General features: G+C 43.3%; 1 pseudogene across 1 annotated transcript; it reads left to right on the top strand.

Annotated features, from left to right (window-relative positions):
* The first annotated feature begins 19,161 nt into the window (after window positions 1–19,161).
* Window positions 19,162–55,714, top strand: LOC309548026 (E3 SUMO-protein ligase ZBED1-like; annotated as a pseudogene). Its single transcript has 3 exons — window positions 19,162–19,211; window positions 53,333–54,361; window positions 55,049–55,714. The product of its transcript is annotated as an E3 SUMO-protein ligase ZBED1-like (transcript).
* The last annotated feature ends 16,375 nt before the right edge of the window (window positions 55,715–72,089 follow it).

Here is a 72,089-nt window from a genome sequence, read left to right as displayed (position 1 = left end):
GGCTCACTGCATCTGGAAGGGGAAGTTGGGCAGGCATGCCTCCTGGGTACAGGTAGGCAAGGATGACCGCTTCCTGGAATTCCCGGAAGGGTCCAGTTCGTCCTGACGCCCTGTATAGGACAAAGGCGTTCAGCATAGCCAATTGGAAAAGGTAAACAGACACTTTTTTGTACCAGCGTCTGGCTTTACGGGCAACTAAATACGGCGCCAAAAGCTGGTCGTTAAGGTCCACCCCTCCCATGTTAAGGTTATATTCGTGGACACAGAGGGGTTTCTCCATAACGCCAGTTGCCGTAGGGATTTGGACTGTCGTGTCTGCATGAAGGGAGGACAGAACATAAACATCCCGTGTATCCTTCCACTTCACCGCAAGCAATTTGTCCGTTTTCAAGCAGGCTCTCGCCCCCCGACTAAGACGGGAATTTACAAGCCGTTGGGGGAAGCCCCGGCGATTAGGTCGCACGGTGCCACATGCGCCAATTTGTAAATCAAGCAGGTGACTAAATAGTGGCACGCTTGTGTAAAAATTGTCCACGTACAAATGGTACCCCTTTCCGGATAAGGGTGACACCAAGTCCCAAACAATCTTACCGCTGCTCCCTATGTAGTCTGGGCAGTTCGGGGGCTCCACAGTGCTATCTTTTCCCTCATAGACACGGAAATTAACTGTATAGCCTGTGGCCCTGTCACAGAGCTTATACAACTTGACCCCGTATCTGGCACGCTTGCTGGGGAGGTACTGTTTGATAGCAAGACGGCCAGTAAATTTAATCAGGGACTCGTCAATGCAGACAACTTGTTCGGGGGTAAACAAGGCTGCAAACCGCTGATTGAAGTGGTCTATGAGGGGCCGAATTTTGTGGAGCCGATCGTATGCAGGGTCTCCCCGAGGACGACAGATTTCATTGTCGCTGAAATGCATAAATCGCAGAATTTGCTCGTATCTCCCCCTGGACATGGAGGCAGAGTACATGCGCATATGGTGAGCTGGGCTAGTGGACCAATATTGCCGCAATTCACTTTGTTTAGTTATGCCCATGTGGAGGGAAAGGCCCAGAAAGATCTTAAATTCGGAAACCGTTATAGGATTCCAGCCGAATCGTCTGGCAAGGTGCGAATTTGGGTTGGCGGCGATAAATTGTTGAGCATATAAATTTGATTGATCCACAATAGATCTGAAAAGATCTTCCGTGAAGAACAGCTCAAAAAAGTTCAGGGGCGTAAAACCAGCTGTCTCCACGTGGATTCCAGGTTGGGCGGTGAATGGGGGAAGTACTGGCGCTGTAGAATCAGTGGGTTGCCAATTGGGATATGCCAGCGCATCAGGGAGGGCACTATGGGCTCTACGGGCCTGTCTTCGAATACGCGGTGGCTGCGGGCCACTACTTGTGCTAGCCACCGCACCAGCTTCAACTGCACTTAGGGGACTCGCCACGTCACCAGGTCTTACTGCAGTGCTGGTTGTACTAGGTCCAGGTTGTACTAGGCCGCTGGCGCTTGCCAGGTCGCCAGAAAAATGAGCGGCACTAGTACCCACACTCTGCTCCATACGAGCACCCTGCGATTCCTGCATTTCAACAACACCAGAATGGGGTCGGGTACGCCTGGGTCTAACAGGGACCCATCTGTCGTCGGAGCTGTCTGTCAGGGAGCCGCTGCTGTCATCTGGTTCGTATACTGACCCTGATTCTGCCGGTGAGGCTTCCCCATCGCTCTCACCTGACATGGTCATTATACTGTAAATAGCTTCATCACTGTACGAACGTTTAGACATTTTGGTAACTAAATTTACCCGTACAGTGATGCGACTCACAGGTAATAAAAGCACCTGGTTGTCGAAGACTATTTCAAGCGCTACCAAAAAAACTGCTAATGCTAGCAGGGATCAGGCCTGACTCTGCTAACACAGCGGTTTTGTGTCTTGTGTTTTTTGTAAGTGACAGTAATCTATTGATTACTACACTTACCTGGGTGAAAGGGTTAAACGCAGGTGCTGGCCGGAATCAGTGCTGATCGTGCAAACACCGCGTTTTGGGAACCCTAAACTATGGGGGCGCTAGTATAGCTCTGATCAGATCAGATATTGATCTGTTCAAACACTATACTAGAAATGGAAGTGTAGGTGCGTGCGTGCGTGTGTGGTAATCAAGGGGTTACTTCTAAACTATGCGCCGGGGATCTGGGGGGGGGTGGCGGGGACCCTAAACCTCCTTTGGGAAAGAAACTAGCTAGCTAGAGCAACCTCAAGTCACAATGACACTAATACAAAATACAGTAAAAACAGTATATTATGTGTGTATTAGTGCTAATGTGACAGAGGGTGTAGGGGTTAACGGGATGTGATCAGGGGGGGATCAGGGGTTTAAATCTTTATTGGAAGGGACTGGCGGGTATCCTAAGGATAAAAGGAACGGTGGCAAGCGCAAAACCTGGTCACAAGTCACACTTATACGGGTATATAGAAAATGCTATATACTGTATACAGTGTGCGTTGTGGCAGGGGGTGTAGGGGTGATCAGGGGGGGATCAGGGGATTAAATCTTTATTGGGCGGGTGGCGGGGACCCTAAACCTCCTTGGGACACAAACTTAGTCGCCTGCGCTAATTCTGATCACAATCACACTAATACAAAAATACAAAAACACAGTATATTACGTTTGTATTAGTGCTGATGTGACAGAGGGTGTAGGGGTTAACTAGCGGTGATCAGGGGGGGGTCAGGGGAGATCAGGGGCTCAAATCTTTATTAGGGGGGGGTGGCGGGTAATTCAAGTGGAAAAAAGGGGGTCGCAAGCGCTAGACCTGACCACAAATCACACTTATACGGGTATATAGCAAAATGCTATATACTGTATACGGTGTGTGTTATGGCAGGGGGTGTAGGGGTGATCAGGGGGGGGTCAGGGGCTTAAATCTTTATTGGGCGGGTGGCGGGGACCCTAAACCTTCTTGGGACAGAAACTTAGTCGCCTGCGCTAATTCTGATCACAATGACACTAATACAAAAATACAATAACACCGTATATTGCGTTTGTATTAGTGCTGATGTGACAGAGGGTGTAGGGGTTAACGGCGGTGATCAGGGGGGGGGTCAGGGGAGATCAGTGGGTTAAATCTTTATTAGGGGGGGGTGGGGGGTAATTTGAGTGGAAAAGGGGGGGTCGCAAGGGCTACACCTGTTCACAAATCACACTTATACAGGTATATAGGTATATGCTATATGCTGTATATAGTGTGTGTTGTGTCAGGTGCTGTAGGGGTTAATTGGGGGGGCGATCGGGGGTGAAATGTGCCTATCTAAGTGTGTATGTACGTGCTTGGTGCTGTACTTACAATTAGATGTGCTCTCCTCTCACGCTGGATCCAAAAAGACCGTTGGGAGGGGAGGGCACATCTCCTCTAAGCCTGTGTTTACATTTCACAGGCTTAGAGGGAGATCTGATTGGGCAGGACCGATCAACAGGTCCAGACCAAAAATGATTGGCCTGGACCTGATGACTGATCGGTTCTGAACCCAATCGAGTCATCAGCGGGACCGCGGGTGCGCGCGCGCGCGCACCAGAGCGGCGAAGGCTAGTGACGTACCGCTACGTCACTCTGCCTGGCCGGGGCTGACCGCCGCAGTATATAGTCGTGCGGCGGTCGGCAACCGGTTAATGTGCATTAGAAGCTGCAGCAAGTCAAATATAGCTCAACCAGCTGCTTATACAAGCATTTGAGCTTTTATTTCTTCACCTAAAAGCTTGAAGAAGCTTGTACTTTTTGTCCTCTTTTGCACATTTTTTTGAGCTTATTTGAGCTTTTTTGAGCATAAGCATTTTTTTAACAATCCTCCCCTCAGCTCATTTTTCCTTTTTTTGTGCGTTTTAACATTTTTTTTTTTTCTGCTTTTTGCATATTTTCGGCACTTAGGTGTCTTTTCTGCTTGAAAGCTCCTCTCAAAAACACAATATTGGTGGGATTTGCTTTCTGCATGTAAGAGCATACTGTATGCCTGTAAATTCCTGAAAAAGCCATAGAGTGCATGGACACATTGGCTAACATGGAGGGGAGTTTCAAGGCAGAAAAAAATGAGAGCAAAAAAAGCTCAAAAGCCTGTAGGAGTTTCTTTGAGATGCAGAGTGCATGAGCCCTAACTGTTCCTGGCCTGCCCTTTTCATTTACTAGATCTTTCACGTTCCACACATTTGTATTAAAATATTACAGATTGTTAGGCAGACTAAAAAAAAAAAAACAATACATTATTAGTCACAAAACCTATAGCCACCATTAACATAAATAAATTTGTATATAGGCATAAAGGAAATCTGTAAATATTCAGATTAATAGGCCAGTAATATAAAGGTGATCAGTAAGAAACTGATAAAAGATTTGTCTGCTAACCAGATGCTGGCCAGAATTTAATGTTAATGAAATAATATAAATATGTGCTGCGCAAACTTGTGTAGCTTAGATTGCTCGCAGTCCCATTTAAATTTATTAGAATTTAATGTTAAGTTCAGGTGGACAGTGGAGTCTACTTTGAGGTAAAAACCAGAAAAGAAATAAAGGAATCTCCAAAACAGGGAGATGTGAGGAACTGTTGGAGGAGAGTACAGAAGAATGGAGAGGGGGAGGGGACAGTGAGACCCGGTACCAATAAGGAAATGTAATTTGCTATGGGCATTGAAGGATAAGCATGTTGAGTTCACACCTGAAGAAAATTCCTGTGTGTGTCCAGAAGAAAGCTACTGAGTGTGGACTCATCTGCAAACCTCTGCAAAACACACAAACTGCTTTTTCAAGCCTTTCCAATAGCCTGTTTAGCCACAAACCCAGCCATAGACGGTTGGGATCTCGGCCAGTTCAGCAGGAACTGGCCGAGATTCGAACCATGTATGGGCAGGCTTAATTTACTCAAGTTGATTGATTGATTGGGTGCAACCAGCCTGCCGGATATTACATGCAATTATTGCTAGTGGCTGTTATAGCTGCTAGCAATAATCACTGTGTTCTCCCCAGCTTCCCCCGCTGGGAGAACACAATCGCTCTGCGGTAGGGATTCCCCTGGCAACAATGTCTGTGTTGATGGGGAAATCAAGCAATTTTCTTTCACTTTGTCTATGGCTAGCCTAACAGAACATGGGTCACTAATTTGAATTGAGACTTGGTAAGATCTTGGGGTTTAAGATGTATTAAGGCATGCCAAGGGTCTTTAGGGAAAGAGCATTAGGCCCTTTCCACCAACCAATAAGGATAAATGGCCAGGTGGATGCTCTCTATTTCATATTGTTCATACGGGTCAGACACAGAAGTCCACCAGTCACAGTACAAGGCCACCTTGAGTGGCTCTAGTACCATGTGATTGCTGTGGCCAATCACAGTTATCACAGTTACAGTAAACAAGGCTGTCATTCATAATGCCTTGCTTACTACTGTATGATTTCTATGATTGGCCACAGTGATCACAGAAGGCCTATACCATGTGATAGCTGTGACCAAACACAACATCACAGTAGTAATCAAAGGTTTCATGAATGAAACTTTTGAACAGTGTTACTGTTTTCCTATACAGCAATCATAACTGTAATAGGCAATCAGAGTGTAAAAAAAAAATCCCTGATCATCCCTCAGCCATAGTGTAGTACAATGTCACTATGGTGATACTGCAATATTTCAATGCTCTAGTGACAATACTGTATGTAAAAAAATAAATAAATAAATAAATAAAATGTTCAGTGTCCCCATGGTACTCCTGTTGAGGTGATCAAGCTGGATGTTCTATTACTACTGTATGTTAATGCCGCCAGCTATTATCTCTGAACACCACCACCACAGTACCATCTCACCAGACCAGTGCTGCAAGTTAGTATCTCTAATAACCGCAGTACCATTCTGTGTCCCTAATCACTACCACTTACTCGCAGTGTCCCTAATCTCCACAGTCCACTCACAGTGTCTCTAATAACTGCCACCCACTCCCAGTGTCCCCAATCACTATTGCACCAGTCATATTGTCTCTGATCACAGCCACAGCAGTTACAGTGTCACTGATCACTGCCACAACAGTTACCCTGATCACCATCACTTTTGTTGCCTCTGCCTTCTACCAGTACTAGCCCTGGCCTGTTTATTGACCATTATTCTGCTGCTGCTTGGACCAATCATTTGCCTGTTTGCTGATATATACATACATACAGAGGGGCCCAAAAAAACTTATACTAATGTAGATCTATCCATGAAAAATAATGTAGATCTGCCCATCGCGCTGGTCACAGCTGGTGACCACAGCCAGAAGTAAACCTTCAATAGTTACTTGCAATATATGTTACAACTCGAACCATATTTCACAAAAAAGGATCAATAATGTCCAACGGTAAGGTGTAATCTCTGTAATCCTAATTAAGGGATGGGGAAACAGCAGAGTATTCAAAAGGAGATTAGTACAAAAAGGAACAGTCTTCCACTGGAATGTTACAGTATGTCTAAGAACAGAGCGTGCTATATTCTCCATGGGCTTTCAATAATGGAGGCCCAGCATTATATATGGGTGTTATCTAGGGCAGTCTGCAAGCAAATTCAATGTTCCTTGGTACACCAACTCCAGACTGACATTTACCGGTCAAAGCATTTCGAATTTATATAATTCCTCCCAAGAGCCAGACCATTGAATCAGGGCTGAGGCTCATGAGAGGAGTATTGAGGCAGGGTGCTGAGATGTTTTCAGGAATCTATGTACAGCACTCTATTGGCTCCTCCCAACGAAAATGATCTGGCTGCATTGCATAAAGAAGTATAGAGATCTAGTGATGATGTCACTGGGACTAAAATAAGGTATATGATGAAAAAGAATAGGTTTTATTTAACCGCTTAACGACCACCCGCTGCAGGCAGCAGCTCCTGGGCAAACCGACGTAGGTATACGTCGGTCGCGAGCAGGAGGCTAGGGGGCAAGCGTGTGCCACCAGCGGCGCGCTCCCGCCCCTGCTCATCATCGGGGAAGCCGATGCAGCGGGCACGCTGCTCCAATTGCCGCCTGACACCCGTGATCGTTTCTCGCTGAGAGAGAAGAATGGTCAACTGTTGTAAACACAGCTGACCATTCTTCTCCCTGGAATGATCATAGAGCCCATGTGATCCTTCTATATAGGATCACATGTCTCTATGGTCATTTCAGAAGCCATGCCCCCCCCACAGCTAGAATCACTCCCCTAAGCTCACATTTAACCTCTTGATCACCCACAGGGTTAACCCCTTCCCTGCCAATGGCATTATTACAGTAACAGTGCATATTTTTAGCACTGATTGCTGTAGTAATGTCACTGGTACCCCCAAAAGTGTCACAAATGTCAGTTAGGGGTCCGATCCGTCCACCGCAATGTCGCAGTCCTGCACAAAATTGCAGATCGCCACCATTACTAGTAAAAAAAAAAAACAATAAAAGTGATAAATCTTTCCCTTAGTTAGTAGATGCGATAAATTTTGCGCAAACCAATCAAAATACGCTTATTGCTATTTTTTTTACCAAAAATATGTAGCAGAAAACAAATTGGCCTAAAATGTTAAAAAATTTAGATTTTTTATTTTTTTTAATTTTTTTTGTTTATAGCGCAAAAAAAAATCAAAATCGCATAGCCACCAAAAGAAAGCTCTATTTATGAGAAAAAAAGGACATCAATTTTATTTAGGTACAGCATCGCACGAACCCGCAATCGTCCATTAAAGTAACGCAGTGCCGAATCACAAAATATGGCCTGGGTATTAAGGGGGCAAATCCTTTCAGTCTTAAAGTGGTTAAATGTTTTATTAAGATGTAGGGGACAAATTAGGAACCAAGGAATGCAAAATATAAGCATATTAAACTTCAGCTTTAATCAAATAAAGTAAAAGACTAGCTTCTATAGTCTGCCTATGCATACATCCATATGTAAAATATCAGTGCATCAATACCGGTATGCAAGACATCATGGACATTTTTATGAAGCACACATTAAAGAAACATTTCTGAATAAAGTGTTTCCAAGTAAATGTATCATAACCATTATCCACGTAAAATTGTTTTATCCTCTGCTATCTCCCACACATATATTTTACTTGTTACAGCAAGATGAAAGCTGTAAGAAACCCTTTGCTCCTCTCTGCACAATTTCTGGTTTGCATGTTGTATTATTAAATTAGATTAGGATCTCTGGAGGAAAGAAAATTGATGTATACAATACATTTTTTGAAAACATACAATATCCAAATCTGAAGCTTATTAAACATGAAATACCTCTTACCTTCCCAATGTCAAGCTAAAAGAATGTAACAGTATTGTACTTGGTTTTAATATGAATGAAAAGAAATATATACAAATAATTATTCCCACTGTTGTTAATTATGAGTACTGTTGGGAATGTAAGGATTAAGAGTTTACCTGTAGCTGGAGGGAATTTTGCTGTGACCCATGTCACCCAACCACTGAAAGTCTACTCCAGGGGCATCTATATGGATTTTCAACACACAATAAAACTGCCACGGATCCCCTGATATTTCCAGAAGAGTAGCTCAGAAAAGCACCAAAGGAAAACTATAAACCTTTTGAATTTTTGTTCTACTATGGAAACAAGTGATTTCCAGGTGTCACCATCAGAGATGTATAGTAACTAAGTAGAACTACTTCACTACTGTACTTAAGTACCGAAAGGCGGTATCTGTACTTTCCTAGAGTAGAATTTTTTTCTCCTACTTCCACTTTTACTTCACTACATTTTTTCAATGATTTCAATACTTCTACTCCAATATTTTTTTTGTGCTGCATAGTTACTCGTTACAATTATAAAAATTACCACTGCCAGAACAGTAGATGGCAGGTTTCATGAAGCTCAAAACATGTGTATTATCAGCGCATACGAAAATAAATGCTACTGTATGTATAAATAAAATCTGCATTTGAAATGATAAAAAACAATATGATTTTCAAACTTTTGACTTCTTTCTTTAATAACTACATAACACAGTACTTGTACTTTTACTTTCAGTACTTGAGTAGCAATTCTACTGGTACTTTTACTTTCAGTACTTGAGTAGCAAATTTTTTTAAAAAACTACTTGCAATACTTAAGTACAAAAAATGTTGAATACTTTAGTACTTCTACTCAAGTCACTTTTTGATCGAGCACTTTCACTTCTACTCAAGTCACTTTTTGATCGAGCACTTGTACTTTTACTTAAGTATGGGTTTCGAGTACTTTATACAACTCTGGTCACCATTTATAGTGATGGTCTGGATTTTATTGTTATCCAAATCTATCTATCCAATTCACAGAGAGAAAAGAGCATCTACATTTCTACTGTGTGAATTGGCCAAAAAACAAATGTTATTAAGCTTTTTCTCTGTGCTGGATGAATGCTTGATCAAAAATGGAAAATGTACCATTTCGGTCACTAAATGGAGCTAAGTGTCTTAGGAATTTCAGAAGTCTTTCAGGAACTTATATGCAGTACAGTGGCGTATTATCCATTGGTGCAATGTGTGGGGCGCACATGGTCTCCAAAAGGGGGGGGGGGACACAATGCTCCGACCCACAGGGCATCCATAGATGAAACAAAGCCATGCTTGTCCCTCTCTGGCTCTTGTCACATTTGTACTGACACCTCTGCCCGCCAACATGGATTATCCTCCCTCCCTCTCAGCTCTCTCTGGTGCTCCTGCTCAGTGTGTTCCAGTGCTGCCAGCAGAAATATTGCAAGGGAGGGGGTGGAGCTGCCGCTGACAAGTGCTGGGATGGGAGTGAATGAGAGGCTGGGAGATCATTGCCTGAGAATGGAGATCCCGCTGGGAGGGATACCAGCAGTGTGGGTATATTCTGTGAAATGTGTGCAGGATGGTAAGTTGGCAGGGTTTTGCAAGCTGCTGGGAGAGATTTTTTTGCAAAGAATTGAAGGGGTGGAGAGGACAGGAAGGGTCAGGAGAGGGGGTGAGAGCAATGTCTGCAGAGCGGTAAGAGGCCAGTTCTGGTGCTGTATGGCTGCAGCTAGCTTCAGTTTCTCAATGCATGCCAGTGCCCAGTAGCCTCTGCAGTGCTGGAGCAATGAATTAGGGCTTGCTCACACCATATATTTTCAATCCATCTGCACTCCTCTCCTGCACATACCACCCACTGTCATACACTCTGTACCCCTATTCTGCACACACCCCCCAACGCCATACACTCTGCACCCCGCTCCTGCACATACCACCTGCTGCCATACAATCTGTATCCCTCTCCTGCACATACCACCCACCGCCATGCACTCCACACCCCTATCCTGCACATATCATCCATCACCATACAACTCCGTACCCCTATCCTGCACATACCACTCACCGCCATACACTCTTTACCCCTATTCTGCACACATCACCCACCGCCATACATTCTGTACCCCTATCCTGCACACCCCATCCACCGCCATATACTCTGCACCCCTCTCCTGCACATACCACCCACCGCCATGCACTCCACACCCCTATCCTGCACATACTATCCATCACCATACAACTCCGTACCCCTATCCTGCACATACCACTCACCGCCATACACTTTGTGTTGGTAATTAGGTGAATAGTTCCTCATTCATTTATCTTAATACACCTTGCTAAGAGCCTGTCTGGGTATTCCAAATTAGGAAAGCCAGATAATATTTAAGAAAAAAAGACATAAAAAAGAAATCTGTGAAATAAGCATTCCATAGCCAGCAATGAACTGCTTCCTAAATACACTTAAGATTTTTTAAGCACACAGATTTAACCACGCTCTTTAAGCCACGCCTGATATATCAGTGCTATTTAAACCACGCCCACTTTTAATCTTCCTCAATGCCTAGGGTCCACTTTTGACCTCGCACATGGGCCCACTGATTTCACGATACGTCCCTGATGCAGTGTCATCGAGATTAAAGTCCACAAAAGTTAAAATCGTGGGTATGAAAAAATATAATTTATTAAATAAAATCTCAAGAAAAGGGGTGAGAGATCTTAAAGGACAGAAGCTAAACAGATGTACTGAATCATTTATTACATTTGTTCCATACTGGGGTGCATAGCCCACTAATTCAAAATTGCCTGTGTTCATAGGTATTGGGGTTAATTTACTAAAAGGAGAAGAAGCTATTCTCTCATCAAAGTGAATGTTTATTTTGCAAAGTGTATGTTAGTTAATAAGCTGAAACGGTCTTTATTTTTAATACCCATTCATATGGTAGCAGAATAAATAGCAGATATTGGGGAACCTAAATTCTAGTTAACCAAAATGCACTGCTTGTTCTGTCTCTAGGACAGAGAGCTAAACCTCCCTGCTCCATAAACATCAGATACCATATTTCTTTGATCTCAAATTTATTAGAACAAGCCAGGTGAAACTACAAATTGATACAAATAAACATCAATCAGTACAAACTTGCATACAGTAAAGAAACAATGTTCTAAAATACAGGGTGAGGTAACAAGAACTCACTTTTTAAGCTCTCTCAGCGGTGATGGTGAGAGATTGAGAAAACATGTCTTGCTGCCTTGTTGTATCTTCTCAAAATGGTGGCTGATTCACTTCCTGTAGAAATTCTACCCAGAATGCTCTAGTTCCTAACAACTTTATTTAATACATTCTGTGAGTTTACAATATGTAATTATGCAGAACAACTGAAGCTATACCAAAAAAGAACAGTAGATGGCACCCGCGCTCTGCATATAACTAACTTGTGTGAATCAAGAAAACCCAACATGTTATTTTAAACAACATAAACACAAGTACTCTGAATAAAAGTCTGGTGGGCAGAACACTGCTGGGGCCTTTGAACTTAGTTCAGCTGGCTCAGAGGGGGATTTGTTATGTGCCAGCCCTCTCGCTATAAAAGGGGGGCTAAGAGCAGCCATAGTGTCAGTGTATCAAATACTGTTGCAGGGAAAGGATAGAAAAAGCTGTGAAACTACATAGGCAGAGATTAGGCTCATTAAAACAAGAAATTAGGGTATTTCATAAAGCTAGAATTTCTTGAATGACTTAACTGTAAAAGAGGTCTCTCCTGTGTCTTCCTTCTTGGTTTGCAGGCTCCAGCCATTTGAATGGCCGAGCCGCGATGTCACTACTGCGCATGCGTATGCAAACCATGATCCCGTAACAGTGCAGTGCGCATGTGCCAGTGATGTCACTGGCTGCTACAAATGGTGATATCTCCTAAACAATGCACAATTAGTATTTAAAGTAAGCTTTACTATAGTAGAAGACAAACTGAGCAATAGCAGGTAATGCCAAGCTGCAGCATGCAAAGCAAGCAGACTATTAGCATGAGTTAAAAAGGGAATTTACTCCAGAGATAAACGATAATCCTGCCACTTTATAAAACTCTGGTACAGCCATATCTGGAGTATTTCATGCAGTTCTGATTGCCAATCCTGAAGAAGGATGTTCTGGAACTAGAGAGAGTCCAGAGAAGGGCAACACAATTTATAAGGGGGCTGGATGACCTCAATTACGAGGAATGACTACAAACACTAAAGTAATTCTCCCTGGAGAAGGAACTCTTAAAAGGAGATATGATAGCAATTTACAAATATCTTAATGGTGATCTCAGCGTAGGTAGGAAACTATTCAGTCTCAGGGAGTGTAAGAAGACACAAGGCCACACATTGAGAAGTGGTTTAACCTTAAGCTGCATAGGTGATTTTTCACTGCTAGGGCGATAAGGATGTGGAGCTCACTTACACAATCGGTGGTGACAGAAGGAATTATTGATAGTTTTAAAAGACTATTAGGTGTGCATCTTAGTGAACACAATATACAGGGATATGGGAAATGATTATCGACATGAACACACATAATAGACATGGTAGACCTACTAGTGTCTTTATTCAACTTACCAACTATGAAACTATAAGCTCACCTGTAGGTAAAAGTGACCAGGCAGGGTTTACTACAGCTTTAAGTTCCGGTTTACACATATGCGATGACAGACATCGCATGTGATTCGGAGTGCACTGCTCTGCAAATCACATGCGATGTGTGTGCAATGCAAATTCAGCCATACAGATTTGGACACAACTCACACAGGACCCTTTTTTGAGTCTGCACTAGAATCGGATCGCATGGGTGTTCACACAATTTGCACTGCACTATCCAAACTGATCTCGGGGTGTCGTTAACTCTATATGGACACCCCCAGCGATTCGCATATGGCAGTCTTGTGAGTTGAATGTGATGTGGGAACCCGCAGTGGATTTGCAGGGTTCCCGCATCGTAGATGTGTAAACCGGGACTAAAGGGAATTGTATTTTTATTTCAATTGATAGCTCTCTGGAAAGTCAACCCCTTTTGCTGCCATTTTTATGGATTAATGTTTGGGAATTTTGTAATTTGATTATTTTATGATTTGAGTGGACAGTGGTCACTTTTATCATGCTGTCCAATCCAGAGAAACCTTTTTTTTTTTTTTGCTGCAAGGGTTCCCTATAAAATGGGATTTATTTCATAGGGGTGTAGTATTTTATGGTTATTATTTATTTTGGGGGATTTACTCTTTTATATTTTTTAAGTGTGGAGAGTTATAGTAGAATCCAGAAACCCCCTTACAATTAGAGGTTGAGCAGATATCTGCCCCTCCTGAAGGAATGAGTACAAGGTAAATTAGTAAATGTAAAAGTAAATAGGCATACACCTTGAAAAAATTTACGCGCAATTACGCGCATTTACGCGCATTTGCACGAGCGCATAAGTGCGAAAATGCGCGCATTACAATTACGCCAGAAAACGTAGATGCTCTAACAGGAGTATTGTGTGTAAGCTGCCTAATACACTTAAACTGAAATGAATCAGACTGGGGTGCTGCTTCTGTATGTAAGTCAATTTGGAAGAATCAATTTTACTAAATATGGGTTGCCAGTTTACGCTACTGCAGAAACTGTCCATGAAAATGATACTGTTCTGTTACACCATGTACAGCCTTAAGGCATCCCCCAAGCATGTTATTTAAAGGACATTCATTGTACAGTATGTTAGAACATTTTCATTAGTACCCCATGGCAGTGGCCAGCTCCCCATGCCTTTTTTACTATAGCTTTCTAGCCTTGACAATGGTCAGAGTTCATTGTTCAGGTTCTCCCTCATTCCAAAGACATGCTGGTAGGTTAATTGGTTCCTGTCCAAATTGGCCCTAGTATGTGTATGTATGAATGTGAGTTAGGGACCTTAGCATGTAAGCTCCTTGAGGGTAGGGACTGATATGAATGTACAATGTACAGTATCTCACAAAAGTGAGTACATCCCTCACATTTTTGTAAATATTTTTTTATATCTTTTCATGTGACAACACTGAAGAAATGACACTTTGCTACAATGTAAAGCAGTGAGTGTACAGCTTTTATAACAGTGTAAATTGGCTGTCCCCTCAAAATAACTCAACCTCTGGATATGAGCACGTGCACTCAACATCTTTGGTTGACAATGGAGAGGCCTGTTCTGAGTGGAACCTGTCCTGTAAACTGCTGTATGGTCTTGGCTAAGTGCTGCAGCTCAGTTTCAGGGTCTTGGCAATCTTCTTATAGCCTAGGCCATCTTTATGTGGAGCAACAGTTCTTTTTTTCAGATCCTCAGAGACTTCTTTGCCATGACGTGCCATGTTGAACTTCCAGTAACCAGTATGAGAGAGTGAGAGTGATAACACCAAACTTACCACATCTGCTCCCCATTCACACCTGAGACCTTGTAACACTAATGAGTCACATGACACAGAGGAGGGAAAATGGTTGATTGGGCCCAATTTGGACAAATTCACTTAGTGGTTTACTCACTTTTGTTGCCAGCGGTTTAGACATTAATGGCTGTGTGTTGAGTTTTTTTGAGGGGACAGCAAATTTACACTGTTATACAAGCTGTACACTCACTACTTTATATTGTAGCAACGTGTAATTTCTTCAGTGTTGTCACATGAAAAGATATAATAAAATATTTACAAAAATGTAAGGGGGGTACTTACTTTTGTGAGATACTGTATATGCAAAGCGCTGTGTAAATTGACAACGCTATATAAAAGCCTGAAATAAATAATTAACAAAATAAATTTACTTCAATGGGGTTCACTTCTCAGTTTAAACATTTGTGTGAAAATTCTCAGTACATCTGATGACTTTACAAATTTCTTTCAACAGCACTTCAAAATGTAAAGCGATTGTATTATTTTGTTTCTAAATAGCAAACATGTCATACTTACCTTCTCTGCAATGGTTTTGCATAGAGTGGCCCTAAAGCTCCTCTTCTGGGGTCCCCTGCCAGTGATCTTGGCTTCTCCTCTTCTCTGAGAGCCCCCATAGCAAGCCATTTGCTATGGGGGGGGGGGGGGCACTCATGCAGGCTCAATACCAAGCCAGGCTGTGTGAAACTACAAACACACAGCATGACTCGGCACCACCTCCTGCTCCCTCCTCACAGGACTTGACTGACAGCAGCAGAAGCCAATGGCGGAGTCTCCTGTGAGCAGAGAGAGAAGGAGAAGAGCTGCTGCAGACAGACACAGCTCTGGATCCAGATTGGGCTTAAGTAAGTGTTTGGGATGGGGGGGCTATTGACATTTTATTTACCTTATTGCAGATGATCCATTCAGGCGGGAAAAAAAAAAACGTTTTCCTTTATAACCACATTATTTGCTTTTAAAGCGGAGTTCCACCCAGTGAACATTTTTTTTAATAAAAATACCCCCGGGACAGTCAGGGCTAGTGCATTCCACAATGGCTAGCCTCTGATCTGTCCCGGGTTGCACTTACCTGCAAGAATAAATACTTACCTTGAAAATGTATTGTCCAGCGCTGCCATCTCAGGTGTGGGCAGCTTGAAGCCAGCGCGATCCTCTTCTGTGTCCTCTTCCGTCTTCTTGGGTCCCACAATGCACTGCACCGGCCCCGCCGTCACTTCCGGTGCCGCAGCGTCATCCCTGCACAGCTTCTGGGCATGCCCAGAAGCTGTTTTGCAAGGTATGATGCGCCGGGGCCGGTGCAGGCGCATTGATTCCTGGGAGCGATGACATTCAGCTCCCAGGAATCATTGCAAAGCGGAAGTGACGGCGCGGGCCGCAGCCGAGGAAGGAGGAAGTGGATGGTAAGGTAAGTATATTTTCTTCTAAACGAGGTAAGTAAAAAAAAAAAAAAATGCGTTTATCCATTTGTTTTTCAGGTGACCCGGAGCGAGAAGATGGAGGTAAGTATAATTTTAGGGTGGAACTCCACTTTAACATTTGATTTTCAGATTTATGGAATGTCCTGAATGTAAACTACATTCACTATTATAAATTCACTCAAAAAATGTTTCCATTCTGCGGTTGTCACTGCGGTCAAAAACAAATGCTAATTTTACTCCACTAAGTGGTAGAAAATCAAATAAACGTTCTTAAAACAAACAAAAAAATGTTACTAAATTTTTCTAGTGTATGGCCATCTTTAGATTTCTTGTTTTACTTCCCCTTAAAACAAATGTGTGAAATAAGTCTCATGTAGTCCCTCTCATGTCTTCTCTGTGGCCTTCAGTGGTTAAGGATAACCTTTTTCTTTGTGAAGCGGAAGTTTGTGAAAGTTACATGAAGACAGTCCTATTTATTTAAAATATAATGGGCTTTTGTTTTAATGTAAAAAAAATAATAATAATAATAATATATACAGTGTAGTAAATAATGTGGAAGTAGGGTGATCTCTGTGACTATCACGTGAAAGCATAAAGGGTAACTCCACCTTCGTGGGACAAATATATTGCAAAAAAAAAAACATGCATAGATGGTGTACAGCACACCCCCCTGAAATTTAATTTCCTTGTGTGATGGGCTCAGAAGTCTGTACAAAGCTACAAATCAGATTTTGGGCATCCTTGCAAAAGCACTCTTGTCATATTGATATCTCAGTTGATATCTAATAGGAGCCAAAAATAGATTTCCCCCTTATCTTTCTTCTATGACCAACTTTTCATCCTGCCTCAGGACGCAAAGCTTAAGGGGAGGAATTCCAGAATTCCATATCAGAAAATTATTCATGCAACTTCTCCACCGACAAACAAGTCAAAGAGTAAGACAGGCCATACACAATGCAAATTTCCATAGGTTGCAGGAAATTATTTTGCATAATTCCCCCACCAGTACAGACAGTGCTGACAGGGGAATTCCTCCTGCTGAGACATTGTCTGCTCCTAGCAGGGTAAAGGGAAGACAGTGATTATTGCTAGCAGCTATAGCAGCTGCTAGCGAAAATCACAAGAGAATCCGGCAGGCTGGTTGTACCCAAGTTGATCGATAGATCAACTTGGTACATTCAGCCTGCCCATTATTGGTTCGAACCAACCGAGATTAGAACCATGTATGGCTGGCCTGAGAGTCAAGCTAATCATTGCATTACTGATAATGTTAAATGTGGTCTGGGCAATCAAGCTTCAATAACTCCTGGTCATGAAATCCTCCGCCAAAGCCCACCCATTTACACAAAATTTTGAGAAGTACAAGGTAGATCCCCAAAACCTTGTCCTGAAAATATCACTGTTAGTGCAAATAAAAAAGTAGCAATCAACTGTATTTTTGGAATATAGCTACACTTGCCTTTCTATAATTCAAGCGGACCATAGTTTATAACATTTAGCAATATTCATAATCATAGGCACAGAAGTGTAGAAAATCACATAGACAATTGTGATCCCATTATAAACCTCTGGCATTTTTCCTGCCAGAATGACTGTGCTCACTTATGAAGTGTCCATTCTATTTCAAAAATAGTTTGACTTATGTGATGTGTAACCTTTTGCCCCTGAGCTGTATATTTTTTAGATGGATGAAGTCTTAGGTGACTGCAGACAAGTTTAAGCCTAAAATTATAATGTCTTATCTTATTTCATATTATTTCAAACACTCTAGGCAGGCTGGGATTGTATGAAAATGGGAAACAGCTTTTAGCAAATTGAAAGCACATTTTTTGTTATCTTTCTTCAAAGGCATAGCACGATTTATTCCGAAGTAACTGAGTGGAAAGAAATGGCTAGGGGCTAATGCTGGACAGTTTGGGGTAAATTACATGCTTCAAGCCAAACTTGTTCACCTTGTAGGAATAAGCCCTTTAGTCACACTAGTCACTTTGCTTATGCGAGAATGAAGTAACTTACAACAAATGTAATTTTACATCAGCATAATGACAAAAAAAGAATTTCCTTTTACATTCAATTAAAGCTTAACTATAGCCAAAAATGTAGTTTTTGTTTGGATATAATGGGAAAGATTTTACATTTCTTTCAGGTTTTTATTTTCTCTTTGACCCCACTGGGAAGATTATTCTTCATGTCATGCCTTTGTGTTGCTCATACAAGGCAGGTGTCAGGATCAGTTGTTCCTGGAACTGAAGGGTGCAGTTCCGGTGCCTACCAGTAGGTGTCTGGTAGGCAGGTGTCTGTCTCAGTCTGATCCTGTGTCCTGTTCCCTGTATTCTGCTTCTTGTACCTGGCTTCCTGCTTCCCTTGGCTCCTGTTCCTGTCGTGTCTTGATCTTGGTTGCTCCTTCCTTTTTTTATATAGTTAGTTCTGTCACTTTTGGGGTTTTGCATTGTTACATTTATATTTTGTTTACTCGTGTTGGTATTGGAGTGTGTCATTTAGCATAAATAATCCTTATCCGTCTGGGTGCAGCTAACTGATCTGATCACCCTTATTGGATGCCTGCATGTGGTATCCCTAACATAATACTGAAGCCTCTAATGATCAGATCGGTTGCACCTGGGAATTATGCATTTTCTGGTCTCAGCATTTGCTATTGATGCAAGATGCAGTCAGAGGACTTTTTTCCATTTTCACTGCTTGTAACAGAAGACAGGGAATATTGCTGCCAAATCTAGAAAGTGCCCACTAGCGAGCAATTGTTGGAATGCATCCATCTGGCTAACTCTCCTGTTTACCAAGGCAATCTAAGTACTGTGTGGAATCGAAGTATTAACCGTTGTTCACCAGAGCTCCTGATGGTGGAGATGCATTTTGCTGCGTGTTAGCATCAGGTCGCCGTCCTCAGGATCGCCCCGCCAGGAGGTGAGCAAGCCAGGGTCCAGTAGCAGATATAGCAAGTGGGGATCAAGCAGAAGCGTAGTCTAGGAACAAGCCGAATGTCGGTAATGAGTAGTTGCAGGTTGGAATTAAGCAGAAGCATAGTCGAGGAACAAGCCAAATGTCGATAACAAATGGTAGCGAAGATGTGGACGGCAGCAGGAGAGACAAGTGAGATATAGGCTGGAGAAGGCACAATATTCTGGCAAACAGGACGCGCAGAGACATGGCTTAAATCAGGAAGTCCAGTAACAGATATAGCAGGTAGGGATCAAGCAGAAGCGTAGTCTAGGAACAAGCCAAATGTCGGTAACGAGTAGTTGCAGGTTGGGATTAAGCAGAAGCATAGTCGAAGAACAAGCCAAATATTGATAACGAATGGTAGCGAAGATACGGACGGCAGCAGGAAAGACAAGTGAGATATAGGCTGGAGAAGGCACGATATTCTGGCAAACAGGAAGTGCAGAGACATGGCTTAAATCAGAAAGTTCACGGTAGTAACAAAGGGTTCAAGGTTCAAGGCAATTAGGATTCACAGCAGGATCATTCAGGGATTTGTTCAGTGAACTGTCCAGTGAACTGTCCAGTGAACTGTCCAGCATTCCAGGTGGCTTAGCAAGTAGAGTCATTGCCAGACACAGTGGGGGTCCCAGGTTCAAGTCCAGGTCCTGACACCCAGCCTGATGGTCCTCTGCCTGCTGCCTAGCTTGCCGCTGGCGCTTCCCTGCCTGATGCCCAGCTTGCCACTGGCGCTTCCCTGCCTGATGCCCAGCTTGCTGCAGACTCTTCCCTGCCTGATACCCAGCTTACCTGCCTGATGTCCAGCTAGTCCTCAGTCCCAGCATTGGGACATGTGCTGCATCGAAAGCATGTACATTTCTGATGTTATGCCTCTTCAGGAATTCGACCTGTGGGGTACCCAGACAGCTTCCAGACCCTGGCGGTTGGGGTGTGCAACCAATTACTAGACTCTGGTGGCACGCCTTCCAGCACATTAAATGACTCTGGCCTGGAGAGTGCAAGAAAGTTCACAGAGGGGAGACCTTTTGGGGTAAAATCAGAATGGAGTGTCCAGAGACTGCTTCTCAAGGGGGCAAACTGTCAGGATTGGTGTCATTACGTAGGTTACCTGCTGATAGCACTGTTGTTCCTGGAACTGAAGGGTGCAGTTCAGGTGTCTCCCAGCAGCTGGACTGTACATTTAATTAGGCTGCACCTGATGTGTAATGCTGAGGGAATATAAGCCCACCCTTCACTGAGGTTCAGGGCTTCAGTATTTTACCTTCAAGCTATGTCCCTGTCTCAGTCTGATCCTGTGTACTGTTCCTTGTACCCTGCTTCCTGTACCTAGCTTCCTGCTTCTCTTGTCTCCTGTCCCTGTCCTGCCTCTCTTTTGTTTGCTCCCTCCTTTTGTATATAGTTAGTTAGGTCACTTTTGGAGTTTTGCACTGTTACGTTTAGATTTTGGTTACTGGGATTGGTATTGGAGTTTGTCTTTTTGCTTATTAAACTTATTTACACCTTATCCGTCTGAATTCCTTAGTGCAGCCAACTGATCTTATCACCCTTGCTGGATGCCTACATGTGGTATCCCTGACAGCATTAGGCCATTGTCACTGAATAGAGAGGCCCAGACAGCCAGGCCAGAAGTAACCCTTACTCATCATCCTGCAAATCTGTTTCTGTCTTTGTCTGGGACTGGGACCCTTTATAAGTGATCTCACATCACTTCCTGTCCTGACAGGAAGTGACAGGAACTTTCCTCTATAGCAGGGATTCCCAAACTACGGCTCTGCAGCTGTTGCAGAACTACACATCCCATGAGGCATTGTAAAACTCTGACAGTCCCATACATGACTAGGCATGATTGGAATTGTAGTTCCTGAACAACTGGAGGGCCGTAGTTTGGGAATCCCTGCTCTATAGGAACACAGATGGCAATAAATGCCCAATAGAGGTAATAAAGCAGTTATTCAGCCTTTTGGATAAAAACATTTAAAGGACACTCACCTATCCAGGGGTCCAGTGTTGTGCTCATCCGAACCACCTCTTCGTCAGTCTTCGAATCCCAACATGTTTACTATGTCTCCATATAAAGAAGGAGCATCAGACCAAAAGATAAGAGTCCAAATTAATTTATTGATGTTATGGTAAAAGATAGCCAATGCATTTCTGGGGTTAAAGGAACCCCCCTTCATTAGGGCTATAATAAAACCTAAAATAATGTAAACATATTTGTGACTAATAAAATCATGAACCTAACAACTGTAAAACATCATACATAACATACTTATACATGTGTTTACACATACCTGCACGCAAAAATACCCACATATTCACAAACATGCATACATGAAATTAAGATGAGGGAATATAAGACATTAAGTGAGAGGTGCAATGGGTTCATTTTCAAAATTAATCAAATATCAGATTCTACGTGGTTTGTAGAAGTTCTGCTTTAATGTTTTCCCACTCTATTCATAATTAATTAAAATGTTTGGCTGGAGTTAAGCTTTAAATTGTTGAATTTTTATATCTCTCATTGTACTGGCATAGTGCAATAATATAAACAAAAACAGAGAAAAAACTAAGAAAACTCAAATGATTATAAGGAATTCTTTTAGAAATTTTGCAATTTTGTGGCACTTTTAAAAGCCAACCCTTTAAAACTGGAAAATGATCCCTTGTAGTGGGGCTGTGCCCACACTGTAAGGATTAATTGCTTGTTTAGTTCTAGGGTACATTTAGTTACCTGATCCTCCGCTCTTCTGTGCTGCTAGACTTGTCCTGGCAGCATCTTCTCCCCTATGCTCAATCAGTCATTAGTCCTAAGATCATCAAGAGCAGTGCAGAGTCTGGGACAGCATAGGTATGTGGAAAGAGTCTCCAAGAGTTCAGTCTAAAGGCTGTCAGGGATGCATGACAGACACTAGAACCAAACCATTGTACATAGAATCACAAGGGATCACTGGAACCAAGTTAGTATGCATGGCCGGTCACGGAGGAGAAGCATGGAACAGGTGAGTATGACAGCATAGGTTTTTGTTAAAGCATTACTCACAGTATGTGACCTGCTTACAGAGATGTATAATAACTAAGTAGAACTACTTCACTACTGTACTTAAGTACCGAAAGGCGGTATCTGTACTTTCCTAGAGTAGAATTGTTTTCTCCTACTTCCACTTTTACTTCACTACATTTTTTCAATGATTTCAATACTTCTACTCCAATATTTTTTTTTTGTGCTGCATAGTTACTCGTTACTATTATAAAAATTACCACTGCCAGAACAGTAGATGGCAGGTTTCATGAAGCTCAAAACATGCGTATTATCAGCGCATACGAAAATAAATGCTACTGTATGTATAAATAAAAGCTGCATTTGAAATAATAAAAAACAATATGTCGTTCAAACTTTTGACTTCTTTCTTTATTAACTACATAACACAGTACTTGTACTTTTACTTTCAGTACTTGAGTAGCAATTTCTTATTCAAAACTACTGGTACTTTTACTTTCAGTACTTGAGTAGCAAATTTTTTTAAAAAACTACTTGCAATACTTAAGTACAAAAAATGTTGAATACTTTAGTACTTCTACTCAAGTCACTTTTTGATCGAGCACTTGTACTTTTACTCAAGTATGGGTTTTGAGTACTTTATACAACTCTGCCTGCTTACCCATATTTTTGTCTAGCTATTCCTGAGATTTACAAAGCCCGGCCATGCATCTATGCAGAAGCTGTTATTGGACAATGGGTCCTCACTCCTGATCCTCCTGTAAGTGTATTTGGCTAGGATCACTATGAATGCCTCAGAAAGCCAATCTTCTCTCTCTCTCTCTCTCTCTCTCTCTCTCTCTCTGTCTAATTCAGATTGTGGGTACCTAAAGTGTATGTCCAATAAGTACTCTATTTTACTTTCCAAACCCACCCTCTCCTCTTCTAGAACATGTCCTAGCAATGTTTTTTTGTTTTTGTTTTTTTTTCTTTAACCTTGTTCCTGTGGTGGGAAACAGCTTTTTTTACTCTATGAGACATCATCACTTGCAGGGGGAGCTGTTTGAAACTCCCTAGGAGTAGGCTTCCCCCAGAACTAAAGCATGTGGGTGTATGATTTGTGGCAGCCGCGTTATTTATCCAGGAAAAATCACTATGGTGACTCCATGTAAAAAAAATTGCAAAAAAAACCTAACACAAATTTTTATTTTTTTTACATACTGTCACCAGAGCAAGAACAGTGACATTGTAATGCTGTGGCGGTGATCACATACAATGGCTGGCTGCTCTGATATTACTATATGTCAATGCTGCCAACCATTATCTCTGATGACCTCCAAAGAAGTACAATGTCACTAGACCAGTGCTAATAGTCACCGCAGTGTTTCCAATCACATCCGCACCAATCACAGTGTCTCTAATCTCCACCACACCATTCAGTGTTCCTAATCACTGCCGTACCAGTCATAGTGTACCTGATCACCACCACATCTCTCACAGTGTCCCTAATCACTGCCACACCATTCACAGTGTATGTAATCACTGCCACACCATTCACAGTGTCCCTAACCACTGCCATACCATTCACAGTGTCCCTAATCACTGCCACACCAGTCACGGTGTCCCTAATCACTGCCACATGAGTCACAGTGTCCCTAATTACTGCCACACCATTCACAGTGTCCCAAATCACTGCCACACCAGTCACAGTGTCCCTAATAACTGCCACACCATTCACAGTGTCCCTTATAACTGCCACACTATTCACATTGTCCCTAATCACTGCCACATGAGTCACAGTGTCCCTAATCACTGCCACACCATTCACAGTGTCCTTAATCACCGCCACACCAGTCAAAATGTCCCTAATAACTGCCACACCAGTGACAGTGTCCCTAATCACTGCCACACCATTCACAGTGTCCCTAATCACTGCCACACCATTCACAGTGTCCCTAATCACTGCCATACCATTCACAGTGTCCCTATTCACTGCCACACCAGTCACAGTGTCCCTTATCACTGCCACACCAGTCACCGTGGCCCTAATCACTGCCACACCATTCACCGGGCCCCTAATCACTGCCACACCAGTCACAGTGTCCCTAATCACTGCCACACTATTCACAGTGCCCCTTATAACTGCCACACCATTTACAGTGTCCCTAATCACTGCCACGCCATTCACAGTGTCCCTAATCACTGCTACACCAGTCACAGTGTCCCTAATAACTGCCACACCAGTCAAAGTGTCCCTTATCACTGCCACACCATTCACAGTGTCCTTAATCACCGCCACACCAGTCAAAAGGTCCCTAATAACTGCCACACCAGTGACAGTGTCCCTAATCACTGCCACACCATTCACAGTGTCCCTAATCACTGCCACACCATTCACAGTGTCCCTAATCACTGCCATACAATTCACAGTGTCCCTATTCACTGCCACACCAGTCACAGTGTCCCTTATCACTGCCACACCAGTCACAATGGCCCTAATCACTGCCACACCATTCACCGGGCCCCTAATCACTGCCACACCAGTCACAGTGTCCCTAATCACTGCCACACTATTCACAGTGCCCCTTATAACTGCCACACCATTTACAGTGTCCCTAATCACTGCCACGCCATTCACAGTGTCCCTAATCACTGCTACACCAGTCACAGTGTCCCTAATAACTGCCACACCAGTCAAAGTGTCCCTTATCACTTCCACACCATTCACAGTGTCCCTAATCACTACCACACCAGTCACAGTGTCTCTAATAACTGCCACACCGGTCACAGTGTCCCTAATCACTGCCACACCAGTGTCCCTGATCACTGTCACACCAGTCACAGTGTCTCTAATCACCGCCACACCAGTCACAGTGTCCCTAATCACTGCCACACTATTCACAGTGTCCCTAATCACCACCACACCAGTCACAGTGCCCCTAATCACTGCCACACCAGTGCCCCTGATTACTGCCATACCAGTCACAGTGTCCCTAATCACTGCCACACCAGTCACAGTGTCTCTAATAACTGCCACACCAGTCACAGTGTCCCTAATCACTGCCACACCAGTGTCCCTGATCACTGCCACACCATTCACAGTGTCCGTAATCACCACCACACCAGTCACAGTGCCCCTAATCACTGCCACACCATTCACAGTGTCCCTAATCACCACCACACCAGTCAAAGTGCCCCTAATCAGTGCCACACCAGCGTCCCTGATTACTGCCATACCAGTTACAGTGTCCCTGATCACCACCATACCATGCGCAGTGTCCCCAATCACCACCACACCACTTAGTGTCCCTAATCACTACCACACTACTCACATTGTCAGGCTTCAGGAGGTAGATAAATGTCCTACAGCTAAAGCAAGGGCAAAACTGCGCAGTTTGTTTTTTTCTTTATCTACAAACACCCCTTACCTGCATAGGCAATTTTTTTGTTGCTGGTAAAGGTGAGCTATGTCTTAGTTACAGCAACAGATTGTATTACTGTTTGGAAAAAAGATTTGACATTAATTAAAAAAAACTTACCATAACCCCTGTCAGTGGTAAATGATTTGCCTCATTCCTCTAACTGCCACTGCCACTTTTGCTGGAGAGCATTGTGTGTTAAGGGACGTTTAAAAATATCTGATTAAAGCTCACCACACATGTTGCACTCTGATTGTATGCTCTTCTTTAGATCTACCAAAAACTATGCAGTGCAGAGTTCTCTCTGACTGGATACAAAGTGATTGAATAAATTAGGTAGGTTCCTAAATTGCCTAGTTTTGGTAAATCTAAATTAAATTTACAAAGATTGTACAGCCAGATTGTTATGTGTATGCTGACCCTTACTGGCTGGATGATCAGGTAAAAGGAAAGGGAAAAAACAAAAAACAATAGCCACTTCAATACTGTGCAACATTAACCACTTCAACACCGTGCCTTAGCTGAAAGATGGCTACAGTGTGGCTCTCTAGTTCTGAGACGGCACCCATGGACGTCCTCCCAGAACACGCTTCCCATGCACCCCCTGGGGCGCGCTCTGTAACCACTATGTCCAGCTGTGTCCAATCATAGCTGATCACATGTAAACAAACATGTCAGTTTTATCATTCCTTTCCTTACACGCTGTCTGTGTGAGGAAAGGAGAGCTGATATATGGCAAGGCTGACAGGGCACATTTACACTAATAACCAAGGCACTGATTATTAGTGCCCTGATTATCAGTGCAGCCCCATCAGTGCCCATGGATACCGCTTATCAGTGCCCATCAGTGCCACCTATCAGTGCTCATCAGTGCCGCCTCATTAGTGCAGCTTCATCAGTGCCATCTTATTAGTGCCCATCAGTGTAGCTTATCAGTGCCCATCAGTGCAGAAGAAAAATTACTTATTTGCAAAAGTTTATAACAGAAACTAGGAAAAACTTTTTTTGTTTGTTTAGCAAAAAATAAAAAACCCAGTGGTAATAAATATCACCAAAAGAAAGCTCTATCTGTCTAAAAGAAAATGACAAAAATGTAATTTGGCTACAGTTTTGCATGACCTTGCGATTGTCATTCAAAGTGCGACAGCTCTGAAAGCTGAAAATTGGCCTGGGCGGGAAGGGAGTGAAAGTGCCCCATATTAAAGTGATTAACACAGCCAGCAGATTTAAAGATTAAATTAAATTTCAAAGTATTGAGTTGGCCCACTCTTTGCAGCTAACACAGCTTCCACTATTCTGGGAAGACTGTCCACAAGGTTTAGAAGTGTGTCTATGGGAATGTTTGACCATTCTTCCAGGAGTGCATTTTTGAGGTCAGGCACTCATGTGGACGAGAAGGCCTGGCTCGCAGACTCCACTCTAATTCATCCCAAATTCAGCTATGATTAACCACTTAAGCCCCGGAAGATTTTACCCCCTTCCTGACCAGGGGGTTTTTTGCGATTTTTTACTGCGTGACTTTGACGGACAATTACACGGTCGTGCGACGCTGTACCTAATAGAATTTCACGTCCTTTTTTCCCACAAACAGAGCTTTCTTTTGATGGTATTTGATCACCTGTGCGATTTTTTGATCATGCGCTATAAACAAAAAAAGAGCGTAATTTTTGCAAAAATAACAATATTTTTCACTTTTTTTATATGAAATTCCCCCCAAAAAAATGTAAAAATCAAAATTTTTTAACATTTTCGGCCAAATTGTTTTACCCTACATATGTTTGGTAAAAAAAAATCGCAAAAAGCGTATTTTGATTGGTTTGCGCAAAAGTTATCGCGTTTACTAACAAAGGGAAAGATTTTTGTCATTTTTGGTGTTTTTTTTTTAAACGAGTAATGGCGGCGATCTGCGATTTTTTTTGCGGTACTGAGACATTGCGGTGGACAGATCGGACCCTTGACTGACATTTTTGACACTTTGGGGGTACCAGTGACATTACTGCAGTAACCAGTGCTATATAGATGCACTGTTACTGCAAAAATTACACTGGCAGGGAAGGGGTTAACTGTATTGGACAGGGAGGGGTTAAGTGTGTCCTAGGGGCATGATTCTAACTGTAGGGGGACAGGTCTCCTAGTGTAAAAACAAAGATCAACGGTTCTACATAGTAGAACCGTCTGATCTTCATTTTTACACAGGGGAGAATGACAGGTGGCTTGTTTACATAAGCCGCTCTGTCTTTCTCCCGCTGTACCGGCGATCGTAGTGTGACCGGCGGACATCGGGTCCGCTGGTCACACGCCCCGCACTCCTCTGTGAACGAGCCGAGGCGGGCGCGCGCCTCGGCGGGCTCGCGCTCGCCCGCTATTGGCTCTAGAAGGAGTGACAGGCGAGCGACGTAGACCTACGTCACTCTGCCTGGCCAGGGCTGACTGCCGCAGTAAATATACTGTGAGCAGTCGGCAACCGGTTAAGTACCAGACTATGGCGTGAAATGCATCAGCTGTTATTCCTGCTGTACTTGATCTCCACGTTGCTGTATGAGTTTTTTATATTCAATAAAGGTGTTGCATCTGGAGGACTTTTTTGCTTTACTTGCTACACAAGGCAGAGTCAGCACCCACACTTGCAGGGCGGAGGTGTATATTGGAGAAAGGATACCTGGAGCGGTATCTATTCAACTAATTCATCCCAAAGGTGTTCTATTGGGTTGAGATCAGGACTATGTGCAGGCCAGTCAAGTTCTTCCACCCGAAAGTCGCTCGTCTATGTCTTTATGGACCTTGTGGACAGCCTTCCCAGAAGAGTTGAAGCTGTTATACCTGAAAAGGGTGGGCCAACTCTATATTGAACCCTACAGACTAAGACTGGAATGCCATTGAAGTTCATGTGCATGTGAAGGAAGGTGCCCCAATACTTTTGACAATATAGTGCATATCTTAGGATCCAGGGGACCCTGCCTTCACACATATTTGCCCTTCATTTTAGAAGTCTGATTGTAAGATGAATTTTCATACACTTGTGTAGAGGAGTGACAAAAGAGATTAATAGTTATGGTCAAAGGATCATGGGATGGTTTTCTTTTACACTTGTCATTTTCAACTGTGAACCTTATGTTGGTTAAGTCTGGTGTTTTATTGCTCGGATTTTAGAAATGTAATTAACTTGTTTTTTTTTTTTTTTTTTATTTCTCGCCATAGTTACACAGGAATTGTAATGCGAAGTTTCAATATAGAGTGACCTCTAATTTACTTCATCCAGACAAGTTCACAACATTACACTCTCTTGTCCCAGCCTACCTTTTCCCATAAGATGAAATAGAGAGAACTGTCATCAAGTGAGGCTAAAAAAAACTATTATGGGAAGGATGCCAGGAAGGGTCATATAATGCTGAATGATGTAATGCAAAATATCTCAGATGTCAACACATTTGCAGTATCAATCTCTTCTGTTTGATTGCTTGCCACTCCTCTATCTTGCACTTGACCCACTTAAGGAGCTTTTTACCTAAAATCTAAAACAGACAGGAGCACAAGGGACATTCCTATGGCTGACAAAGAAAGGCATATTCCCCTGTAGCACTAGATTTTTTTTTTACTACTACAGCAATAAAATGTATATAAATAACTCAATAAATTTAAAGTATATCTAAAGACAAAAGGTTTTTCTATTTTGAATACAGAAATAAATGGTCAGAACCGTGTAATTTTTTTTGTCTTAAGTGCCCCATTTAGGAGATCTCTCTTCACTTCCTGTCTAGTAGACATAACAGAAAGTGAGGACATTTCTCCTGTGTGAGTAAAATCTCAAGTTTGACAGTTGACACCAGAACATGTGTCTTTTTTTTAAATAAAGATCTCCCCCCTTTCTGTGTAATGGATTCCCCATTTTTGACACTTGCTATATATATATATATATACACACAGTATCTCACAAAAGTGAGTACACCCCTCACATTTTTGTAAATATTTTATTATATATTTTCATGTGACAACACTGAGGAAATGACACTTTGCTACAATGTAAAGAAGTGAGTATACAACTTGTGTATAACAGTACAATTTTGCTGTCCCCTCAAAAATACTCAACACACAGCCATTAATGTCTAAACTGCTGGCAACAAAAGTGAGTACACCCCTAAGTTAAAATGTCCAAATTGGGCCGAAAGTGTCAATATTTTGTGTGGCCACCATTATTTTCCAGCAATGCCTTAACCCTCTTGGGCATGGAGTTCACCAGAGCTTCACAGGTTGCCACTGGAGTCATTTTCCACTCCTCTATGATGACATCAAGGAGCTGGTGGATGTTAGAGACCTTGCACTCCTCTGCCTTCTGTTTAAGGATGCCCCACAGATGTTCAATAGGGTTTTGGTTTGGAGATGTGTGTAGCACCCTACAAGGTAGGTGTTAGATAAAGTATAGGGGGCCTTGGTTGCCTAACAGCAGGGCCATGATTTCAGCTGGGCTTTCATGTCGCCCAGGTGTGTAGGGGGAGTCTCCCCACTGGCTCCATGAGCGGATTCTCCTAGGGCAGTGGAGGAAACCCAATCAGAGACACACTCAGGCCTCTATCTACCCCAGGTTTCTGGGAGTGGGTATATGTTTGAAGGGAACGCATGAGGCAGCATCTTTGGTGGGAAGCAGAGTCCCAGGAGGGAGAGTATGGCTGTCTCTCCTCCTGTCAGAAGAATCGGGTGTCTTGGGCGGCTGGCCTGAGAGCACAGAGAGAGACCTGAGCTGAGTGGCAGAAGGGATCTAGTGTGCTGAGGACCAGCGGAGAAAGAGGGGTTCAGTTCCAGGAAAGCCTTCCAAGGTCGTGAGTACTGTGAATTGCCCCTGGGGGTCTGCCTAGCTGTGATGGGACCACTCCGGTGAAGGTCCAAGGGATCCAGGAGCTAGCTAGCAGTAAAGGGGGTGCCTAGTTAGAGGACCCTGAAGTGTCAGAGGGGGTGACTAGTCAGAGGACCCTGAAGTGTCAGAGGGGGTGACTAGTCAGAGGACCCTGAAGTGTCAGAGGGGGTGCGTGTCAGAGGACCCTGCAGTGTAAAGGGGGCGCCTGCGGATGGGCCCTGAAAAGTTAAGTGTACGGTGTGAAGAGTGCAGAGTTGAGAGTTGCAGCAGCACAAGCAGTTACAAGGAGCTACCTCAGTCAGTGAAGGGCTGGAGGGAAAAGTTCATAAGACTTTTGAGCTAAACAGAGTGTCAGGAGTCAAATGTCCTACCGTCCTGGATCTTCTGAGTTAACCAGTGCGTTAAAGTCGAAGTTCTAGCACAGTTCAGCAGAACAGTATCTTAAAGACCAGGGAGCATTGGCTGGCATCCAGCTGGCATCAAGACAGTGCTGACAGGCATTTTTCTGTACAGTGTCCCAGTTGAACCTAGTTGAGCCAGAGGAGTATCCCACTCATTCCCTTCTCCCATCACCATTACAAAATAAACAAAACAAAACCAAGATGCCGGAATGGTCATTGTCTTAGTTCTCACACTTGGGTTCACAACTTAAATGTGTTGGAAGTGACTGGAAATATTGCTACACATGTTTGGCCAGTCTACCTTTACCCTCAGCTTCTTTAGCAAGGCAGTGTTCGTCTTGGAGGTGTGTTTGGGGTCGTTATCATGTTGGAATACTGCCCTGCAGCCCAGTTTCCGAAGGGAGGGGATCATGCTTTTCTTCAGTATGTCACAGTACATGTTGGCGTTCATGGTTCCCTTAATGAACTGTAGCTCTCCAGTTCCAGCAGCATTAATGCAGCCCCAGACCATGACACTCCCACCACAAAGCTTGACCGTAGGCAAGACACAATTGTCTTTGTACTCCTCACCTGTTTGCTGCCACACACGCTTGACACCATCTGAACTAAATACGTTTATCTTGGTCTCATCAGACCACAGGACATGGTTTCCGGTAATCCATGTCCTTAGTCTGCTTGTCTTCAGCAAACTGTTTGCGGGCTTCCTTGTGCATCATCTTTAGAAGAGGCTTCCTTCTGGGATGACAGCCATGCAGACCAATTTGATGCAGTGTGCAGCGTATGGTCTGAGCACTGACAGGCTAACCCCCCACCCCTTCAACCTCTGCAGCAATGCTGGCAGCATTCGTACATCTATTTCCCATAGACAACCTCTGTATATAATGCTGAGCATGTGCACTCAATGTCTTTGGTCGACCATGGTGAGGCCTGTCCTGTTAAACCGCTGTATGGTCTTGGCCACCGTGCTGCAGCTCAGTTTCAGGGTCTTGGCAATCTTCTTCTTGCCTAGGCTATCTTTATTTAGAGCAACAATTCTTTTTTTTTTTTTAGATCCTCAGAGAGTTCTTCACCATGAAGTCCCATGTTGAACTTCCAGTGACCAGTATGAGAGCGTTAGAGCGATAACACCAAATTTAACACACCCGCTCCCTTTTCACACCTGAGACCTTGTAACATTAACGAGTCACATGGCACCGGGGAGGGAAAATGGCTAATGGCATGGCTGTGATTGGCCAGTGCAGCATGTGACCCAGCCTCTATATAAGCTGGAGTCACATAGCGCCGCACGTCACTCTGCTCTAACTACTGTAGGGAGAGGTTCCTGATGCTGCTGAGGGAGAGATAGGAGATTATTGTAGGGGCAGGCTGGAGATTGCTTTCAGGGAAAGAATAGGAAGAATCTTTAATCAGACAGCGATCTACATCGATTTTATTGTGTGGGGGTGCACTGCACAATCTTTTTGCCCTGACCTGAGCCCAGTGAGGAGGAGTGAGAAAAGAAAAAAATGTATCAGTCTGTTAGGTGTGTGGCGTGTAGTGGCCATGTAATGCAAGCTCAGTGCATATGTGTCTGCTTAATCTGGATTTTAAAAAAAAACGTTTTTTTCCTTCATATTTTACTGTGACATACAGTGTTTAGACACTGCTGTTATAATCTGCTATGCAAAAACCACCAATTTAAGGGGGAAAATTATTTTTCAATTTGTCATTCATACTTTACTGTGACACTGACATACAGCATTTAGACACTGCTGTTCTAATCTGCTATTCAAAAAGCACCAATTTAAGGGGACAATTATTTTTCAGTTTTTCATTCATACTTTACTGTGACACTGACATACAGCATTTAGACACTGCTGTTCTAATCTGCTCTTCAAAAATCCCCAATTAAAGGGAAAAATAAAAAAATTTCATTCATATGTTACTGTGAGATACACCCGTTGTATACTGTTGTTCTATTCCGCTTTTCAATAAAAACCCATTTAGGGAAAAACAATTTAATTGCGGCCTAGCCTGCATATGTTACTGTGAGATACACCCGTTGGATACTGTTGTTCTATTCCGTTTTTCAATAAAAACCCATTTAGGGAAAAAAAAAAATTGCGGCCTAGTCTGCATATGTTACTGTGAGATACTCCCATTGGATACTTTTGTTCTATTCAGCTTTTCAATAAAAACCCATTTAGGGAAAAAAAATTAATTGCAGGCTAGTCTGCATATGTTACTGTGAGATACACCCGTTGGATACTGTTATTCTATTCGGCTTTTCATTAAAAACCCATTTAGGGAAAAATAATTAAATTTCGGGCTATTCTGCATATGTTACTGTGAGATACACCCGTTGGATACTGTTGTTCTATTCCGCTATTCAATAAACACCCATTTAGGGGAAGATCCTAAATTAGAGAAATATGAGGAGAAGGTCAAATAAGGGACTTGGCCTGGGTCGTGGTGCTGCTGGTGGAGCTCCTGTTGCAAGGAGAGGACATGGTCAATCTGTGCCAGCTAAACGCACAAGTGAAACACCTTCCTCAGGTGTGAGTAGGCGACAGAACCTGCAGCAGTATTTGGCAGGGCCTAATGTGCCTCTACAAATGTTGAGGGCAGAACAAGTACAGGCGATAGTAGATTGGTTTGCTGACAGTGCCTCCAGTTTCTTCACATTGTCTCCCACCCAGTCTACTGCTTAAAGGTCAGATTTGGTACCTGCAGCCGATGTCCATCAATCTTTCACCTCACCCCCTTGCAAATCAGCCAAGCAGTCTGAGCCCCAAGTCATGCAGCAGTCTCTTCTTCTTTTTGATGACTCTGCTAGCATGGTTTTCCAGGGCCATCCACCTAGCCCTGCCCCAAAAGTGGAAGAGATTGAGTGCACCGATGCCCAACCACTTGTGACTCAAGAGGAGTACATGGGAGGACCATCGCAGCACGTCTCGGATGATGACGAATCACAGGTGCCAACTTCTAAGGAATGAGGCGGTGGTCACACAGAGTCACCAGCACAGCAGAAGAGGGAGCAGGGTGCAAAAGTGGAGTGGCCGTGCCCTAGACACTACGCCTGTTACTGGCCAACGCAGCAAGGGACCGAGCACACCAAAGCCAGCTCAAAGGAGTTCTCTAGCGTGGCAGTTCTTCAGACGATGTGCTGATGACAGATCATGAGTGGTTTGCACGCTTCTGCATCAGTCCCGGCCTCTTCATCCACATCTGTAGTGACAGTGGCACCTGCCACCCCGCAAACAGAGGATCTGCCAGCAACACCACCACTTGGGTCACCAACAACCATCTCCACAATGTCCCGTGGAAGTGTTCAGCTTTCGATCTCCCAAACACTGGAGAGGAAGAGGAAGTACCTCCCTACCCACCCGCGATCCCTGGCCCTGAATGCCAGCATTTCAGAATTCCTGGCCTTTGAAATGCTGTCATTCCTTCTGGTGGAGACGCAGAGTTTTAAAAGCCTTATGGCGGTGGCTGTCCCACAGTACGTCGTGCCCAGCCTCCACTACTTTTCCAGGCAAGCCATCCCTTACCTGCACAACCAAGTGGGTGACAAAATCAGGTGTGCACTGCGCAACGCCATCTGTGGCAAGGTCCACCTAACTATGGATACGTGGCCCAGTAAGCACGGTCAGGGACGTTATATCTCCCTAAAAGCACACTGGGTAAATGCAGTGGCGGCTGGGCCTGAGGCGGATAGCAGTTTAGCGCATGTCCTTCCACCACCGAGGATTGCAGAGCGCTTCAGTTTGCCTCCTGTTCCTAACTCCTCCTACTCCGCTTCCTCATCTTCTACTGCCTCCTCATCCGGTCAGCGTAACACATTCACCACCAACTTCAGCACAGCCATGGGTAAACGACAGCAGGCAGTTTTAAAACTTGCCTGTTTGGGGGGAAAAAACCCACACCGCACAGGAGTTGTGGAGGGGCATTTAACAGCAGACCGATGAGTGGTTGGTGCCATTGAGCCTCAAGCCCGGCCTGGTGGTGTGTGATAACGAGCAAAATCTCGTAGCAGCTCTGGGCCTAGCTGGTTTGACACACATCCCTTGCCTGGTGCATGTGCTGAATTTGGTGGTGCAGAGGTTCCTTAGAAATTATCCCAATATGTCAGAGCTGCTGCAGAAAGTGCGGGCCGTCTGTGCGCACTTTTGGCGTTCTAACCCTGCTGCTGCTCGCCTGTCAGCGCTGCAGCGTAACTTCGGCCTTCCCGCTCACCGCCTCATATGTGACATGCCCACAAGGTGGAACTACACCTTGCACATGCTGACCAGACTGTGCGAGCAGCAGCAGGCCATAGTGGAGTTTCAGCTGCAGCACACACGCGTGAGTCGCTCTGCGGAACAGCACCAATAACTGGGCCTCCATGCGAGACCTGTGTGCCTTGTTGCTCTGTTTCGAGTACTCCACCAACATGGCCAGTGCCGATGACACCGTTCTCAGCTTAACTATCCCACTTCTATGCCTCCTTGAAAAAACGCTTCGGGCGATGATGGAAGAGAATGTGGCACAGGAGGAGGAGGAGGAGGAGGAAGAGGTATAATTTCCAAGGCTTTCAGGGCAGTCATTCACAAGTGACTCTGAAGGTGGGTTCCTGCACCCACAAACGCCAGGTACACAATTGTCCAGCAGGGGCACAGTTCTGGAGGATGAGGAGGAGGACGAGGATGAGGAGGAGGAAATGGAGGAGGAAATGGAACCATGTTCAGAGCAGGGTGGCACCCAGGTCAGCTCATGGCTATCACTGGTGCGTGGCTGGGGGGATACAGAGGACACAGACGATACACCTCCCACAGAGGACAGCTTTTCATTGCCTCTGGTCAGCCTGGCACACATGAGCAATTACATGCTGCAGTTACTCCGCAACGACCGCCGAGTTTCCCACATTGTAACTTGTGCTTATTACTGGGTGGCCACGCTGCTGGATCCCCGTTACAAGGACAACGTACCATCCTTAATTCCCTCACTGGAGCGTGACCGGAAGATGCGCAAGTACAAGCGCATGCTGGTAGACCACCTGACAGCAGGGGCACAGTGGAAGCACAAGGCCAAGGCAGAGGAGGAGGAAGAGGTCGCCAATGCAGCCAGGGCACTGCCAGCACCTCAGAAGGCAGGGTTAGCATGGCCGAAATGTGGAAAAGCTTTGTCAGCATGCCACACCAAGCAGCAGCACAACCAGCTGATATGGAACGTCTTAGCAGGAGGCAGCATTTCTCCAATATGGTGGAGCAGTATGTGTGCACATGCCTAGACGTACTGAATGACGGGTCTGCCCACTTCAACTTCTGGGTCTCCAAGTTGGGCACATGGCCTGAGCTTTCCCTTTACGCCTTGGAGGTGCTGGCCTGCCCTGCAGCCAGTGTATTATCTGAACGTGTATTTAGCACGGCTGGGGGCGTTATCACAGACAAGCGCAGCCGCCTGTCCAGAGCCAATGTGGACAAGCTCACGCTCATTAAAATGAACCAGGCATGGATCCCACAGGACTTGTCCGTACCTTGTGCAGAATAGACATGTATAACGGCCTTACCCAGCCATTACTGTATTTTTGATCTTTCACTCTTTTGGGGTGTACCTCGTTCTCCTCCACCGCCGCTTCCACCTACACCGCCACATCCACTGCCACCTCAACTTCCTACTCCATTTGGGCCTCGTCCTCCTAGATCAAGATGATTAATTTTTATTGTTATGTTTTTTATGTTATTTTAAGTTATTTCCCTATCCACGTTTGTTTGCAGAGCACTTGCCATGCTCTTAAGAAGATTTGCAGCCTTCTAGCCCTTTCCATGTTTTTTTTAGAGCCATTTTAGTGCTCAAAAGTTCAGGTCACCATTGACTTCAATGGGGTTCGGGATCGGGGTAAAGTTCGGGTTAAGTTCGGGTCACGAACCCAGACTTTTTTTTCAAGTTCGGCCGATTCCACCGAACCCGGACATCCAGGTGTTGGCTCAACTCTCCTGAGTCCTGTCCCTGAGCTACTTGCTTACTATATCGAAAATAAAATAGGAAATATGTTTTCTTGCCTGCATATCTACCTTAAATCACATTGCTATTTGCATATTGTATGTGTTTGTAGCCAATACTGAAATTTGCACTTAATACTGTAATTTTGGAACTTTTGGAAATGCCAGTAAAATCTTGGCTTTGCCAGAAAAATTTTGGGTGTCTTGTCGGTAAATTTCAAGTTGGTAGTTTGGCAGGTAGGTTGGCAACACTAAATTCAAGCTCTTCAAAAAGTCTGGGAGCTTCTGTGAAAGAGATAACAGCTGATCAAGTGGAATCCAAGCAGGACCAATCCTTCTCATGGATACCAACAGAGGCATTACCTATTAAACCACTTCCTGCCCGGCCTTTAGCAGAATGATGGCCAGGAGGGGGTTTCATTGTTCTGAGCGGATGTCATATGATGTTCCTCAGAACAAGCCGCTCAAGCATGCCCTCAGAGGCGTGCAGTGCGGCAATTGGTGGCGCGGTGTGTCCCTCGGACACAGCGCATCTTTGATCTCGGTAAAGGGCCCATGACGTAGGCTCTTTACCATGTGATCAACTGTGTCCAATCCCAGCTGATCACAGTGTAAATAGGAAGTGCCAGTTATCAGCATTCCTCTCCTCACGCTGACAGCACATGAAGAGAGGAGAGCCAATAAGCAGCTTTCCCCAGTGGGGACATCTGCACTAGTTATCAGTGCAATGATTATCAGAGCAGCCCCATCAGTAATGCCTGTCAGTGCCAACCAGTGATGCCAATCAGTGCCCACCAGTGATGCCAATAGCTGCTCATTAGTGCTGCCTTTCAGTGCCCACCAGTGATGCCTGTCAGTGTCCATCAGTGTCTCCTCATCAGTGCCATCTATCAGTGCCCATCAGCAGCCATAAATTCTGCCCATTAGTGCCTATCAGTGATGATCAGTGCTGCATATTAGTGCCACCTCATCAGTGCCCATCAGTCCTGCCTCATCAGTGAAGCCTATCAGTGCCCGCCAGTGAAGCCTTATCAACGCACATCAGTGAAGGAGAAAAAATTACTTATTTTCAAAATTTTATAACAAAGACTAAAAAAACTTAAACCCAGTGGTGATTAAATACGGGTATAGCATTGCATGACTGCGCAATTGTCATTCAAAGTGCGGCAATGCTGAAAGCTGAAAGTTTGCCTGGGCAGGAAGGAGGTAAAAGTGCCCAGTATTAAAGCTGTTAATAATCTACCTAACTAAACAACCTGAATAAGGAAACATGAGATTGTTTACAGAGTTGATTATCTAATTAACCTTAGAAAATGGACTGAGTTACAAGTGACAAATCACCTATCTCAATCACCCAGCGCTTAAATGGTCTTATTGTGCAATATACATATATAACAAGAAATTATTATATTGTTGATATAGAAAAGCTGCTGCCTAAACATAAAACATAAATTCAAATAAAGTGCATATCACTAGTGTTGAGCGAACACGGACTGTATTATTCGTGTTCGTACCGAATAATTGGATTTTTTGTACCCGAACACGGACACGGACACTTTACTGTATGTTCGGGTAAAAATCCGTGTTCGGTCGTTTTATTTCCGGATTTTGCATGCTTTGGCGCTCTTTTCATGGCGGGCTTTCAACAGCCAATCAACAATCGTTTAACTGGTGTGCCTTAAGCCATCCCAGCCATGCCTGCAAATGTCTCAGTAGCTGTGATTGGCCGTCTGAAGCATGTGACCAAGTCTTTATAAGTTCGAGGCAGCCGCAGCGGCGTCATTATGCTGCTTAGATTCAGGGACAGAGCACACATCAACGTGCTGGCTGCTGATTAGGGAAAGATAGGCAGGAAAAAACCATTTGTGTCCGGATAGAATTGAGGGACAGGTCGGAGTGTTTAGGCAGGGCGAGTTGTAGGCATTTTAGGGATAGAGTCTGCTGAATTATAGGGTCAGTGTCTTCTACAAACTACAATCGATATTGCTGTGTGGGGGGTGGGGTCTGCACTCAATCCTGATCTACGATCTCTTCTCAATCCTGTTAGGGACAGAGTCTGCTGAATTTTAGGGAAACTGTGTTCTACAAACTACAATCGATATTGCTGTGTGGTGTGGGATTGGAGATAGGCAGGTGTCAGTGATCCACATCCATTTTTCTGTGTGTGAGCTGCAGTGAACACAATCTTTTTGGGCTGCAGTGAACACAATCTTTTTGGGCTGCAGTGAACACAATCTTTTTGGGCTGCAGTGAACACAATCTTTTTGGGCTGCAGTGAACACAATCTTTTTGGGCTGCAGTGAACACAATCTTTTTGAGGTGCAGTGAACAAAATCTTTTTGGGGTGCAGTGAACACAATCCTTTTTGGTGTGCAGTGAACACAATCTTTGTGGGGTGCAGTGAACAAAATCCTTTGTGGGGTGCAGTGAACACAATCTTTTTGGGGTGCAGTGAACAACATCCTTTTTGGGGTGCAGTGAACACAATCTTTTTGGGGTGCAGTGAACAAAATCCTTTGTGGGGTGCAGTGAACACAATCTTTTTGGGGTGCAGTGAACACAATCTTTTTGGGGTGGAGTGAACAACATCCTTTTTGGGGTGCAGTGAACACAATCTTTTTGGGGTGCAGTGAACACAATCTTTGTGGGGTGCAGTGAACACAATCTTTGTGGGGTGCAGTGAACACAATCTTTTTGGGGTGGAGTGAACAACATCCTTTTTGGGGTGCAGTGAACAACATCCTTTTTGGGGTGCAGTGAACACAATCTTTTTGGGGTGCAGTGAACACAATCTTTGTGGGGTACAGTGAACAGAATCTTTGTGGGGTGCAGTGAACACAATCTTTGGGGGGTACAGTGAACACAATCTTTGTGAGGTGCAGTGAACACAATCTTTGTGGGGTGCAGTGAACACAATCATTGTGGGGTGCAGTGAACTCAATCTTTGTGGGGTACAGTGAACACAATCTCATACTTCTGAAGGTTTGAGGGTGCTGCCTGTTCCATACTCCCCCTACTCCTCATCTAGCCTTTTAGGGGTACAAACAATAGTAATTGGGGCCTAGTGTGGTTGTGTACGTGTGATATACATACACTTTTTTGGGATCATATTTTCTATTCCGCTATTTAATCAAAAACCTTTGGGGATCAGTTAAATTGGGGGATAGTCTGTGTTGGTACGTGTGAGAGAGATCCACCTTTCCAAGTTGTTGGGGTTCATCTCATACTTCTGAAGGTTTGAGGGTGCTGCCTGTTCCATACTCCCCCTACTCCTAGCCTTTTAGGGGTACAAACAATAGTAATTGGGGCCTAGTGTGGTTGTGTACGTGTGATATACATACACTTTTTTGGGATCATATTTTCTATTCCGCTATTTAATCAAAAACCTTTGGGGATCAGTTAAATTGGGGGATAGTCTGTGTTGGTACGTGTGAGAGAGATCCACCTTTCCAAGTTGTTGGGGTTCATCTCATACTTCTGAAGGTTTGAGGGTGCTGCCTGTTCCATACTCCCCCTACTCCTAGCCTTTTAGGGGTACAAACAATAGTAATTGGGGCCTAGTGTGGTTGTGTACGTGTGATATACATACACTTTTTTGGGATCATATTTTCTATTCCGCTATTTAATCAAAAACCTTTGGGGATCAGTTAAATTGGGGGATAGTCTGTGTTGGTACGTGTGAGAGAGATCCACCTTTCCAAGTTGTTGGGGTTCATCTCATACTTCTGAAGGTTTGAGGGTGCTGCCTGTTCCATACTCCCCCTACTCCTAGCCTTTTAGGGGTACAAACAATAGTAATTGGGGCCTAGTGTGGTTGTGTACGTGTGATATACATACACTTTTTTGGGATCATATTTTCTATTCCGCTATTTAATCAAAAACCTTTGGGGATCAGTTAAATTGGGGGATAGTCTGTGTCGGTACGTGTGAGAGAGATCCACCTTTCCAAGTTGTTGGGGTTCATCTCATACTTCTGAAGGTTTGAGGGTGCTGCCTGTTCCATACCCCCCCTACTCCTCATCTAGCCTTTTAGGGGTACAAACAATAGTAATTGGGGCCTAGTGTGGTTGTGTACGTGCGAGATACATACACTTTTTTTGATCATATTTCCTATTCCGCTATTCAATAAAAACCTTTGAGGATCAATTGAATTGCGGGATAGTCTGTGTCGGTACGTGTGAGAGAGATCCACCTTTCCAAGTTGTTGGGGTTCATCTCATACTTCTGAAGGTTTGAGGGTGCTGCCTGTTCCATACTCCCCCTACTCCTCATCTAGCCTTTTAGGGGTACAAACAATAGTAATTGGGGCCCAGTGTGGTTGTGTACGTGTGATATACATACACTTTTTTTGGATCATATTTTCTATTCCGCTATTTAATTTAACTGGGCCTCCATGCGAGTCCTGTGTGCCTTGTTGCGCTGTTTTGAGTACTCCACCAACATGGCCAGTGGCAATGACGCCGTTCTCAGCTTAACTATCCCACTTCTATGCCTCCTTGAAAAAACAATTCGGGCGATGATGGAAGAGGATGTGGCACAGGATGAGGAGGAGGAGGAGGATGAAGAGGTAACATTTCCAAGGCTTTCAGGGCAGTCATTCGCAAGGGGCTCCGAGGGTGGGTTCCTGCACACGCAAACGCCAGGGACGCAATTGTCCAGCAGGGGCACAGTTCTGGAGGATGAGGAGGATGAGGAGGAGGAGGAGCTGGAGGAGGAGATGGAACCATGTTCACAGCAGGGTGGCACCCAGGCCAGCTCATGGCCATCACTGGTGCGTGGCTGGGGGGATACAGAGGACACGGACGATACACCTCCCACAGAGGACAGCCTTTCGTTGCCTCTGGGCAGCCTGGCACACATGAGCGATTACATGCTGCAGTGTCTCCACAACGACCGCCGAGTTGCCCACATTCTAACTTGTGCTGATTACTGGGTGGCCACGCTGCTGGATCCCCGTTACAAGGACAACGTACCGTCCTTAATTCACTCACTGGAGCGCGATCGCAAGATGCGCGAGTACAAGCGCACGCTGGTAGACGCCATGCTGCTGGCATTCCCATCTGACAGCGGGGCCACAGTGGAAGCACAAGGCAGAGGAGGAGGAGGAGGAGGTCGCCAACGCAACCAGGGCACCGCCAGCACCTCAGAAGGCAGGGTTAGCATGGCCGAAATGTGGAAAAGCTTTGTCAGCACGCCACAACAAACAGCAGCACCAGCAGCTCAGATGGAACGTCTTAGCAGGAGGCAGCATTTTACCAACATGGTGGAGCAGTATGTGTGCACACGCCTACATGTAGTGAATGACGGGTCTGCCCCCTTCAACTTCTGGGTCTCCAAATTGGGCACATGGCTTGAGCTTGCCCTTTACGCCTTGGAGGTGCTGGCGTGCCCTGCAGCCAGTGTATTATCTGAACGGGTATTTAGCACGGCTGGGGGCGTTATAACAGACAAGCGCAGCCGCCTGTCCAGAGACAATGTGGACAAGCTCACGCTCATTAAAATGAACCAGGCATGGATCCCACGGGACTTTTCCGTACCTTATGCAGAATAGCAATGGATACCGATCTTACCCACCCATTGTTCCATTTTTGCTCTTTCTCACTCTTTTGGGGTGTACCCTCATTTAAAATTTTTGAAAAGAAGCAGTGTTGGCTACCTCGTCCTCCTCCTCAGGGCCAGATTAATGTAGGGGCTATTGGAGCTGCAGCTCCAGGCCCCTACCTTTTATATAGGCCCCGGGTTGGCCATATTCACTGTTACCGCTCTTCTGTCACTTGTAAACACAGAAGTCTGGCTTCTATGCTCGCTTCCCCAGGCAGCACCCTCAGAACCTCCCCACACAGCGTGAAGGCCGGACAAGGAGGGACAGTTGGCGATGCATGGATGTGTTTATGGGCTTCAGAGACAGCATCCCATGTTGAATTAGGCATGCATGGCTGCACCCTTCCTCCTCTGGGTGCATGGCAAGGCACGGCCCTTAAGGCCCTTCAAAATCCTCAGCACCAAGCCCATGATGCTGTTAATCCGGCCCTGGTCCTCCTCCACCGCCGCTTCCACCTACACCGCCCATAGGTGTGCGCAGCCTATTGCATTAAGGTGTGCACCCCAAAGTTGAAATACACATGCATGTGTTTGCCAGCAGGGAGAGTAATGTATCGGGGCCATGTACCTGTAGGCAAGGAGAAATAGAGCAGAGCAGGTCCCAGGGAGATCTTTCCCATCTCCTCACTGGCAATGCTATGTGCCCTAGGTGATTAGGGTGTGCCCAGGCACACCCAGCACACCCTGTGCGCACGCCTATGTCACCGCCACATCCACCACCACCTCAACCTCCCTCCTACTCCATATGGGCCTCGTCCTTCAGAGATGAAGAAGAACATTGTTTTATTTTTCTGTTTTTTTTTTGTTGTTTTAAGTTATTTCCCTATCCACATTTGTTTGCAGAGCACTTGCCATGCTCTTAATTACGTTTTGCTGCCATTTGCAGCACTCTAGCCCTTTCCTTTGGTGTTTTAGAGCCATTTTAGTGCCTTAAAGTTCGGGTCCCCATTGACTTCAATGGGGTTCGGTGTCCGGGAAAAGTTCGGTAAAAGTCCGGGACACGGACCCGGACTTTTTTTTAAAGTTCGGCCGAACCCGTCGAACACGGACATCTAGGTGTTCGCTCAACCCTACATATCACCTCAACAGTTGTCAAGAACCATATACACAAGCAGCGCTAAAACACATGACATATTCATTATCATGGTATGCAAGTCCAGATAATGTTCATAGGGAAAGTGGTAGAAAAGTCTCTAAGGAATCCACAAGGGGATAAATCACCAGTGCTGGAGCCAGAAAAGAATACTCAATCCCTTCACCTCACCGTGTGCATCACTCCCTAAGGAAACACACTTACCAGATACTGGCAAGACAATAGCCCAAAATCCACTCATGTATCCAGACCGGAATCTCTTAAGGATCCACTTGTAGAAAGATATACCACTGATCTCCTGGATGTGCAGCACTCCAGCATAGTGCATAGGAGAAAATACAAGGGACACATAGAGCAGTATTGCCAGTAAAGGTTTATTAATGCCCAAAAAAAAAAAAAACCCCCTCCACAAATGCACTTACAAACACACTAGGTAAAAACAGCGTAAAATGTCATAAAAGCAGGGCAGCATAGGACATCATTGAGAGCCTACCGGGCTTCCGTGTTGCTCGTCAGCGTTCAGGAAGTCCGCAGGTACTATCGAGTCCCCGCCGGGCGTCCTGCTGCTATGGTAACCGTGTTGCTCACGCCCTGACCGGTTTTGTCATTCCAAGACTTCTGTGGAGGGCGTGAGCACGCGGCTGCGTTACCTCTACTTATCTCAGACCTCAGCCAATTCGTGATTAACCCCTTGCTGCAATCTCTGCAACCAAAGGAGAGCGGCCTCATAGGTAATCATTGATGTCAGATCTATTAACCATCCATAGCCGATCACCCCTCCAGGCAATCAGCATCATCAACTTATCATTACAATTAATTAAAACCATCACATTTCTCATTGTTACAAAGCATAAGCCAAAAACAGATCAATATAAGAATGTGGGTATATGAATGGCAATGGTTACCTGATATAATAAAGGCTAATCCTCTAATATTATATTGTATATATATAACATGCATCCAAGTTATGGAACGGCAGGACAGTATCACTATATAGTAGTATTATTATTATTAGATACCCAGCGCTGCATAAACTGTATCACCCGAGTATATAGAAATTGATGGCTCCCACACAGCACCCACTCTAATGCATGTACATATTACAAAAAGGCACCCTATCCATAAAAAGATCAGATAATACTACATCGAATCTAATTATAAAACGAATAAAAAAAAAATAAAAAAACAGAAAAAGAAGAGTAAGACTTCCCAATCTGATGATAAAATCAACTTAATAACAGCAGTGTCAACCCATTGCAACCAAGGGGACTGCACCAATTGGTAAAAAATTATTGAAAAAAAACATAATCTATTGAACTAATCAGGATCGCTTAACTCTAATTCGTCAGGGGTCCCCTTATCAATATGTCTCATTCCTCCGGCACATCAATATAGATAAGGGAAAGAACCCCCCTTAACAACCAAGAATATAGCTTAGAGGTACCTGACCCCAATGATATTCGGGGGTCCTGCAATGTCTGCCTCCCCTTTTTATATATATTTATGACTATGCTGAGTCAGGACTCGCTATACCATTTGTGTCAGATTAATAATCACTAAGAAAGCAGTTGACGTCAAGTTTTACGTTTAAGCCCTTAGGATGCAGGGCACTGGTCAAGTATATCCAGTGGGTCTCTCTTTGCGAGAGCTCCCTCACTATATTAGATCCTCGTCACTGTGGATATACTTTCTCAAACCCCCAGAACTTATGTCCAGATGGATCACTGTTATGGACCTTTTTAAAATGAAGGAACACACTGTGATCCTTGTAGCCCTTAATTATATTGGAGACATGGTCCGAAACCCATTTAGTGAGCGCTCTTTTTGTGCGTCCAATATAAATGAGGCCACAGAGGCACTCCAGACTCCGCAGAAGTCTTGGAATGACGAAACCGGTCAGGGCGTGAGCAACGCGGTTACCATAGCAGCAGGACGCCCGGCGGGGACTCGATAGTACTTGCGGACTTCCTGAACGCTGAAGAGCAACACGGAAGCCCAGTAGGCTCCCAATGGTGTCCTATGCTTCCCTGCTTTTATGACATTTTACGCTGTTTTTACCTAGTGTGTTTGTAAGTGCATTTGTGGAGGTTTTTTTTTTTTTTTTTTTGGGCATTAATAAACCTTTACTGGCAATACTGCTCTATGTGCCCGTTGTATTTTCTCCTATGCACTATGCTGGAGCGCTGCGCATCCAGGTGATCAGTGGTATATCTTTCTTCAAGTGGATCCTTGAGAGATTCCGGTCTGGATGCATGAGTGGATTTTGGGCTATTGTCTTGCCAGTATCTGGTAAGTGTGTTTCCTTAGGGAGTGATGCACAGGGTGAGGTGAAGGGATTGAGTATTCTTTTCCGGCTCCAGCACTGGTGACTTATCCCCTTGTGGATTCCTTAGAGACTTTTCTACCACTTTCCCTATGAACATTATCTGGACTTGCATACCATGATAATGAATATGTCATGTGTTTTAGCGCTGCTTGTGTATATGGTTCTTGACAACTGTTGAGGTGATATGCACTTTATTTGTATCTAATTAACCTACCTTACAGTAACAAATGTTCCAAAGTGTAAAAAAAAATAGTTACACTTTCATCACCCTTTTTATGTTTCAGTTGCATTTGAATCATTCTCAGTATTACAATACCAGGGTTTGGTTTCGCACAGCTTTATTTTCCATGTGGTCAGCTTCCAGTAAAGCCTTCGCTGCAGCTACATTCTTGGGGTTTCCTTTTGCGGAGAAGAGAAGCCAACAGACTTAAAAATAGGCTTTTTTTAGAATGTCTCATTATCTTTTAAGAAAGCTGTATTAGGAGTAATGTTTAAATTGTGGCCTTGTGATACACACTCTCAGTTATTAATGAATTGCTCCTGGTTCAAATTTCACACATGTTCACAAGATTACTGAAGATATGTGCAATATGCTCACTACATATTGTGCTACATATTATCTGTGTCTGAAAAGGCTTCATCTCTTCCTGGGTTCCAGGAAATGCATATTCTAGGAACAAATTATAAATAGCATCATATGGGCTCTTGGTCATCTGTGGTATGCAGAAATGAATGAACTCACTGGTCCCTTGTGAAAACATTTCATTTACTTCAATAATACATGAAACAGAATGTTACAGAATTATAACTGGATTACGCATGCAATGAGTGCAACACTAAAAGAAATATTAAATTAATTTGAACATTATGTATGTAATACATTGTAAAAGAGGACAGCTGGAAGCCTAAATCCAATATGATGGCTGCTTTGGACCACATTATCCATATGCAGGTAAATTTGCAGACTGATTTAGTCTCAGGGCTGGTGCAATGATTTTTGACACCCTAGGTGAAACCTCATTTTGACGCCCCCTGGTTCTGCCCTTGCCCTTGTCCTGCCCATGTACAGGTATAAAAACTGAAGTTATGCAATATAAACAAAATAGTGATCCCTGCGCTAAATAATTGTAATTGAGAAACAACAACAAAATCAATGCTGCTACTTAAAATATCCAAAACCCAAAGAAAATAACTGAAAACACATACAAAACCTCCTAATCATATGACACCAGTAGCGCAACACACCACTAAATATAGAGTAAGAATAGTGATTCTAATAACTCCCACACATTATAATTATGTGATTTTTGAAATGAAAAAAATAATAATAAATTGTCAATTTATATTGATGTTTAATGCTTGTCATTTAATGTAACATGTTAGTAGATTGCAGTTGATTTTAATAAATATTCAAGTGTATGACATTATTACACTAGTGGAGCCTTTCTTTTTCTCTGTACCCTACGGTGAGATTTTCACCATAGAAGGGGTGAATGAGAGATTAAGCCCACTAAAAGTATTTGCCCAACCATGAGAATGGTTACCACCTGATGGGAGTGGAGTGTGAAGACACAAAACAGTGGTTGAATTTAGCAGTGACCCAATTGTCATGACCTTCACTGGACTCACTATTTTGACTTTTTATTTTTTCACGAGGATATTTATATGTCGTTTGACAATTTATTATTGATTGTTTCTTTTCAAAAATAATTTTTCACATAATTATGATGTGTGGGAGGTATTGGAATCACCAGATGATGTTTCTCACCATTCTCATGGTTGAGCAAATACTTTTAGTGGGCTTTTCGTACAGGGTGCAAGGTTCAGGTGTGCGTTGTACAGGGTTCAGGGTTCAACAATTAGTTAAACTGCAAAGACACCAATTAATTAAACATAGCACACTTATCTTCTATAATTTTGATTAGCAGCATACAGGAGAAGAGGCAAGAATGGCGGCATGCAGCAGTTTGATCATCCATTCAGCACAGCCAGGGATTGGTGGGAAGGCCGGCAGGCGTGGGCATACAGCCACAATGAGAGTGAGTGGAGCTGTCAAATCAAAGCTCTGATGTCGGGGATGGCCGGAGCTGATATGCGGGGCTCCGCCCCTTTGTCCCATACATAGACAAAGCAGAAAATACATTATTCTGTGGCATTCTAAAGCAACAGCAATACTAAATGCATTAATTGCAATTCAGTTGGTATTCACAGAATGTACATGCATTTAACCAATATTTTACTAAATACAATACTATTGAAGATCATACTGTACATATTTGCAAGTATGTCCTATTCAGTCCCCTGGCAGCTATCAACTAATTCCAACTCATTATTATTGGTTTGGTGGTGTTGCCAGGGAATGATCAGCATTGTTTTACTTATAGGACCCCTTTCACACAGGACGGATCCACTCGGCAGCTCATCCGATCCCATCCAATCCGACCCGCTGGACAGATGGCGAATGTATCGCCATCCATCTGTTTTAAGCGGATCTTGTTGGATCGGATCACAGATGGGTGTCAGCGGACACACGTTCGCTGACATCCACCTTTCCATAGAGAAAAATGGGTGGTCCAATCAGGTCCAAGGTGGACCTGATCAGTCCGATCGTGTGAAAGGGGCCTATAGGGTAAAGCATTGACTGTTTTGGTAGGCTTTTATAGCAGGTGCTGAAGACTGGAGCAGAAGCTCCTGTAGTCTTAGCCATCCTGAAGACTTTCTAGAGCAGGGGCCAGCAACCTTATCCCACTTAAGGGCCAGATTTAATGTATGTGAATTCATGGAGGGCCGCATTCACCTGCTAATGAGTGAAGATAATAATAATCCTAACATAGTAATAATAACAGTACACTTCATTTTAAGATGCTTCACTAATACAAAGCCAGTTCATCCTGAGGGAGCATGCAGGTTCACTCCCTGGAGGCTCTGGCATCGCTGCAGGGTCTCCCCACCCTTCCCTTACATTACACAGCCCCACACCTCTGGTTCCCTTTACATTACACAGCCCCCTGCACATCACACAGCCCCCCCTACCCAGCCCCCCTGCATATTACACAGCCCCCCTGTAGCTCGGCCCTTTCCTACCTTTGCCCAATGCATAGAGGGAGAACCCCTTTATATTACACACCCCTGCACCTCTGGACCCCTTTACATTACACAGCCCCACACCTCTGGTTCCCTTTACATTACACAGCAACCTGCACCTCTGGACCCCTTTACATTACACAGACCCCGCAGCTCTGGACCCCTTTACATTACACAGCCCCCTGCACCTCTGGACCCCTTTACATTACACAGACCCCACGCCTCTGGTTCCCTTTACATTACACAGCCCCCCTGCTTATTACACAGCCCCCACTGCACATCACACAGCCCCCCCCCACCCAGCCCACCCTTCATATTACACAGCCCCCCTACACACACCCCCTGAATATTACACAGCCCCCTTGCAGCTCTGCCCTTTCCTATCTTGCCCATGCATAGAGAGAGACAGAGCAGAGCAGGGCAGGGAGCAGGAAGCTGAATGAGAACATGGGAGAGACACACAGCAGCACGGAAAAGACAGCCTGAGCTTCCGGAGTAAATTTTTCATATTAAAAAGCTGGTGTTTGGTTGCTAGGACCACTTAGCAAATAATCACCTGGAAAGGTAACTCCGGAAGCTCCCGCTGTTTTGTGAGTGCTGCTGTGTGTCTCTCCTGTGTTCTCATTTAGCTACCTGCTCCATTCTGCTCTTACTTAAAATGTCCATGGGCCGGGTGCATGTGAATTCATCACATGCACTGATGGGCCACACATTTAGCGGCAACCGATCGAGTGTGGCCCGTGGGCCATAGGTTGCCGACCCCTGTTTTAGAGCATGCTGTACACATGAGCCATTTGGGGAGTAGTTATGATAATGCATTAGCATTAAGAGCAATTTTATTTATTATAGGTAGTTACTGTACTTAGCACTGTCCATTTACACAGAACTTTACATATACAGTATATTGTACACAGGGCTGGGTCTAGTCTATTTTGCACCCTAGGCAAGACCAGCTACTTGCGCCCCCCAAGATGGGGGGGGGTTAAGGAGGGGGGGCTGAGAGAAGGGGGTGCTGAGAGAGAGGGGAGGTCAGAGAGAGAAAAGGGACTGAGAGAGGGAGGGGTGAGGCAGGACTGAGAGAGAGGGAGGGCTGAGAGAGCGAGGACTGAGAGAGGGGGGGGCTGAGAGAGGGAGGGGAGAACTGAGAGAGAGGGAGGGCTGAGAGAGAGGGGGTTGAGGGAGGGCTGATAGAAGGGAGGGCTGAGAGAGTGAGGCCAACCAGCTATTTCCAGTATGCTTGTAAATAAGTAGATCCAAGTAGATCTTGACATAAAGTAGTTCCAGATCCCCTTAGATATGTATGTTTTTAATGGTATTTGGAGAGATTTCGTGGCTAACCAGTAATCTGTCCTGTGGGTGATTGATATTGATATAGTGATCGGTCCTGCTGGCTCTTTATGAAAAAGAAATTCAGCACCTGACATAGTTTTAGCCCAATAACTGGCTATAAAGTAAGCACTCCTCCTCATACAAGTATTGGCTAGGGGAGGTGGGAGATTTACTAAAACTGGTGCACACAGAATCTGGTGCAGCTGTGCACGGTTACCAATCAAATTCTAGGTTTTGCTGAGAAAGCTTATTTCAGCAGGCTGAAGTTAGAAGCTGATTGGTTAGTATCATTGCTGCACCAGATTTTGTGTGCACTCAAGCTTTTTATCAAACAGATAAAATGGCCAGATTTGGTCAGTTTGCCCATCCAAAGCTCTGGTTCCTGCAGCCAATTGCCATTTATTTACTGGTTTTATCATTACCTCCACTAAATTACTTCAAAATTAGCTTCAATTCCACACATAATTGGTTGCTAAGATGCTGGTGGCTGCATGCACCGGAAAAACCAATGATACTGTTTGGCTCTGACCACCTAGCAACCAAAGATGCTGCCCGAGATGTGAGAGTCATTGCCTGCTAGTATGCAGGTGGCCTAAAACATCTATGGTTGCTAGGACATAGATAGCTAGAGCTACACAGTGGCTTTGGTTGTTCTGGATCCGGCAGTCACCAGCATTCTAGCAAGCAGTTGAGAGGGAGGAGCAAGATCACCGTTGCTGGCCATTGCATTTCTGTCTATGGGTCATCATTTATTGTGATTATTGAGGAGCTACAGCCCTGGACGACATGATGTTGGATCTGCATAGTGGGACATTATTGGGGGGGCTTTCAATAAAGAACTTATTCAATACTGTCTGTATTTTTATTTGCTATCTAAAACACAGCAACAATTGCAATTACATGTGCATTACAGCTCACTGCAATGTTCTTTACCATGCATTAGGGTGTGTTGGCCTAACACAGAAAATAAATGTGAAACTAGACATTACTACTTGCCCTTTAGAAGGTTTTACCCCCAATTTTTGCTATTCAGGATTGCGCTATTTTAACCACTTGCCGAATAGGCCCCGTAGTTTTACTGTGGCAGATCGGCTCTGTTATGCGAAATTACATACCTGTACGCCGATTTGTGTAGCAGATGGTGAGGGCGCACGTGAACTGCCAGAGGCGCGCACACACACTGATTGGCTAAAAGGGGGATCAATCAGCGGGTCTGGTGGATGCCTTTCTGTCTTGTTCTGTTCTTGTTCTGTCTTGTTTACATCGGTGATGAACACAGGGATTCTGTGTTACTCCTACTTAGAAACACAGGTCTCTGTTTTCATCCAGTGAGTAAATTCCCCACACAGTTAGAAAGCGCCCCCTAGGGACACATTTAACCCTTTGCCCTTTGATCACCCCTGGTGTTAACCCCTTCCCTGTCAGTGACATTAGTACAGTAACAGTGCATATTTTTAGAACTGATTACTGTAGTAATGTCACTGGTCCCCTCAAAAATGTCAAAAGTGTCAGTTAGGTGTCCGATCTGTCCATCACAATGTTGCAGTCCCGCTAAAAATCGCTGCTTGCCACCATTACTAGTAAAAACTAAATCAATAAAAATGACATAAATCTGTCCTCTTGTCGCTCTTTCTTTGTTTATAGCGCAAAAAATAAAAACCGCAGAGGTGATCAAATACCACCAAAAGAAAGCTCTATTTGTGGGAAAAAGGACATCAATTTTAATTGGGTACAGCATTGCATGACTGCGCAATTTTCAGTTAACCGCTTGATGACCACCCGCTGCAGTTTTACTGCGGCAGGCTGGCTCGGCTGCGCGAACCGACTTAGTCGGTTGGTGCTGGGGGATGAGCAGCGAGGATGCAGATGCACGGGGCTGGTGGCAGTGATTGCTGCTGGCCACCCCAGATCGCTCCCCGCTGAGAGAGAAGAATGGTGAGCTGTTGAAAACACAACCGGCAGTTCTTCTCTCTGAAATGATCACAGAGCGCATGTGATTCTTCTATATAGGATCACAGGTCTCTATGGTCATTTCTCAAGCCCCTCCCCCCACAATTAGTAAACACTCCCCTAGGCTCTCGTTTCACCCCTTGATCACCAATTAGGTTAACCTCTTCCCTGCCAGTGTCATTATTACAGTAAAATATACAGTATCTCACAAAAGTGAATACACCCCTCACATTTTTGCAAATATTTTATTATATCTTTTCATGTGACAACAGTGAAGAAATGACACTTTACTACAATGTAAAGCAGTGAGTGTACAGCTTGCATAACAGTGTAAAGTCCGGTTCACACTTATGCAAGTGCGGGAAGGCTGCGAATCCGCAGCCTGTTCCCGCATCGCACACGCACCCCCGGCAGTTCACACTGCCATATGCGATACGCTGAGGGTGTCAATGTAATCTTAACGACACCCCCAGTTTGATCGCATATCGCAGTGCGATCGTGCAGTTCGCACAGGATCGGATCACACAAGTGTGAACCGCTGTGCGATCCGATCCTGATGCGGCTGCCAAAAAGGGTCCCTGTGCGTGTTTGGTGCGGTTGCGGTGCGAATTTAGCCATACAAACTGTATGGCTAAACTCGCACCGCACAGCCGATCGCATGTAATGTCGGAGCAGTGCGCTCCGACATTACACGCGAACCCCGCACACGCACAAGTGTGAACCGGGGCTAAATTTGCTTTCCCCTCAAAATAACTCAACAAACAGCCATTATTGTCTAAACTGCTGGCAACAAAAGTGAGTACACCCCTAAATTAAAATGGCCAAATTGGGCTCAATTAGCCCAATTTGGACATTTCCACTTAGGGGTGTACTCACTTTTGTTGCCAGCGGTTTAGACATTAATTGCTGTGTGTTGAGTTAGGGGACAGCAAATTTACACTGTTATACCAGCTGTACACTCACTGCTTTACATTGTAGCTAAGTGTCATTTCTTCATCTTCTTCTTGTGTTGCCAAATAAAAAGATATAATAAAAAAAAAAAATATATATATATATATATATATATATATATATATTAGTGCTGTCAAAATTAGCGCGTTAATAACGCATTAACTCAAATTCATTTTAACGGCGCTAATTTTTTTAACGCACGATTAATGCAGCGCGCATCACCTGTTTGACCCGTGGCCTAGCCCGTAGTTGGAGAGATAGAGATGCAGCAGCAAACAGAAATGGAAAAAGAAAGGGGTCTTCTGAACAGAAAATTTATATAAAAAACGAGGTCTGATGGTTCTGTCGACAAGACAAAAGTTATCTGCATTTATTGTCGATGTGAATTAAGTTATCACCGCAGCACGTCGAGTTTAAAATATCACTTGATGGCGAAGCATACAACTGACACGGAGAGCCCCCCTCCCCCTCGTCAAAGGCAGACCACAATGGATCAAAGTTTGCAGCGGAGATCGATGGATAAGTCCACAACTAATAGACTCACCTCAACTATAGCTAAATGGGTGGCTACAGCATGTAGACCAGTTAATGTGGTCGAGGACGAGGGTCTACTTGAAATTATTCGCATCGCATCTAACGATTCTACATACGAACTACCTTCAAGAGCCACCATTACAACCAAGATTCACAACTTATATGAAGAGGAGAAAGCTAAAGTTCAGGAGGCATTGAGACAGACAAACACGGTTGCGCTCACCGGAGATTATTGGACTTCCCTCAGTAACCATAGCTACCTAGGCGTCACAGCACATTATTTTGACGCGCACTGGAAACTTCAGTCTCACGCTTTGACCGTTATGAAGACAGAAGATAGACACTATGCTGACGTTTGCGCTGAGCACTTTCTTCAAGTAGCCAGACAGTGGAACATTGAACTCAAAATTAAAATAGTGACCACTGATAGTGCACGCAACATGATTGCAGCGGCCAGGCAGCTCCCGTTCGAGCATATGCCTTGCATTGCACACAGCCTCCACCGAGCCATCACAGTTTCTCTCCAAAACAGCCCGTTTGATGGCGCCTTGGCAAAATGCAGGAAGTTAGTGGGTCATTTCAAGCATAGCCCTGCTAACGCAGCCGAGCTTGAACAGCAGCAAGTCAAACATCTTCAAAAGAAAGAGTCACTCGTACAGGAGGTGTCTACTAGGTGGAACAGCACCCTAGAAATGATAAAGCGTGTTGAGAGAAATCAAGAACCATTGAGAGATGCACTGGCCCTACATGCAGGCAACATCAACATGCCAACTGCAGCTGAATTTGATAAACTGAAGAGGTTGGAGACTGTGCTGGAACACTGCAGGTAATTTATTGATACTCTTATTATTATTATATTTGTCTCTCAGTCAAAGTAAGGTTGTGTCAAAAGTGGGGACGTCTGTGTGTGTGTGTGTGTGTAACATTTTTATAATAGAGTGGATTTATGTTCTGATGTGTCTTGACTGTGTGTGTGTGTGTGTGTGTGTGTGACATTTATAATAGAGTGGATTTAAGTTCTGATGTGTGTGTGTGTGTGTGTGTGTGTGTGTGACATTTATAATAGAGTGGATTTAAGTTCTGATGTGTGTGTGTGTGTGTGTGTGTGTGTGACATTTATAATAGAGTGGATTTAAGTTCTGATGTGTGTGTGTGTGTGTGTGTGTGTGTGTGTCATTTATAATAGAGTGGATTTATGTTCTGATGTGTGTGTGTGTGTGTGTGTGTGTGTGTGTGTGTGTGTGTGTGTGTGTGTGTGTGTGTGTGTGTGTGTACAGTATGGGGACAAAATATAATAGAAATGTCTGAAATCCTTGTTTTTGTGGGGACATTTGTTGGTCCAGTTAAACAGCTTATAAATCATACAGAATGAGTTGTATTGAAAATGTAAAAATGCAGAAAGTTTTCTGTGATGGTTAGGTTTGTGTGCGCGTGCGTGTGTTAAGAGTGAGAGATTGAAAGTGAGTGAGAGATTCATTATGTCTAACTAAAGTGCTTTTCTCTATTATTCCAGGTATGTGAGTGAACTTTTAGGAGGAGAGAAATTTGTTTCTTGCTCAGTTGTGCTGCCCGCGTTGTGTCATCTATCACGTGTGATGGAGGTCTCAGAAGATGACCCAGCCTACATGATTAAGTTTAAGGAAACTTTCACAACTGACATGGACAAACGGAAGGAAAAAACCAACACCACATGGCTGAGGGTTGCATCAGCACTGGACCCTAGGTTTAAGGACCTCAAATGTCTGAGCAGGGCTGACAGAGCTGAGGTGTGGAGTTCAGTCTGTGCCTTGCTCAAGAGGGAGGGGCTTGCACAGCCAGATAAACCAGTGACAACTGAACCACCTAAGAAGATAACATGTCTCATGTCTGTGCCAGAATCTTCATCTGATGATGATGAAGAGGACTGTATTGAGAAATGTGTGGAGCGCTACAAGGCAGAGCCCTCTATTGGCATAGAGGACTGTCCCTGCAGTGGTGGTCCAATCATGAAGGGGCACACAGTGAGATGGCCTACCTTGCACGCATATACTTATCAACACCTGCCACATCCGTACCTTGTGAAAGATTGTTTTCACTCTCAGGACATGTTGTTCAGAAAAAGCGAGCTGCCCTGTCATCTGAAAATGTAAACAGGCTCGTCTGTTTGAGCAACTGGCTCAGTGCAAAGAAAGAGAAATAATCTGTGAGGAACCTGTGGGTTTTTTATATTCTTTTTCCCACCTGTTTGATAGACATGAACACGTTCTTTGTAAAACATGTCAATGTTCTTTATGCTCTGTTTAGGGTGATTTCAGTAATAATAAATGTACATTTAGGTTAGCATGTTTACAAGAAGTGAGCTGCCCTATCGTGCAAAAATGTAAATAGGTTTGTGTAAGTAAATTGAGTAAAGAAAGAGAAGTAATGGGAACCGTTTATTTCTATGTTGTTGTTTTTTCATGTGTATAATAGACATGAACAAGTTCTTTGATAAACATATGACTTTTGATACTATGGTCCCTTTGATAGATGTCCAGTCTTCATCCTATGTTAAGTATGGTTTCACTAATAATAAACATGCATTTGCATAAAGCGTCTATTTGTCCACTCCCATGTTGATTAATGTATTCAAAACTTGAAAAGTATTAATGTAAGGTACATTTAGAACTGATACAAATGTGCGATTAATCGCGAGTTAACTCATGACAATCATGAGATTAATCGAGATTAAATATTTTAATCGATTGACAGCCCTAATATATATATATATACACATACATATATATATACATATATATATATATATATATATATATATATATATATATATATATATATATATATATATATATTTAGTTTTGAACAGAGTAAAGAAAAATAAGAACACCTGTCAGTTTTTATTGCTGTTTACGCCCCCTCATTAGGGCGATTCACCCTCTCTATTTTTCCAATTTACCTTTATCATTAAAAGGGAAAGTAAAGGAAAGCCCCAAATTTGGACTTCGGAACACTAAAAAAGGGATATTTTCCAATGGAGACATTAGTTATGCTTAACCTGGTGACACAGCCGGATTCCCACTCTTTGGAGAGCTTTTTTCTCACTTCTTATTTTAGCAATGGAGAGGAAGTTCTCCCCAATGGGACCCTGATGGGGGGTATAACCCTACCTTACTCTATGCAAAATGAAAAAAAAAGTTTTGCCCATATTTACGCTTTAATGATTTGTTTGTATTTTTATTGAAAATATTGATTTGATAAACATTTGTGAAACTATCATGAGAGCTACAAAATCAGTAGCACCATCTTTTTCTTCCAGCAGTTCTGTGCTTTCAGAAAATGATGTTTTGGTAGTAAACATCTGCCAATAGACATAGCCCAACCCAATATAACTACTCTATAAAAAACAAACAAACAAAAAAATAATCTACCTGAACTGTCTTACCTGCTATAAGGTTTGTAGAGTAATACACTTAGGGGTCTATGTAAAAAAAACTTGCTGTGTAAATGTGACAAACATCCACACAATCAGGATGAAAATTGCCATACTTCCTGTATTATGTGTGGTTCCTATATTGTCAGCACCCCTTAGTGGCAATGATACGTTTATTGCTGATGGAGTATTTTTTGCTACTGGGTGGAACTGAAGATAAGAACAACACATATTAGATAAATCACTGAAATTTTCTGATTGTGCGAAGGTTTGTCATATCTGCACAGCAAACATTTTATACATCTTTTGATACATCTGCTATATATATATATACACACAACAGTATCTCACAAAAGTGAGTACACCCCTAAGTGAACATGTCCAAATTGGGCCCAATCAGCTATTTTCCCTCCCCGCTGTCATGTGACTCGTTAGTGTTACAAGGTCTCAGGTGTGAATGGGAATCAGGTGGGTTAAATTTGGTGTTTTCGCTCTCACTCTCTTATACTGGTCACTGGAATTCATCATGGCACCTCATGGCAAAGAACTCTCTGAGGATCTGAAAAAAAGAATTGTTGCTTTACGTAAAGGTGGCCTAGGCTATAAGAAGATTACCAAGACCCTGAAACTGAGCTGCAGCATGGTGGCCGAGACCATACAGCGGTTTAACCGGACAAGTTATACTCAAAACAGGCCTCCCCATGGTCGACCAAAGAAGTGCTCATCATCATATCCAGAGGTTGTCTTTGGGAAATAGACATATGATTGCTGCCAGCATTGCTGCAGAGGTTGAAGGGGTGGGGATCAGCCTGTCACTGTCAGTGCTCAGACCATACACCGCACACTGAATCACATTGGTCTGCATGGCATGGCTGTCGTCCCAGAAGGAAGCCTCTTCTAAAAATGATGCACAAGAAAGCCCGCAAGGACATGGATTACTGGAACCATGTCCTGTGGTCTGATGAGACCAAGATAAATTTATTTGGTTCAGATGGTGTCAAGCGTGTGTGGCGGCAACCAGGTGAGTACAAAGAAAAGTGCATCTTGACTACAGTCAAGAATGGTGGTGGGAGTGTCATGGTCTGGAGCTGCATGAGTGCTGCTGGCACTGGGGAGCTACAGTTCAATAAGGGAACTATGAATGCCAGCATGTGCTGTGACATACTGAAGTAGAGCATGATTTCCTCCCTTCAGAGACCGGGCCCCAGGGCAGTATTCCAACATGATAACGACCCCAAACACACCTCCAAGACCACTGCCTTGCTAAAGAAGCTGAGGGTAAAGTTGATGGAGTGGCCAAGCATGTCTCCAGACCTAAACCCTTGTGAGTATCTGTCTCAAAAGGAAGGCGGAGGAGCGCAAGGTCTCTAACATCCACCAGCCCCATGATGTCATCATGGAGGAGTGGAAGAGGACTCCAGTGGCAACCTGTGAAGCTCTGGTAAACTCCATGCCCAAGAGGGTTACAGCAGTGCTGGAAAATAATGGTGGCCACAGAAAAAATATTGACACTTTGGGCCCAATTTGGAGGTGTACTCACTTTTACTGTATATATATATATATATATATATATATATATATATATATATATATATAAGGAATGTGATCACTGGGGAAAAAAAAGGAATTTATAATGTTTTTTTATATCTATACAAAAATGTTTTGCCTTTGATTTCTATTTTAAATTGAATGGATTATTTTACAAGGTGTTCGTTTACAATCACTTTAAAATCAGTTGCATCACTAGTACATATTTGGTGAGGTATAGCTAGTTTTATTTCCAGGGTAAGTCACTGCTACTTCATCTTCTCAACAGCATGAAATCCTTATACCAAAAACAATTTCACATTTGATTCCTTTTATATTTCCAGTGCTCTTGACAGTGATGAGCTCTGTCATAGAAAGTCCTAACCTCACTGACAGCGAGATGTACAAAATATCACTTCATACTGGTAATACGATCTTGACCATGTTACAAACTTTAATTAGAACTTCTGCTCAATGCACCATATTAGCCTAATTTGCTACCTTTGCTTTTTCTGCTAGTTAATAAGAAAAACAGATCTGTAAGTCATTATCTCTTAACCTTTTCCATAAACCTAGAGTATTGCATTTCAGTATAAAAAAATTACTATCTCTTGTTTCACTGTTCTGAAAGCTGCTTGGACTTGTACCTGTAACCTTGACATGATCTAGTAAAAACGTTAAAAATGTTCTTGGAAATGCATAGTTCCCTGCTTTTGTTTATACTTGCAAAATATCTATATCTACAGTATATCTATCTATATATATATCTATATATATCAATCTATATATATATCTATATATATCAATCTATATATATATATATATATATATATATATATATATATATATATATATATATATATATATATATATATATATATATATATATATATATATATATATATATATATATATATACACACTCACCGGCCACTTTATTAGGTACACCTGTTAATTTGCTTGGTAACACAAATTGCTAATCAGCCAATCACATGGCAGCAACTCAATGCATTTGGGTATTTAAATGTGGTGAAGACAACCTGCAGAAGTTCAAGCCGAGCATCGGAATGGAAAAGAAAATGGATTTAAGTGACTTTGAATGTGGCATGGTTGTTGGCGCCAGACAGGCTGGTCTGAGTATTTAAAAAACTGCTGATCTCAGCAAAAAGGGGGGCGTGCCCGGAAGCGGTCATGTGAGGAAGCGATCCGTGAGCCTCGTGTGAAGACGCCCTCCCTGTTCAGGAGCTTACCCGAAGGTAGCCGAGAAACCCGCACTATGGCGGGATAGAGATGGTGTGAGCTGTCGGACCTTCTCCCCACTCTCTCCATTGGTGGACGGCGGTATTCGGAGATCGCGGCATACCTCGTAGCCCGGAAGTACCCCCGCGGGCCAGACGCACGCTGTGGAGGTGGTGAACGGAGGACGCCACTCGCTGACAGAACGAGGCAACGAGGAGCGAGAGAGCGACAACAGCGGCTCCTATTGTGCTCTCCCCGACCTGTTGCCTAGGCGGCCGAGGCCTGGAAGGAGCTGGGATCAGGCTCGCTTTGTGGACTTCTGCCTCTGGCCGGCTGGGAGGGTTAGAGTGGAGCCTGGATTGATAGCCATCGCTACAGGCAGGCAGTAAGCGCGGAGGGAACACTCAGCAAAGACCCAGGTGGAGTGAAGTGGAGCAAAGCTGCTGTGATACCCTGTGTCCCTCACCTAGCTTACCTCGCTGCATACTCAGATACTGGCAAAGGAACTGGAAGACTGTGCTTCCCTGGAAGAGAGACCCTCAAGGAGGAGATAAACGAACAAAACCGTGAGTGGTGTTCTATGTTGTCTCTTAAACTATCACACGCCATTAAATAAAGTGGATAGAGAATACCGTGATATAATATATGCAGATGGACACAAGGGGGTTAAGAAGAGGCTGTGATTGATAAAACTGGCAATAAAAGTTAATTTCTGTCACTACCCAAGGATCGAGAGGGAACCGACAGGGCAAGCCAGCACATAAGGAGACAGAGACACTATAATAGAACATTTAAGTAGAGAGAAGCTTGAAAGTAACGATGTGATGAGAATATGGTGAGAGGCATATGAATTAAGAGAAGAAAGAGATATACACTCCCAGAAAGTGGAAAGAGAGCAGTGGGCCCCTCAGTCAGATAGTACTGGCCTACACGCGGTAAGGTAAAGAACTAGTATGACCCTCACAAAAAAACGGAAAGCTAAAAAAAATACTGTAAAAAACCCAGGGAAACCAGAAGGAGAGATAAGAAAATTCTTGTCCACAAGCCAGAGATCTACAACAGCAAACAAAATGGCGGAGATGGGAGACACACAAACAGACTGGGATTCTAGTGATATCATAGACTCTGGGGCCACGTCACCCATAGGGGAAAGAGATTCGGGATCCAATGCTAAAAACCAGATAGAGAAGAGTACACCCTTCCCAAATGCCCAGTGGGCAGCGCAAATAGCAGAGTTCAGAGCTATGATTAGCTCACTCCCAACCAAAACCGACATGGAACAACTAGTAGGTCGAGTTGAAGAGACCCATAAAAAAGAAATTCAGCTTATTAAAAATGAGATACAGGCACTATCCACCAGACAAAGGGAGGAGAGTGCAGAGATTGTGGCAATAAAGGAACGGCTAACAATGATGGAGAAAAAGATAGAACAGGAGGAAAGAGATGCTAAGTTACAGTTACAGATCGAAGATATGGAAAATCGTAGCCGTCGCAACAATTTAAGAATCAGAGGATTAACGGAGTCAATTAAAAACACGGAGTTGGAAGGAACAGTTAATAGGCTATTCAAAGATATCCTAGGGTCAAGTTTCCCGAGCAAAGTAGAATTGGACAGAATACATAGAGTACCAGGCCCAATGAAAAGAGACCAGGAAAAACCAAGAGATGTAATCTGCAAAGTACACTATTATGCCCAAAAGGAACTGATATTGAAAATGGCGCGAGATATCAGAGAGTGGAAATTGGAGGGGATGTCTATCCAGGTTTTCTCGGATATCTCTAAAGGGACTTTACAGAGAAGAGCCATGCTGAAACCTATCCTGGAACTAGCTAGAAGAAAAGGATGCTCTTATAGATGGGGCTTCCCGTTCACAGTAATATTTAATAATGATGGGCGATTTTTTACTTTGCGGGGTTTCCAGGATAGAGCGGCCCTATTTGACTTTCTGGGAACCCCACCCGTGGAGGTCCCAAACTGGTTGGGAAGGATCGGTGGAAACAGGCCGAAGGAATACACATATCCTCGATAGATAGGGGGGAGGAGGGAGGGGAGAGATTAGAGCCTAGGGATAGTAGATCATGGGAATAGGTTAGCAACTCACCTAGGGAATTTATAAAAAGCAAAGAACCCCTTTTTTTGGGTTTTTTTTTCTTTTTGGGGGTCTCCCTTTGTTTTTTTCCCCCCCCCTTTTTTTTTTTTTTTTTTTGCACAGTGAAGTGCAGGGGTATATTATCCCTCTCTGGGTCAAGACACAATGGTGATAGGGATTTGGGCTCGATGGGGGTCTTCTCACCCCCTCTTCCCTTTTTTTTTTTTTTTTTCTCACGATAAAATGTAGGGGTCCGTCATCCCTCTTTTTTGGTTTAAGACACACATTTTGATAGGGGGGCATTTTTCACCCCCTCTTCCCTTTTTCTTTTTTTTTTTCCTCTCACTTTTTATGGACACAGTGGAATTTTAGGGGATACCCCCTATTGAAGTTTAGACACTTAAGTTTTGAAGGGAATGTGAGATGTTTGACGATCTATTATAGGTTCTGTTTGGTTAAGGGTGCAGATGGCTGAATTGAAGACAGGGGTCTTTGACAAGGCTGGGGGAGAGCCCCGGTCTCTGTAAGATATTAGTCTCCTCCCCTTATTAATAGCTATCTGGAGCCTAGGTGGGTGGGGGACACGGGGATAGATAGTATTGCAATTGGGAGGCAATATAGTCTAATTGGACTGTTTTTTATAATTTCGTATTTTTCATGATATACATGTCTCCCCCACCATAAATGTTAATTAAGTTAATGCTGTTAATGCAGGGGGCCTTCCATTTCCCCCCCCTTTTTTTTTTTCTCTCACATGAAATAATCAGGGTTGTTACCCCTATTAGGATTGTAACATATTTAAACACTGGGAGGTTTTTTTTTTATTATTTTCTTTTTTATTTTTCACACGATATAATCGGGGTTATTACCCCCATCAGGGTTGTCACAAATTTAAACACTGGGAGGGGTTTCCTTTTTTTTTCACGATATAATCGGGGTTATTACCCCCACCAGGGCTGACACACATTTAAACACTGGGTGCTATTTAAGGGGGATGTTTTCTGGGGTTTTTTTTTTTTTTTTGGGGAAGGTATGGTCAGATATTAAGGCTCCAAGATACTCGAGGAGGAAGAAGGAAGAAATTCAATAGGAGATGAAGATAGAGAGGGTATTGGGGCTAAAGAAAGCAAAGGAGAAGGTCCAGGAAGAGGTAAGACAGTGAGGGGAGAGAGAGGGAGGAGGAAAGAAGACGGGTATTGGAGACAAAGAAATATAAGGGAATAAATCGAATAGGGAGGGAGGAGCGAGGACATGGGGGGCCGCTCAGGGTTTTTGTCCCCTAGAAAGTTAAGAACACACTGGTGGCAGTAAAATGCCGTGTGTTGGAAGGATTTAAAATCCGACCTGTGGACCCCGACCAGGGCGAGCCTTGAACTCTCCCTGGGGGGGGGGGGGGGGATCCATAGGTGATAGGGCAGGAGTGAAAGAGATAGAGATGAGTGTGGGTACAAACGGCTGAGTGAGTGACTAGTGGATTGATGACAAGTGTTGTGAAGAGGGGTGTGGGGTCATAGCTGATAGTTTCAAATGGAGAATATAAAGATTGTCTCTATTAATGTAAAGGGGTTAAATACACCCGAAAAAAGGCAGATACTATTATCAGAACTTAAACGTGTGAAGGCAAACATAGCGTTCATACAAGAAACGCATTTTAAAACAGATAAACTACCATACTTGAAAAATAATGCATTTCCATATATCTATCACGCAACTTATACACAGTCAAAATCAAGAGGGGTGTCGATATTAATAGATAGCAAAACACCCTGGCAGCTGGAGGAGAAACTAGGGGATGACAGCGGTAGATTTCTCTTTTTAAAAGGGAAAATGGGGGAAACCCGGATGACATTAGCAACCTTATATGCCCCTAATAAACAGCAGGATAGGTTTGTCGCCAAAACACTAAATACACTCAGAGATTTTTCTCAGGGACAATTGATTCTAGGGGGGGATTTCAATACACCACTGTCTCCTATGGTGGGTGCCTCCAGAGCTAAACCTGTGTCCTCTGGAGTGATAGGAAGACGGATGATAAAGACGTTGCATAAGGAACAATTAATAGACGTGTGGCGTCTCCAGCATCCAACTGAAAAAGAGTATTCATTTTACTCATACCCACATGGGAGCTATTCGAGAATAGGTTTCTGCCTGGTGCCCCATGCCCATCTTCAGGCGGTTAGAAGTACGAGCATAGATAGCATTTCATGGTCAGACCATGCAATGATCTCTATGGTGTACAGAGCTTCCACAGTTGAATCCATGAAACAAAGATTTTGGAAACTTAATGAAAGCTTGCTACAGATAGAGGAAGTAAGAATAGAGGTACAGAAGGAACTTAAGGATTATTTCGACCGTAATGACCAACCTGGATGTGCCATCGGCACACTGTGGGAGGCACACAAATCAGTGATTAGAGGGATATTAATCAAGCATGGTGCAAGGATAAAAAGGGAAAGGAATAGGCAACTGCTAACATTATTAGATAAACTGAAAGCACTAGAAACCGAGCATAAAAAGAAAAAGGTAAATACAGCATTAGGAGAACTGAGTATAATAAGAAAGCAGATATTAGATCTAATGCAGTGTAGAGCCAAAGCCGCCATACAAATATCAAGGAAAGTCGCTTACGAGTCAGGGAACAAATGCGGAAAGACCCTAGCAAGATCTATCCAGAGCCAAAAAACAAGATCATATATTCCACAGATTGTATCGCCAGAAGGTATAAAGAAAGTAATACCAGAACAAATAACAGAAGAGTTTAGGAACTTTTATTCATCGCTTTATAATTTACCGGAAGTAGGAAAATCACAGAAGGAAAGGGAAGAGTATCTAGCTAAATCGGGAATACCAAAACTCTGAGGAAGAGAGAGAGGACTTGGAAAGACATATCTCACGGGAGGAAATAGAACAGGCAATAAAAAATATGAAAAAAGGTAAGGCACCAGGCCCAGACAGATTGACATCACAGTACTTCCATGTACTGGCCCCCATTTTGGGACCATACATGGAAAGACTGTTCAACGAAAGGGGACCAGAGGGGACACTGCCTAGAGACACACTAACGGCTTATATAACATTAATACTAAAAGAGGGTAAAGACCCAGCGAGCTGCGGAAGTTATAGGCCCATATCGCTCCTGAATACAGATTTAAAAATCTATACAAAAATCTTAGCGGCAAGAATGGCAAAGGTACTCTCAAAAATAATTCATTTTGATCAGGTGGGCTTTATGCCGGCGAGGGAAGCCAAAGATAGTACTACGAGGGTTCTAAATTTGATTCATATAGTCACCAAAGCAGAAACACTGAGCGTCATACTGAGCACCGACGCAGAAAAGGCCTTTGACAGGGTTGAGTGGGCCTTTATGCTGTCAGTGCTCAAGTATATAGGAGTAGGAGAAATAATGCGGGAAAGAATATCCAGGGTATATTCTAATCCAACAGCAAGGGTAAAGGTGAATGGGGTATTATCGGAACCCCTAAGCATAAAAAAATGGTACAAGGCAGGGGTGCCCATTGTCCCCCCTGCTATTTGCACTTACACTAGAACCCTTTCTGAAAAAACCCGACTTAACCCGAATATAAAAGGCGTTACGGTGGGGAAAGAACAATATAAAATCGCAGCATATGCGGACGATCTATTGTTTACATTGACAGAACCAGAAATCTCGATCCCAGTACTATTGGAGGAATTCAAACAGTATGGAGAATTATCTCATTTTAAAATTAACTACGGGAAATCTGAAGCACTGGGAGTAGGAGTAGCAGAGGTAAATAAGGCCAGACTAAAGAGTAATTTCAGATTTGCATGGGTAGAGAAAGCCGTGAAGTATCTAGGGACTTATAGAACTGCAAACCTGGCCCAAATATTTGAGTTAAATTTAATTCCCTTGATTGAAGAGACAAAGAAAACGCTGGAACAATGGAGAGGAGGTCTTCAGTCATGGTTCGGCAGAGGAAATTGAATAAAAATGAATATTTTACCAAAATATTTATATATAATGAGAGCACTCCCAATCAAAATACCGAATAGCTTCTTTAAAATCGTAAACGGAATATTTGGTAGATATATATGGGCAGGTAAAAAGCCACGGATAGCTCGTAACAGTCTGTCTCTACCGAAAGACATGGGTGGATTAGCAATACCTGATCTTCGTAGGTACTATCATGCCATTCATCTGTGAATCGAATTCTAGATTGGTGGCTCCAGGGGGAAGTGAAAAGATGGGTCCAAATAGAGCAAGCGCAGACCACAGTATCATTAAAGAGAGCGATTTGGTGCTATAAGACACTCCCTAAAACTTTGAGTATACACCCTCTATTGGGAAATACATTAAGGATAGGTTACCAGCAGTCCCTGAGACAAAATCTAACTACAGCAGATTCCCCGCTATACCCGATCTTAGGGAATCCCGAGTTCGTACCTGGCCTAGATAGACAACACTTCAAAAAACTAAGGGAAACAGGGCAAGAAAGCATTAGATCTTTTGCGAATCAACAGATGTGGCCTACAATCGCTAGGTTAACAGAAGAGGAGGGACCGTACGGCCTATGTCTGTGGGAGGCACTTCAACTACGGCATTTTCTGGAGTCGTTACCCGATCCTGGAAAATTTAAGAAGCCATAAGAAGTTATGTGAGAAAACAGGGGGCATAGAACGGCCACTATCTAGCTTATATAAAATATTGATCACACCATTAAGCCAGCCAAGATTAAAATGGCTGGAAAGATGGAAACAAGAACTAAATATGAACATAACGGAAATACAGAAACAGAGGATATTTAGGGCAATATTTAGACCAACAAAATGTACCAAAATTCAAGAAATAAATTGCAAGATCTTAACTAGGTGGTACAACACACCAGATAAGCTACATAGGTGGTATGCGCAAGAATCAGCTAGATGCTGGAAATGCGAAGAAGGAGAAGGCACATTATTCCACATTTTGTGGACTTGCCCGAAAATAAAAAAATACTGGTCAGAGATCGGAAATATAGTTAAAAAAGTAACAGAGTGTGAGATAAATAGGTTAAATTGCGCTCAACACTCAAAACACAAGAAAGTGCTTGTGTGCATAAATACAGTATATATAAAAATAATATAAATAAATAGTCCTTAGGTGAATAAATACAGTGATAAAAAGTCCTTAAAGTGCCCAGTGCAACACGGATCTCTCAGCAAAGACTGAATACACTTTATCTTCATGTGAGGGACCTCCACCATAAAAAACTCTCTCCACCCAGTGCTCAGGGTAAATACTCCTTACCGGAACTGGTGGATCCCTTGATTATAGGGGGTCTCAAACAGCATAAATAATCCACAGATGCCTCCAAGCTATCCTTAGGATGTCCTCAGCTAGGCTCAGCTAGCATAGGGAACTCCAGGATGTATAAAGAAAAGATAAAGGAAACTCCAATAGCGTAATACGTTCTGATACTCGGGGTTTAATAATAGAATTGCACTTACTCAAACACAAAGTTCATAATGCCTTCATTAAAAATGTACAGCATAGGTTCGGTGTACGAGACGCTCCTCCCGCTCCTGAGTACCACCAACCCGGAACTCAACGGTCTCACGTTCCCGACGCACGTTTCGTCAGGCGTGCTGACGTCATCAGGGGATCATGTGACCGTACGTTTCCATTCACAATATATAGAGGATTTCAGCTGACAACATCCAATCGCCGGCCAGCGGTTCCTGAACCGCCCATTCCCCACGGAATCATAGGTTCTCTCCCATAACCAGGAAGTTAACCGTGGCCATCTTTTGTTTGGGCAAATCGCCAGTGTAACTCGTCTTGCAACACTCAAACTTTATTAGCAAGCCTGAATATACAATGATGCAATGGAGTTGGATTGCCAGACTAATGATTAATCAGTTTAGCACTAAATATTAATCAATATATATCAAATTGGAGCGATGGAATGCTGTTTACAATAAATGGAATTATGATTATATATATTGCCCCCAATCGAGTATATTAAACCATACTACATATAAGATTTTATTATAATAAAAATTAATTGAATTTAAAATAAATTTATTTATTTCAACATATCCCTAAAGGTAAAAAATCCTAAAATTCAATTAAATTAATGTGTAGTTAATTAGTTAATCCCTAAAATTATTTGATATAATTTAATAATTATTATATATTAAAAATCTATATTAAAAGGCAGATTTAATGGTGTGCGGTTGAAAAGATTAAAATTAATATTATTTTTATTGATTTTAAAAATTTGAAATGAAACAATTTAGGTCGATGTCAATATTCATACCTGACGGCTGTAAAGTTTGCATTTTGTAGATCCATTGGGCTTCATTCATAGAGATTTTTTTAGTCATATTTCCCCCTCTCCAATGGCGATCTACTGTGTCAATACCACAAAAAGACATCTGGGATGGATCTCTGTTATGGTACAGACGGAAATGGTTGGAGAGGCTATGCTTGGGAAAGCCTCTCCTTACATTCCCAACATGCTCATTAATCCTAATGGAAAGCTCTCTTGTGGTCCTGCCTATGTATTGTAATCCACATGGACAGCTTATTAGGTAGGTCACATGGGTGGATCTGCATGAAATGAGCTTTTTAATTGAAAATTGTTGTCCTGTGACTTTGGACTGGAAGCTAGTGATTTTCCTAGGGTTTTTCTTCGTCATCAGGCAGGCATTACATTTACCACAAGGAAAAAAACCCTTCACGTCCAAAAAGGTTGGTTTTTTCTTTGGGGGATCGGGTATATTTGGTGCCAGCATGTGTCTCAGGTTTGGGGCCTTCCTATAAATAAAATGCGGTCTTTCGGGAAGGACTTTATTGAGTGTTTTATCTTTTAATAAAATCGACCAGTGCTTACGCACAATTGCTTCAATCTGTTTATAATTCCTGTTAAAATCGGTTAAAAACGCCAGTTCCCCTTTAGTCTCTGTTTCCTTCTTTTTAGTTTTTAACAACTCACTCCTAGGCATCCGATGTACCAAGTCTCTGATTTTGGTGACCTCTTCAAGTTTGTAGCCTTTTTCTACAAATCTTGCTGTCAATAAATTAGATTGAGCCTGAAAGTCTTCATCGTTTTTACAATTCCGCTTGATGCGCATATATTGTCCTTTTGGGATGGCACCCAGCCATTTGGGATGGTGACAGCTACTGGTGGGAATATAGCTGTTTCTGTTTCTTTAAAGAAACTTTTTGTGGAAACAGAACCACCCTGTTTCACCAGCGTTAGATCTAAAAAATTAACTGACACTTTATCCCATGTGGCTGTGAATACAAGGCCATACTGATTCCTATTCATGTCGTCAAGGAATGTTTTTAAGGATTCCTCTGATCCATTCCATACTAATAGTAGATTGTCAATGAATCTTTTGTATAGGATCAGTGACGGATTCAGGTTGGCGAAAATTTCGTTCTCTTCCCATTGCCCAAGTAGAATGTTTGCCACACTTGGGGCATATTTGGCGCCCATTCCCACGCCTCTTATTTGGTTGTAGTAACCTCCATCATGCCAAAAGTAATTATTTTCCATGGCCAGGCTCAGGGCGTCACAAATAAACTTTTTTTGTTGTGGTTTTATATTGGTTTTGGTATTTAAAGCGGCTATGGTGGTATTAAGTACATCATCTTGCTTCAAACTAGTGTACAGAGACTCAATGTCAACTGTCACCAAAAAGGTGTTTGGTTGTACTTCTACTTGCTCCAATAAGTTAATCAAGTGCTTACTATCTTTAAGATGAGAAGGATAGAGTGATACAATCGGCTGCAAAAAGTGGTCCACATATTCCCCTATACGGGAAAAGATGGATTCGATGCCACTAATAATAGGCCTCCCAGGGGGCTTCGTCTTATTTTTGTGGACTTTTGGCAACTGATAAATTGTGGGTAAACGTGGTGCTTTTGGCACAAGATACTACGCCTCTTTATTCGTTAATATACCTCTTTCTTTGGCCTTTTTCACTATTTCCTCAAGTTTCAACTTTAGACTCTGGGTTGGGTTGGTTCTCAATTTTTGATATGTAACTTGGTCACCCACTAGTCTGTCAAGTTCTAGTTTGTAATCATTTTTATTGAGAACCACTATTCCCCCCCTTTGTCTGCTCCTCGTATGACTATGTCTTTACGATTCTCTAATTCCTTGAGGCCCTTTTCCAGTTCTTTTTTGGTATAATGATCATTCAATTTAATTTTCCGCACATCATCTTCTACCATGCTCTTAAAAACTTCCAAACAATGGTTGGAAGCTTTGGGGGGATTAAAAACAGAGCGATTTCTCAATCCACTGTCCTGATATTCAGCATCATTAAAAGTAGGGTTGCATGGTTTTTCCAAAAAGTGTTTTTTGATTTTGAGCTTCCTGACATATTTCTCAATATCAATAAAAGTGTTGAACTTGTCAACACTTTTGTCAGGAGCAAACTTAAGACCAAGTTCCAGTATTTTTAATTCATCAGGGGTGAACTGGGCATTACTGAGATTAAAAATCCCGGCCCCTAGGATTCTCTTTTCCTTTTGTTTCTTTCGTCCACCTCTGCACCCTCTCCTTTGTTTTCTGTTCTTTCGTTTAGTGGAAAGTTTCGTTGGGGTGTCGTCTCCTGTTGATAGTGGGGATAAGTATCCCCTCCCCACTGCTGCCAGTGGTTCTCTCTCTGCCAGTGGTTCCCTTGGTTCCATTGTTGTTGGGGTCTCCAATTCTGTGATCCCCTCCCTCGTTGCCAAGGCTGGCCTCTCCCACCTCCTCTGTGTCCCCGCCATGCTCCATTTGGGTGGTTGGAACCTCTTCCCCTCCCTCTTTGACCCGGGGCGCCACCTCGCCCCCTCCCCCCGAAAACCCTTCTGTTGATTTTCTGGGGTGTAGGCCAAAGGGGAGTAACTGCTATACGTGGGTACATTATACTGGGAGGTATTGAAATACTGTGGTCTATTGTTTCTATTTTCAGGATATTCAATCCTACCGTTATCATCAAAATTTGGGGTCCCTCCAGTAGGAGTGAAGTTGGGGTCTATAAATCTCTCAATTCCCATCTCTCTCACTACCGGGGACTGTGCAGGGATGTTAGTAGTATTAATGGCGTTCAATCCTACCGGAATGTCCTGCCATTTATACACTTTGGATTCTCTGTAGTCCAATAGGTCTCTTTGGTACTTATTAATCTTTTTATTCTGAGTGTCCTTATCTATTTTCTCTAAGAACTTCTGGGTTGATGTAATTTTTTCTTTAAAATCAGCATTATCCTTAAAAGGTTCTAAAGTGGTTTTTAGTTCACTAATTTTTTCCTCCAGTTTAGTCATTTTCGCTTTCCTTCGCGATATTATAAGACTAAGTAATCTGGATTCGCTGTGATTAAAAAAAATTAAACCATTCTTTGTCTAGGTCAGGGTCTACCAGACCATCATTGGGACCTAAATCCCAACATAACCTTCTCGGCGTTATTTTAATTTTTATGTACTGTTCCAAGGTGGCCAAATCCCACCATACACGGATTTTCTTCTCAAGTACGTTTTTAAGAGTTTTGACTTTGTGCTGAAAAGATATCTGCTGTGGTCCTATCTTTCATGAAGTCAAATATATCCATTGCTGCAGGATCAACACAAATGTGAAATATATATAAAAATTTGGTAACCCAAAAGAAACTGCGCAAACGGTGATATCTGACAATAATAAACAAATATAAATATGTCAGTGTGATTAATTAAATTCAAATAAATATGTGGGGAATTCCTTCCACAGTGCAAGCTGCAATAAAAAACGTGTAAAAACGCATAAATCTGAGATAAATAGGTTAAATTGCGCTCAACACTCAAAACACAAGAAAGTGCTTGTGTGCATAAATACAGTATATATAAAAATAATATAAATAAATAGTCCTTAGGTGAATAAATACAGTGATAAAAAGTCCTTAAAGTGCCCAGTGCAACACGGATCTCTCAGCAAAGACTGAATACACTTTATCTTCATGTGAGGGACCTCCACCATAAAAAACTCTCTCCACCCAGTGCTCAGGGTAAATACTCCTTACCGGAACTGGTGGACCCCTTGATTATAGGGGGTCTCAAACAGCATAAATAATCCACAGATGCCTCCAAGCTATCCTTAGGATGTCCTAATAGGTAAGGCTCAGCTAGCATAGGGAACTCCAGGATGTATAAAGAAAAGATAAAGGAAACTCCAATAGCGTAATACGTTCTGATACTCGGGGTTTAATAATAGAATTGCACTTACTCAAACACAAAGTTCATAATACCTTCATTAAAAATGTACAGCATAGGTTCGGTGTACGAGACGCTCCTCCCGCTC

This window comes from Pelophylax lessonae (genome assembly GCF_965119305.1).
Source record: "Pelophylax lessonae genome assembly, chromosome: 2".
In the NCBI taxonomy this organism is placed as follows: domain Eukaryota; kingdom Metazoa; phylum Chordata; class Amphibia; order Anura; family Ranidae; genus Pelophylax; species Pelophylax lessonae.
The sequence above is the reverse complement of the archived record's forward strand: the minus strand, read 5'-3'. Positions and strand labels throughout refer to the sequence as shown.